This window comes from Cricetulus griseus, chromosome 8 (assembly GCF_003668045.3).
Source record: "Cricetulus griseus strain 17A/GY chromosome 8, alternate assembly CriGri-PICRH-1.0, whole genome shotgun sequence".
In the NCBI taxonomy this organism is placed as follows: domain Eukaryota; kingdom Metazoa; phylum Chordata; class Mammalia; order Rodentia; family Cricetidae; genus Cricetulus; species Cricetulus griseus.
In genome coordinates this window covers 19,319,303-19,390,372 of record NC_048601.1, presented here as the reverse complement: position 1 = coordinate 19,390,372, position 71,070 = coordinate 19,319,303, and the positions used below count along the sequence as shown (strand labels likewise).

At 46.1% G+C, this 71,070-nt stretch overlaps 3 protein-coding genes and 1 long non-coding RNA gene across 4 annotated transcripts in view; 2 read left to right on the top strand and 2 right to left on the bottom strand.

The window, feature by feature from the left end:
- The first annotated feature begins 18,027 nt into the window (after window positions 1-18,027).
- On the top strand, window positions 18,028-25,545 carry Fgf23 (fibroblast growth factor 23). The gene is made up of 3 exons (XM_027428218.2): window positions 18,028-18,238; window positions 23,307-23,410; window positions 25,105-25,545. The coding sequence occupies exons 1-3, from the start codon at window positions 18,028-18,030 to the stop codon at window positions 25,543-25,545; spliced, it is 756 nt and encodes a 251-aa protein (XP_027284019.1).
- A 3,516-nt stretch (window positions 25,546-29,061) lies between these two features.
- On the bottom strand, window positions 29,062-47,286 carry Tigar (TP53 induced glycolysis regulatory phosphatase). Its single transcript, XM_027428348.1, has 6 exons — window positions 47,131-47,286; window positions 40,309-40,346; window positions 35,904-36,025; window positions 34,373-34,450; window positions 32,868-32,978; window positions 29,062-32,337 (listed from the first exon to the last, which is right to left on the bottom strand). Exons 1-6 carry the CDS (start codon window positions 47,160-47,162, stop codon window positions 31,918-31,920), a joined length of 801 nt encoding a protein of 266 aa, XP_027284149.1. The 5' UTR covers window positions 47,163-47,286; the 3' UTR covers window positions 29,062-31,917.
- A 132-nt stretch (window positions 47,287-47,418) lies between these two features.
- On the top strand, window positions 47,419-51,912 carry LOC113836933. The gene is made up of 2 exons (XR_003487456.2): window positions 47,419-47,660; window positions 51,013-51,912. It is a non-coding gene; the product is annotated as an uncharacterized LOC113836933 (long non-coding RNA).
- Window positions 51,913-66,130: 14,218 nt separating this feature from the next.
- The window catches only part of Ccnd2 (cyclin D2), a 27,070-nt gene continuing 22,130 nt past the window's right edge, over window positions 66,131-71,070 (bottom strand). The window contains exon 5 of the mRNA XM_027428349.2: window positions 66,131-71,070. This exon is cut by the window's right edge and continues 246 nt beyond it. The gene's annotated coding sequence lies outside the window, so the exon portion shown is untranslated.

Below are 71,070 nucleotides of genomic sequence, written 5' to 3'. Positions count from 1 at the left end.
GCCACGCACCCCACTGAGTGAAAAGGCAGATGTGTGAGCCCAGGTGTCTTCTAATTAAGTCAAACAAGCCTGTGAACAATATCGTTTTTTTTCTTTATCACAAAGCTTATTTTTTTTTGCTTTTATAAAAATACATTCATAGGCTTGTTCATTATTTAAATTAATAAATAGTTTTAAGATTTTTCTTTGATTTAGAGACAAACACAGAAAAGACAATCGAATCCATATGCACATGAGTTCATTGGGTTCCTGGGAATTTGCAGCAGTGTGAAGGGGTCCTGAGATTGCAGGAACCACTGCTCACTCACATTAATAGTATCCACCCACTGGGCTGAGGGCTACATCCCCAGCAGAGCTGAGGCTTTGAAGGAACTGAGGCTTTGAAGGAGGCATAAATGTCTGATGAGGGTTCTATTAGAAAATTACGGGGGGAACAGGACATGGTGTTGCATGCCTTTAATTCCAGCACTCAAGAGACAGAGGCAGGTAGATCTCTATGAATTTAAGGCCAGCCTGGTCTAAACAGCAAGTTCCAAGCCAGTCCGGGCTACATAATGAGACCCTGTCTCAAATCAAAGAGACCGGGGAATAATTGTGAGTATGGGGTCATCAGAACTGGCCACAGTGTGTAATGGCTTTTCTTTTCCTTTTTTCTTTTCTTTTTCTTTTTCTTTTTTTCTTTTCTTTTCTTTTTTTTTTTTTTTTTTTTTTTTTTTTTAGCTTAACCAAGAAATGAGGTGATTTAGCAAGTTCACACATAAATTTTTGTAGAGTCAGAGCTTAAAATCTGGCCCTCTAGTCCTCATCAATTGAGTCAGGCTTCCAGTACTTTCTACAAAACTGCATGGCTTTCTTGTAAAAGGGCTGAGATAAATTGAGAAATCCTGGGGAAGGTGGAGAAATGCCCAGATGCTCATCGATGCTGGCCAAAGGACAGCTGGGACAATCCTTCCAGAAAGAACTTTGGCAGTATGAATCAGGAGCTTTGAAAAAGCTATGCCCTTTAGCACAGTAATTCCATTTCTAGGAATCTACACAAAGGATGTAGCCATGTGAGGAGAGCCTGTAGAGGAGAATGTCCATCAAACCATTATCTTTAATGATGAAAGACCGGAAACAACCTAGGCATCCAATGACAGGAGCCTAGTTAAACAGTCTCAGGCACAGTTCTGCCTCTTGACTGTGGCTTTCCTTTGAAAGGGGCATGTAGGGAATATTCATTACCAAACATGAGTGTCTTGCCACAAGAATGTATACCTCTGCTAACCAGAACAATGAACAAGATAAACAATAATTGTGACTGAAAACAGTCTACTGGCTTGGTTTGATGATTAGAGTTCACTATGAAGCTGACTGGATTTAAAGTCAATTTGAAGAAGGTGAGGTGAACGTGGGTGGCACCATCTCACGGGTTGGGGGCCCAAATAGAACGGTGGGGGAGAAGAGCTGTGAGAAGAGAGCCCACATTTTCTTCCTCTGCTTCCCCCACCCCCATGATGGGAATTGCTTCACCATGCCTTCCCAAATATGATAGACCAGGTATGGCTGTGTGCTCCTGTAACTCCAGCACTGTGAGAGCAGGCAGGACCTGAGATGGGGGGGGGGTGCAGGATAGACAAGTAGGTCACAGGCCAGCCAGTGTAGCCTCAGGTTCAGGGAGAGACCTGTGGAGGGTGGAGCCGGAGAGATGGCTCAGTGGTTCTGAGCATTTGTAGAGGACCACGGTCCAATTCCCAGCACCCACATGGTGGCTCACAGCCATCCATAATTCCGATTCCAGGGGATCCAATGGCCTCTTCTTCCCTTCTCGAGCACCAGGTGTGCATGTGGTACACAAACATACATGCAGGAAAAACACTCATATGTATAAAATAATAAAATAAAATATGAATATATAAACAATAAGATAGAGAACAATGGAGGGAGGCAGCAAATGTCAACCTCTAGTTTCAAGCCTCACATGTTCATACCATGGGTAGGAGTGCTCACCCATGAGTACATCCACACACACAACCCTAAATACCAATACAGAATGAATGAGGTGACCCTCAATGAAATGGCTCTGGCAGCTTCCCTAGAGTCAAGTGTAAGGACCCTGCCCCTTAGCTTCGAGGCCAGGTCCCATCCCCATCTCACTTGACACTGTCACACAGGAGCCTCAAAAGCTGGGACAATTCTGCAGCCTTCTTCCCAGGTCACTACCTCACAGCTCCTGGATGATCTTTGTGAAAGTGATGTCATTTTATTTTCTAGTCACCATCTCCACAGCCATTTTCCAAGAACAACAGGTAGAAAGATATTCTCTGGGCCTGTTTCCATATTATGTAAAATATGGCTGAAGCATTTTCCTGTTGTTGGTTTTTTATGTCCACCCTGGTCCTGCCACTTCAACCCCAAACAAACACACAGAGACGCTATATTAATTATAAAACTGTTGGCTGATTGCTAGGGCTTCTTACTGGCTAGCTCTGTCTTAATTATTAACCAGTTTCTATTAATCTATGTATTTCCACGTGGTCTTGGCTTACTGGAGAATGCCTGAACCTGTTACTCCTTTGTGGTCTACATGGCGTCCTCTGCCTAGTCCCTCTGCCTACCTTTTCCCAGAATTCTCCTCATCACCTAGCCATGCCTATCTTCCTGTCTCTACTTGCTATTGGCCAAACAGTGTTTTATTCATCAACCAATAAGAGAAACATATATACAGAACACATCCCCCATCATTTTCCTTTTCTTTTTCTTTTTTTTCTTGCCATAGCCTAGACAGACCTTGAACCCAAGGCAGTACTTTTGCCCCCAACCTCTAGATTTCTGCAATTACAGGAATGAGCCACCAGGGTGGGCTTTGAGTTTTCTTAACCAAATGTACAGAAGTGTTTGGTGACAGATGACCTTAAAATATTGGACTTGTAGGGTGAGTCTTTTCCTGTGACTTTAACTTGTGACTAGCATGCCAGGGTACAAACAGAAGCACAAAAAGGATGCTCAAAACAGAGCTGTTGAGTCAGCTCAGCAATTAGGAGCACCCATTGCTCTTGCAGAGGACCCAGGTTCAGTTCCCAATCATTGGCAGCCCCGGGCAGAGGTCACTACCTCAGCAACAAGGAATTAACGGCATCTGGATGAGGAGCAAGTCCACCAGCCTTGAGTATGGCAAGGCGCACTGAGGAGAGCAGTGGACCAAGCTCTTTGGGAAGGAAATTCACGGGGTGGTGCATAAGAGAACATGGTCCTCAAACCTTGGTCCTGGAGAAGAAAGGCCAGCTCTGCACACAATGGAAGGCTGGGCCTTCTGGTTGCTCAGTCACACCCTGCTACAGAGAGTATAAGGCTGAGCAAGGGACCATCCCTGTTTGAGTAGAAGACTAGCAAGCCAAGCTCCTGAAGATGCATCATTACAGGGTCTAAATGGCCATTCTGAATCCCTTGGCTACCACAGTGGGGTCATGAGATGCTCTCACAAAACCTGGACACCTCTGCCAATTCTCACTACCCAGCTGATGTGTGTGTGTGTGTGTGTGTGTGTGTGTGTGTGTGTGTGTGTGTGTGTGGTGTGGTATGTTGGGGGGTGTTAAGGGAAGCTTGCCTTGTTTTAGGGTTCAAATTATATTTGAATGCATTCTTTTCCATGCCAGAAAGTGAACTCAGACTGATGGAGTCTCACCAAACTGCTGTTCCCTGTCTTCGGTCCTGAAGTCATCCTTCTACCCTGTAGAGGAAGTCAAGGAACTTCTCCTTACTTGCTAAATCAGGCGCTCCCTCCAGACACCTTCATTGGGGCCTTAACAATGCAGGAAACTGAAGCATGGTTAGGAAAAAAATCACAGCAGGCCGGATTTTCACGGAGCACTCCAGAAAAAGGTGCCAGAAGATGGGGCTGCTAGAGGTCTTAATTAACCATTTCAACACCCATAGCCACGTGTCCTAGGTTCCATGGTCAGGACCATCACTGACCTAGTTATTGCTATAAAAGACACTGAATACAGAATCAGACAGAGCTAAGCTTGGGTCCTTGCTCAGCACTTGCTGTGTTTGACCTTGGCTCATCTTCTCTCTAAGCACCAGCCGACATCACTATTAGCAAACGTAGGACATGAGGGAGAGAGCTGCTTGCCTCTCTTTCCCTAGCATTTACCCAGCCACAAGTAACCTTATGTCTATAAAATAGCAATGCAACAATCTAACCTCATAATGCTTTTGTAATGTTTTCATAATCTGTTGTTTCAGATGGGGACGGTCTATGGAAATAGTCTTCCATGCAAACAATGTTCGCCAATGGCTGCAGCTTGATTCCCACTTCTTTTTCTTATGCTGAATCCTAGTGATAGTTAAATGCTTTTGTCTAAAACAAAATAGCATAATGTCATGTGACCTCATTGCTACAAAAATATGTGTGTTGAATATGCCTACTTTCCCTCTTTCCAAATATACATACCTGACTGTGTCTAGAATAATGCTCACTGAAAAGTGAATACTTAGAAGTGTTGAGTTGGGGGCTGTTTGTTTACTTGGTTATTTTACCTTTTCTAGTGTGCTGATGAGTATAATTTTCACATAAAAATGTTGTAAGAAGAGAAAGAGACCTCAAAGGCAGTAAGCTGTAATTAGTCTACTTTTGCAGACAATGTGAATTCTTTTTAACCCTCTGCTTTTCTGTATTTTCTAGAGTTATTCATTTTTTGGAAGTCAGTTTAACCATGTTCTCTGGTCTTGCACGGAACACTCTAGAAGCAACCCTCTGTGACACTTTTTCCTGTGTCTGTATTCTACTCCATCGTGACCTTTACCACACATTAATGGAATGATAGAATTGGCTTTTTTGTCTTAACACTTGAGAGCAGATATTGTGTCTGTTTTTTTCTTATTGATAATGTATCATGAAGCAGTTCTACCCAATATTAGATTGATACACGGGCAGAAATTTTCTCACAGATGGAGGGAGGGAGGGTTCCATTAGTCCTCTGCTCTTCCAGAGGACTGGAGTTCAAATCCAGCACCCACATGGTGGCTAACAACCATCTGAAACTCCAGTTCCAAGGGATCCAACACCTTCTTCCAGCTGTTAGGGGCCCTACACACACATGGCGCACTGACATACGTGCTGTTGAAACATCCACGCACATAAAATAAAAGTAAATAAATCTGCTTTTAGCTGATATTGTCTCACTGAACACACTCTAAGCCATACATAGTAATTGACTTCTGTTTTCTAAACTGAATCCTCTAGTTTTACCAAATTTTTCAAGCTGCAAGGTACATAATTAAAGAGGAAAAATTTTAAATCAAAAACCTTTTTGTTGTTATTTATTTTTAGAGACTCTCACAATGTAGACTAGGTTGGGCTCTAACTTACAGAGATTAGCCTGTCTCTGCCTTCCTAGTGCTGGGATTAAAGGCAGGTGCCACCATACCCAGCCAAATGAATTATTAAAAATTTTCATAAAATATATTTTGATCATATTCTTTTCCCTTCCACCAATCAAAATTCCATTCCCTCTTCCTATTATCTGTGTCCTTCACTCCTCCCAAACTCTCCCTCCCCTCCCTGGATTCTCCCTCCCTCCCCTGAAACTCTTCCTCCCCCCTCTCAAACAATGGACCCTTTCTAGTTTCCTAGATTCTACAGGTACTCCAAGCCAAACTACACAATGTAGAGACTCAATACTGAGATCCATATATGCATCTAAATGTGGTATCTATCTTTCTGGAGCTGGGTTGTCTCAGTCAGTATAATGGAGTTTCCAGCTCCATTTACTCAACTGCAAATCTCATGGCTTCATTTGTATTCACAGCTGTATAAAGTGCCACTGGGTATGTACACATTTTCATTAGCCATTCATCAGCTGATGGACACCTAGACTATTTCGATGTCCTAATTATTGGGAATAGAGCAGCTGTGAATATGGGTAGCTATGTGTCTCTGCTGTAGGAATTAGAGTCATTTGGGTATGTGCCCAACAGTGCTAAAGCTGAGTCATAGGATTAAACACAGTCTCACTGCTCCCGGGTGGTATAGAGGCCCTTATTGCCAGAGTTCTGGAGTCCTCTGAGCACACCCCTGTCAAACACACCACTCTTAGACTGGTCTCATTAGAGGCTTCCCCAACTTTTTCGTTAAGTTCCCTGAAGTCAAGTACAGTGTCTTTTTGCCCAATTTGTCCCTGAATTTAATAGTATCTAGAACAGCAGTTCTCAACCTTTTGGTCATGATTCCTTTGGGGGATCTGTCTTAGTTAGGGTTTCTATAGCTGTGACGAGACACCATGACCATGACAACCCTTATAAAGGAAAATAATTGAGGTGGCATCTTACAGTTTCAGAGGTTCAGTCCATTATCGTCATGGCAGGGAGCATGGCGGTGTTCAGGCAGACATGGTGCTGACTACATCTTGACCAGAAGGCAACAGAAAGGACTGTGTCACTGGGCAGCATCTTGAACATAGGAAACCTCAAAGCCCACTCCCACAGTGACACACTTCCTCTAACAAGGCCACACCTACTCCAACAAAGCCACACCTCCTAATAGTGCCACTCCCTGTGAGTTTATGGGAACCAATTACATTCCAACTACCACAGTGTCATATATCAGATATCCTGCATATCAATTACAATTCATAACAGAACAGGAGCAAAACTACAGTTATGAAATTGCAATGAAATAATTTTATGGTTGGGAATCCCCACAACATAAGGAACTGTATTAATGGGTCACAACATTGGGAAAGTTGAGAACCACTGGTCTAGATTATATTAGAAATTCAATATATTTGCATTAGGTAATTAGCTATTCAGTTTCTTTTACACTAAAAGACTTTTGTGGACTGGGGATGGACATAGTATGAATGTGCATACACTTTTCAGAGACAGTTGGATTCGTGATGGCTAGTCTTGTTTGAATAGGGAACCTCGGCTGAAGAATTGTCTCTATCAGATCAGCCTGTGTGTGAGTATGTCTGTCGGGTGTTTTCTTGATTGCTAATTGATTTGGAGGGTTCAGCCCAGTGTGGGAGGCTCCATTCCTAGACAAGTGAACCTGCAGAACATGAGCTGGGGTAAATGCAGCATTCTTTCCATGGTTCCTGTCCCTGCTCCTGCTTAAGTTCCTGCCCTGATTTCCTTCACTGATGAGTCGTGGCCTGGAAGTGTAAGCCAAATACTACCACTTTGCCTTTGGGCGGAGTGGTTTGTCACGCAACAGAAAGCAAACTATAACAGATGGATTTTAGGAATTATAAAGGATGGATTAAAAGAATGGATGTGCTGGATAGGTACCTGAAATGGGTGATAGATATCATATCTTATTTTATAGACACATTGCCTAACCTGAAATGACAAGGAAATTTGCCCTGACCAGTGAGAAGGCAAGTTGAGTTTGAAACCCTCAGAGAGATCAGATATGGAGCCAGAAACCCATTCCACATGATCTCTTAGGCAAAACTGACTTACCCTTCTCCTTCAGGGTTCCACCGCTGTGAAGCACAAAACACTGGAGAATTGGTCACAGCTCATGAGGTCTTGATTCATCCAATAGCTTGTTTTAAGTCCCCATGTTCTCACAAATTAAAAAAAATAACAAAATAAAAGAGTGGGAACATGGCTCTTACACAGAGCTGTTGGGAAGTCAGGTGGCATCAGGTGACTTTGATCTGAACAATATCAAGACATGAAAGGCAGCCACACAGTTGCCATGAAGTTACAGAGTCCGGCTGCACCGTTCAGAAGTGGGGCACAGGCAGTGGAGAAGCCACTCGTTGGCTGAGGGGTGTGGGGAAAGGTGGTTAGGAGGCTGGGTATTGCCATTAGGAGAAATCTCACTTCATGTGCTGAACTGGCTCAGTTTGGAAAGCAGAGGCCTGTGTTTTTTGGGAGAAAGAAGCCATGGCACAGCCAAGGCACACCTCGGTGCTTATTTAAAACAAGGTGATGGGACGAAATGAGGACCCCTGAAATATAAAGTCACCGGCGACAAAGACTAAACTGTCTTCAAGTGTGCAGCTGCTCAGGTTCCAAGAAGTGTCCCACCTGTGCCCCTTCATCTTCATGAACCTGGGAAGAAGCTGGACGGGGGACCCAGATCCTTACTTACCAGTGGGAAATGTCCCCTGAAGCTCATGTGATTGAACGCTTGATCCCCAGGTGATGGCACCCTTTGGAAGAGGCTGTTTAACTTTAGGAGGTTATAAGGAGGAACTTCTGGGGTTGGGGTGGGTGCTGGATACGAGATCTGTATGCTGGAGTCTTGTCCCAGACTCCCTCTACTTCCTGATCCACTCAGATGTGAGCAGACTCCACATGCCACACGCTTGGGCAGCTTCTGCCATGAGGGTCTACATTCCCTGCAACAGTGAGTTGCTTCTCTTGGGTGTTTTACTGTGGCAACAGGAGTTACAGCTAGTCTACTGCAAAACATGAGACAAGTCCACTTGGCCATAGTGCAGCAGAGGCCAACCAGCGCAGCTGGAATGGGAGCCCGGGTTTGTTCATTGGTTTTTCACATTAAATTCAGTGTTCTTTCTTCCATCTTAAACTAAAGGAGAAGAACTCACCCTTTTACTAGGTGGATACTTTTTTTGTTTTTGAAGATTTTTGTCTTTCGTTTTAATTGTGTGTGCATATGTGTGTTTATGCACCTGAGTGCAGCAGAGGGCCAAAAGGAAGTGTTGAATCCCTGGACCAGTTGTGATCAGTCCAAATGTGGATGCTAAGGACCCAAACTCCGTTCCACTTGGAAGAGCAGGTCCCAGTAAGCTGGAACTGAAAGTGAGTTAAGATAACCATTGAGCAGTCATCCATCTCTCCAGCCCTAGTAACTTTGTTTGCCTGGTGCAGGAAGAATTTTATTTCAGACCAAGACTGTCTGACCCCAGAGCCTGCATTCAGCCACAAGGTAGTGCTAACTTTCTGCTCTGCTAAGGACAAATGATCCTTACCAGGGAAGGGACTGTCACAGCACTGAGGGTTCTGGACTTTCCCATGCAATCCAACTCCTTCCAACCACATAGCAGGAGCGTCCTGTCCCCCACCCCCACACCTCACTAGTCCTGACCTCTAGCAGGCTGAAGGGATGCCTGACTCCGGAAGCCCTAACATCCTGCATTCTGCTGAACCCCAAACCCATTCGGCTGCCTGTCCCAGCTGAAACACGGACAGCCTGAGCTGACAGGCTGAGGAGGAATTACCGGCCCCTGGGCTAGAAATAGCCCTCCGAGAAGTGTGCAGCGGCTACGTGTCCACAGGGTGGAGAAGAGGTCCCAGAACCCCAAGATAACATGAGTCCGGATATGGAATGTCCTGAACGTGGGTAGGCTAGCTCAGGTCACTGGTTCCAAAGAGGTGAGTGGGAACCAGGATGTCTGCTCCCCTACGTGGGCTTCGTGACAAGCCCAGGCATCCTGAAGGGGTGGGCTGAGTCCCATGGGTGGCCTCTGTGCACTAATCTGATGAGATAGCTGGTGTGAGCAACACACACACACACACACACACACACACACACACACACACACACACACACACACGCACGCACCGTTCCTCTGTGATCCCAAGCTTCTTTTGCTGCCTCCCTACGCAGTTCCCGGTCTTGGAAGTATGTATGCCTTCCCTAGTTTTGGACAAAGGGAGAGAGGGGGATGGCAGGAGGGGAATACAGCCCGGCAGTGTCCTGGAGGACTGGCCACCCAGGCCTCCAGCTCTGCCCCTTCCTCCACCTGGAAAAGAGGCATCCAAAGTTCAGCCAAAGAGACCTTGTCCTCAGTGCATTGAATCTACCTGCCTCTCGTGTCATTGTCACCTGCCTGCTGCAGAGTGGCCCTGGTGACTTCAGTACATGAATAAACCCTTTCCTCTCCAAGTTGCCTCGGGTCATGGTGTCTATTACAGTAACAGGGAAGTAAGCTAGGAAGTGGATACCACAAACAGATGAATGGGGGCAACAGAGGGACAGGAGACAAGATAAATGCCCAGAGCACTAGAGTGGGCGGAGTCTTGGAAAGGGTTCCATCCATCATCCCCCCTCCCATGCTGACCTATGGGGACACAGATGCAGAGACCACACGTGACCTGCATAGGGCTGCACTACATGTTTAAGGGAAATGAGGCCTAACACCGACATGGAAGCTAACGTGCATGACAGGGTTTGGTGAGTGACTTATTCATATTTTGCTTTACAGGAATGAGAGGTACACAGTGAATATATGCTGTGGTAACTATTAAAAAGAAGATGCAGTTGGGCACTCAGTGGGCTGAGGCAGGAGGATTGTGCATTTAAAGCTAGGCAGAGCTAGACATAGTGAGTTCAAAGCCAGGCTCTTATCAACATAGCAAGACTTTGGGGAAAAGAGGAAGAAAGGAAGAAAATGAGGAGGAGGAGGAGAAATTCATACTGACCTGGAATGACAGCCAAAATACACTTTAGTGTGGTCAAAGCCAAATATAGCGAATACTTAATGTTGGCTTTTAAATGTAAATGGATGAATATATTTATTTATAACACATAATATATGTGATTATACATAGATCTATGTCATTGTCCTCTAGGTCCCCATTTTGCTTTTAATAACATCTTATCTCCAGAAACTATGGAAGAATTTTCACTTTCTATTTCAGAGATTTTTTCATCGATTTGCTCTTTAATAAATCCTGACTGAAAATGGTGTGTTTTTTATTTCCTTTAGATCCCTATAATGGAGAATACATGTTTCTGGATTCAGGAAGCTCTTAGGAAAGTCCCCATGAACACTCCCCAGCCCAGCTCACAGGGTTGTATTGAGGACAAACAGATGATTAATAACTAGACGTCACTAAGAAGCACTGGGAAATGCAAAATGTATTCCACCTGGTGAACTGCAAGCTCCTTGGTGAACCCAGACTGTGTCCTTCATTTGTAGGCTGACTGACACATTAAGAGCGAATCTGCTTGGATAGAAACAAAGACCTATGTCTTAGGTTGGTTTGGTTGGTTAGTGTTTGCGGAATTGGATATGAGACTCCAGTTCTTGCTAGGCATGTGCTGTGCCACCGAGCGGCCCCCTATCCCCAGAAGCATGTATTCACCATCAAGTGACAAGCATTTGTCCAGGATGTCTTAATTGCCCGCCTGCCTGGATTCAGGGACTGTGTGTGCTGATCACTGGAGCCGTGAGATGCCCTGATGCTTATGATGGAAAAAGAACCACAAGGAAGTGACACACAGGGATCTGTCAAGGCCTGCCCTCAGTAGATGCGGCCTTAAGACAGATGTTCAAGAAGAAAATAAGACCGAGAGCCACTGTGGACCACCTCCTTCTTGATTTATTCTGTCTTGATTCTCCCAGCATCTTCCATCACAGCCTATTGGCAGTCAAGCCAATGCTGTCATCTTTTACATTGTTATAAAGTCTTTACATTGAGAAAACATGACCCAATCTGAGAAAAACAAGTTAGAGGTGAAGGGAAGTGAGGACCAAACGAGAGTCCCATCATAGGAGATGTCTTAGTTAGGGATTCTATTGCTATGGAAAAAACAAAAACAAAAACAAAAAACCTATGACTTGGGGATGAAAGAACTGCTTTCCTCTTACACTGCCACATCATGGTCCATCATCAAATGAGGTCGGGACCTGAACTCAAGTAAGGAATCTGGAGGCAGGAACTGAAGCTGAAGCCCTTGGAGAAACTGCCCTGTTCCTCATGAGTTGCTCAGCCTATTTTCTAAACAACACAGGGCCAACTGCCCAGGGGTGGCATTCCCCACCCATTGGCTGGACTCTTCCCCCACCAATCATTATTCAAGAAAATGACTTGCCTGCAAGGCAATCTTATGGAGGCATTTTCTCAGTTGAGGTTCCTCTTCCCAAGTAACTTTTAACGTGTGTCAAGGAAACATCCCACTTACTTTGTTTGTGACTGTGACAATGATTTTTTTGTGTGTGATAGTTTCTGACCTGGCAGGAAAACTGAGATTTCTACATTTAAATATTTTAAATTGTTAGGGTTTGATTTCTTCATAAGATATTTGTAACTTTTCATCATTTGGATTACCTGGGCTCATGTGGAGTCAGTTTGAGTTACACTGTATTAAATTATCATGGCAGTTTAGTTGTGGCTGGCCATTTTCTGCCGTGCTTGTGTTTGTGACAGCTTTGGGGATATTTTCCTTACCATTTTCAGCTGAAATCTGTGTCATTAGAGCTGATGTGGCTAGAATAGCAGGAGTGAAATGTTTGTTTGCTAATTTTTTTAATCTCATTAAAATGTCTTGTGTCAGAGATATAGCTCAGCAGTTAAGAATACTTGATGCTCTTGCAGGACCCAGGTTCAGTTCCCAGCATTGAAATCAGCTCACAACCGCTGGTATCTTGAAATCCAGGGGCTATGACACCCTCTTTTGGCCTGCACAGACACTTGCATACATGAGGTACACATTCATACACCCAAGTACTTACACCACATGTAAAATAAAACAAACCTCTTTTTTCTTCAAGTTTAATGTTAAGAATACTTCAAATAAGCATGGTTGATGAACTCATAGAGAGCCTTATTGTCTCTATCCATACTTGAAGCCTGGATCTGTGGGTATAATGGCAGGGACTGCACCAAAGGCCTCTCTACACAGCTCCCCAGCAAATGCTCCCGAGGTCAGTCCCAGGGCTTCCAGGGCAGGATAGAGACGGGAGCAGCCTTTGTGCAGGAAATCAACGCAAAGAACACAACACTGGGGCTCCTGCTCGTGTCTGGTGTCTGCTTCACTTTGGAGCTCACGCCAGTTCTCAGATTCTCAACTGTGACAGTGCAGTGCCCTCTAGATGCAATAACGCAAAACCAACAAGCCTGAAGGGCTCCCCCGAGGCTCACCCTTTGGAGCCTGAGAGACCACCCTCCAGGCTCTAGGGAAAGGCTGTGTGCCTGCACGCTGACACTCTCCAGTCAGATGCATCTGAGTCTTCAGTTAAGTGAGGCATTCTAGAAGGCAGTGGGACGCGGAACAGGCCTGTAAAGGGAGCCTTGGTTTCTATGTGCTGAATCTGGTGCACGCCAGGGCACGAAGCCCATTTGCTGATAAACACTTGAGTATCAGAATATGAGGGAGCAGAAAGTATGAGTCAGGGGAAGAATACATGATAACAAGAATGGAGATATCATAATAGAGGGAGATATTTTTGGTTTACAGAGAAATCAGGCACTAGGGAAATGTCTGGAGATCTACACAGATGACACCAGCTAACTATCTCAGCAACAGAGAAGAGGCTACCTTAAATGCCCTCCCCTAATAATGAGATTGATGACTGACTTATATGCCATCCTATAGCCTTTATTCAGCAGCTGGTGGAAGAAGAAACAGACACCCACAACTAATCACTGAAATGAACTGGAATCCAGATGCAGAGAAAGACCAGTGAAGAGCACAGAGGTCCAGACCAGGCTGGTGAAACCCATAGAAACAGCTGACCTGAACATCTGGGAACTCTTGCTCCCCAGTCTGATAGCTGGAATACTAGCATGGGACTGATCCAGACCCTAGGAACATGGGTTTCTGTGAGGAAACCTCAGAAATCTATGGGACCTCCTGTAGAAGCCCAGTATTTTTCCCTAGCATGGGTGTGGACTTTGAGAACCCATTCCACATAGAGGGATACTCCCTGAGCCAAGACACACGGGGGTGGGCCTAGGCCCTATCCCAAAGGATACAAAAGACTCTGATGACACCCTATGGAAGGCCTCACCATCCAAGGGGAGCAGAAAAGATATGTGACAGATAAGGTTTTAGTTGGGGAGGGGTATGGGAGGACGGGTGGGAGAAGGGAACTGGGATTGTCATGTAAAACAATCCTGTTTCTAATTCAAATAAAAAAAGTTGGGGAAATATATATATATATATATATATATATATATATAATATTCCAAGTTCTTTTGAATAATTCACAGATAGTGGGTGTCCCCATTCTGACCCCTTCTGGTTCAGCAGGGATAAAATCAAATCAATCCTAGGATGTGTGGGTTTTAAAGTTCTTCTGGGAATTCCACAGGGTCCTCCAGCTGGAAGTGAGTGTATCCAGGGGCTGGAAGTGTTGCCTCCACTCTGTTCCAATGGGCAAAACTTCATCTTCGTTCTTAACATTTCCATGCTGCAAAATGCAAAGAACGATCTGGAGAGCCTTGAGTCTTTCGTTACTCTTGCCAAGTGGGGGAACGGAACATGTCTCCCACACCTTGAGAAACAAGGCTGCTGACCTCTGATCCCAATGCTGGGTGCCCGAAGCCTCTCTTAGAAGGAAAGTCTGTGGACACCACTTCCTCGTAAGACACTTGGACAGATCCAGAGCTCTATTCCCGCCATCTCTCCAGGAACCCAGCCAACAATGGTGGGTGACAGCCTTTCCTGACACTCGTGCGAAGCTTATTCAACTCTCCCCTTCCCTCAAAGCTGGAGGCTGCGTCATTCCTCCCATGGCTTTGCTTTTGTGAAGGCCCTTAGCATTTCTTCCACATCTGGCTAATTTGGCACTCCTCCAGAGCCTGGGGGTGAGCAAAGCATTTCTCCGTGGTATTGGGAACCTTGAGAAATATTTGTTCTGTTATTTATTCCTAAACTCCCTCCTCCTCACCTCTCTTCTCAGAGAAGAGGCTCGGAAGCCATGAAGTGGACCACACGTACTTTCCAGGTCTTTACCATTCTCAACCGGAAGAGGAAACACAGGGGTTACCAAATCAGCAAATGTTTCTTCTGAGAAATTGGCATTTCATTTCTGAAAGCGAGTTATTCTTTCAAGCAGCCAAGGCGTTTATGAACTATTTATTATATCTGTGGCTGCTATTGTTGGGGTTTTCTTTTTGAATTTTTTCTTTATTTTTGATAGTTTGATACATGTATACAATGAGCTTTGGTCATATCTACCCTATCATTCCCCCAAACTCTCCTTATCTCTCTCAACAGGCACCCTCCCAACTTAACATTGTATCTCTTCCCTTGGTGTTGTCCTCATGGATATGGATGCAGGACCAGGACCATTCACTGCAGCATGGGAAACCTACCAGTGACCACATCCTCACAAAAAACAAAACAAACAAGCAAAAAAACCTCCTTCCCCCAGCAACAATTTCCTACCAACAGCTCCTCAGTAAAGGGTGAGGCCTGGAAATCTTCTGTCCCTTCTATGCTGGGGGTTAGGTTGGTTTGACCACAGTTGCTATGAGTTTGTGAGTGCAATAGCTGTGTCTGGTCTAGAACACAGCATTTCACAACACCCACCCCCCATCCTCCAGCTCTTAGTTTTCTCCACCTTCTCTTCTGTGAGTTCCTCTGTGCCTTTGTGGGTGGGTGTAAGTACAGATGTCCAGCTTAGGGCTGAGTGCTCGGCCTCTGTTCTCAGCACTTTGACCAGTTGTGAGCCTCTGTACCGGCTGCTGCCCACTGCAGAGTGACATCTCCCTAACCAACGCTGACAACAGCCCAAGTCTGATAGTGCCAGGAGCTGGAGGCATTTATTAGGTTTTTGAGACAGGATCTCATGTAGCCCAGGCTGCCCTCCAACTTCCTATATAGCTGATAAAGACTCCTGATCCTCCTGTCTCTATTTCCAAAACACCAGGAACACAGGTGTGTGCCACCACTCTCCTTTGTGGTCATTATTCAATAAGACTCAGACATAAACAATTAAATGTCCGGCAACTTCTACCAACCTTAGAATGATAAGAACATATTCCCTAGAGACATACCCTGGGAGAAAGCTTGGTTACTAGGGGAAACGTAATCTCTTTGCTCCCTGTTCTTTCTCATCAAAGGGTAGGTCACAACTCTGGCTCCGATGGGTGGTGGGAGTTTAGGCATCATTCAAAGCCAGAGTCCAGCCTGCGGGCCACTGTTCCTTTTGTTATTGGCTGTCTGTATTTGGGCAAATTACTTAGACCCTTCCCACTGATCTCCTTATGTGTATAAAGTTAAGCACTGTCTCCTTACAGGGTTACTAAATGAGTTAACACAAGTGACAAAGAAACAGGATAAGTGGGCTAGTGGTCTCTCAGTGAGCATTAACATGGCTATGAATCTTCCTGGAGAAGCACCCTGAGGCAATGTCCTAGACCTTGTCCTAGCTCTCCCCGCCATTACTTTGTAAATGTAAATACACATTCCAGCTCTTCATTTCTTCATGTGTAACATTAAAATACTAAAGCTGGGAAGATAGCTCCATTAGCAAAGTGCTTGACACTTAAACATGAGGGCCTGTATTTGATGCTCAGGGCCCACTTACAAGCTTGTACTCTCAGGGCTGGGGGAGGAGAAGCAGGAGGATCCCAGGACCTCGCTGGCCAACCAGCTTAGCCTAATTGTCAAATCCTAGAGACCTTGTCTCAAAAACTCAGATGGACAGTCCCAAGGAAAAACCCTGAGGGTGACTGCTGACCTTTACCTCAGTGCACATAATTACACACACGAACACACACACACACACACACACACACACACACACACACACACACACACACACACGGCAACACACACCCACTTACAATTTTTTAAAGGTCAGCTGTGGTGTACACATCTCTAACCCCAGCAATCAGAAGACAGAATCAGGCAGAGCTCCGTGAATTTGAGGCCAGCCAAGGCTACATAGTGAGACCCTGTCTTGGTAAATAAGGAAATTAATAATAAATACATATTTTAAATACTAACAGCCTGATGTGCCTATCTTACAGAGTTGCAGTTAAGTTCAAAGAACCAACAGATGAGAAAGTTCTCTGTAGACTACACAGTCCTGGACCCAACTGGAGGTGGGACTGGCATCTCCACTCCCCTGAACCAATGCTTTACACATGGCTACCTGTCTTTCCCTGCCTCCTTGGCTGGACTGGTCCCATCTTGCTCTCTCTTACATCAACTGTGACGTGTTGTGGTATACCTACCCATGGTAGGGACTCAATGACCTAGGACACTGAGTGAGCAGCACTCTCCTTGTGGCCATGTCTTTCTGGTGTCTGTGACAGCAGCCTGCCCTCCAATGGCCTGTAGGTGTTAGTTCTAGCCCCCACGAGCACCCTTTCCGCCCCTACATCAGAAGCACCTCCATAGAAGGTATGCCGAAAGCAGTTTCTGCAATGAGGTATCCACTCACACAACAAGGTCCCAGTGTGCAGACACTGGCTGTGGAGATGCCCTGTCCTGCAGCTCCTGGATGCTTCCTGCCCTCTGACCCCTCTGCTCAGCCAGCAGTGTCATTCCAATCCTCCGAATGAGTCTCCTTCCTATTGGCAAAGCCATAATTGCCAGTTTAGCTCCCTGCATCATCCAAATGAGGGAAACTGAGAAGCCAGACCTTGCCATTTTTGCTGACCTCAAGACCTTGTTTTCTTCCTTCTTGTCCTGAAGTCTTTGTAAATGGGAATGAAGGGGTGTTGAGCGCTGGCTCCTACCTAACACACCCTTTCTGAGGTGTGTGTGAGGGTCTCATTTGTCTGACGGTATCACATGTCTCTGAATCAGTCAAGACACCTGCCTAAGGCAGCAGCTAGGAGTAGCTCTGGGTACATACTTGGCAACTGGAGGTAAAAGGCCTGAGCAAACCAAAATGAGTACATTGACAGGAGATGAGCTGCAGAGGAGGCGGGTGACTGACGTGTTGCTATTTTTTTTAAAGACTGTTGGCTGCTTTCACATTTCCTGATGGAAGTGGGACAGGTCAACGGATGACCCACGGTCACAGATAACTTTTGCCCACGCATTATTCACTTTTGGGAGCACTGGCTTGAAATTGAGGGGTGTGTGCGTGCACGCATGTGTGTGCCTGGAACCGACGTGCCTTCCGCAAGCCTAAGAAGTCTGGGCTTCTTCTCCCAATGGATGATTACAACACAGAGGATGTGGCAGCGTTGTTTTTCCTGTTTGATGTCATACCACTACCCTTTAAAAGTCCCAGGGCAAAAAGGAGGGAATCCAGCCCAGGATCCCCACTCCAGTTCTCAGTGTCTTCCTAGGAAGAGAGGAAGGCCAGCAAGGTCCCGGCCTGGCTGGGAGTGTCAGATTTCAAACTGAGCATTAGCCACTCAGAGAGCTGTGCGATGCTGGGGACCTGCCTCAGACTCCTGGTGGGTGTTCTGTGTAGTGCCTGCAGCCTGGGCACTGTTAGAGCCTATCCTGACACCTCCCCACTGCTCGGCTCCAATTGGGGCAGCCTGACCCACCTGTACACAGCTACAGCCAGGAACAGTTATCACCTACAGATCCACAAGGATGGCCGTGTAGATGGCACACCCCATCAGACCATCTACAGTGAGTACTGGCTCCAGGTTGGGAAGAGGGGAAACTCCCTGTTGTTGACCTCTAGGGGGCTGGGGAAGCCTTGGGCTAGATGAGAGAGAGAGAACCTAATTTTCTAACTTGTCTCTCTCTCTCTCTCTCTCTCTCTCTCTCTCTCTCTCTCTCTCTCTCTCTCTCTCTCTCTCTCTGTGTGTGTGTGTGTATGTGTGTGTGTGTGTGTGTGTGTGTGTGTGTGTGTACCTAAGAGGAAGATTTTTTTCCTCCCCCTTAATTGGACTTACAGGTTTTTCTCAACCCGAATAATCACTGCCAAAATCCATTTCCAATAATGAGAGACCGTGTTCTTTTCTTCTGTCCAAGAATTGAAGGGAAAATGGATAGAGAGATGGACTCAAAGAGGAAAATAACCCAGACAGAACTGGGGGAGACAGTGGGAAGAGATCCTGGGATCCCAAGATTTAGAACAGGTGAAATAAGGGGGCTTTTTGCAACTCAAAATTCCTAGTATCCTGGCTGTAAAAATTCTCAAGAGCTGGGCACACACACCCTTAATACAATACAAGGCTAGCCTGGTCTACATAGTAAGCTCCCGGCTAGTCAGGGCGGCATAGTAAGACTCTGTCTCAAAACAAAACCTTCTCAAGAGACACGTGTTAAAGACAGACCACCAAGATGTGTGGTCTTGGCAAGTCTGACTGAATGCATCTACCCATGGGTGCTTCACGGGCTCCTGTATGAGTTGGTGGTTCTCTGAGAAGCTGAAATGCATTTAGTCACCAACACACTGAACTGGGTGTGGACTCCCTGGTGCTGTGAAACACCTGGGATACTCTTAAAGATGGAGTCTATGGAAAATTGGATCTTAAGCCTTAACTGTATATCAATTATATGTATTGAAATGAGAGCTCCTTCCAGCATAAGGGATAGCATATAGAAAATAGAGTGATAAGGAAGATGGGTGTTGGAAAATGAAGCTTCTTATGTAAAAAGTATTCTAAGTAAGACTGGAGAGATGGCTCAGCAGCTAAGAGCACTTGATGCTCTTGCAGGGGACCCAGGTTCAGTCCAGCACCAAGTAGTGACTTACAGCAATCCATAACTCCAGTTCCAGGAGATCCAGTGCCCTCTTCTGACCTCCTATGGCACTACACAAATGTGGTGCACAGACATACATGCAGATGAGACAGCCATACACACGTAATAAGAACCAACCAAAATCTAAAACATTACTGTTAATGTGTATGGAAGATGCAACGGGGCTCAGTGCCAGGTAAAGCACTCAGAGTAGAAATGATTTGCACTTTACTAAAGAACTTTCTATAGCAACTATGATTCCCCTCTTTGTTGTTGTAATAGGTAAACCTGGTTTCCGGATGTAGCCTGGAGGCATGCCTGGCATTCTCTCTGCTATGACCAATAGACCTTAAGCCTAGCTGCCAGATACAGGCACACACAAAGCCAGCAGCTTACACCTGTCCGAGGGCTACACTGGCAGGAGATGTGAGGAAGAAAAAGAATCTCTCTAAATATCAAGCATCCTCCAGAACTCAAGGGGCTAAAATAGGATCCTGGAATTCCCTCTTGGGAGTCAGAGCCTGATAGGGGGAATCTGAAATAAAACTGGGTACATTTCATAGGTCCCCAGCACTGCTTGTATTCTGTGGAACAGGACCTACAAGGTGCCTGACACCATACAGTCCCCTGCCACTGGAAAAGTGACACAGTTCTTCATAGACCTCTTATCTCCCAATGCATTATCAAACTTTTAGGAAACATCATTGTATTCTTCCCCTGGAAGACAGTTGAGACTTTTGCTGCAAGACCACATTGGTTTCAAATGCTGTGTAGTGGATAAGGGTAAACTATTTTCAGTTCAGAGATTGGAAATTTGCTTATAATTACAGAATGCATATAGGATGACCCTAGAATCATAGAATCCCTTTGCTGAAAGGTGGCCTCTCTGCAGAGACCAAGAAGTCAGTCTGAATGGCAGTCCGAATGGTAGCCATTTTCCTGAGGGCTGACAGACATGGGGCTGGAGGATGCCTGGAGCAATAAATGTGACTGAGGAGCCATGAAATGAACTGACCTGACTTTAGTTTTTGTGTGTGATTTTATCTTGTGCAAACTTTGTCTTGGGGAGGGGAAGTGACATTGGACTTGAAATACTACTCAGCTATCATTTGCATTTCCATTAGAACACACTTTATCTTTATCTTGTTCTTATCTGTACCTATTATTAATATAATCTTCCCCCTAATTGATTATATATTTACAGCAGAACTTGGTTTTATTATTATCTCATTTGTTTATTTTATTCCATAAGTATGATGGTCTTATTTGCATGTCTGTCTGTGTACCAAATGTATTCAGTGCCACTGGAAGTCAGGATATCTCATTACATCTTCAAGAAGATAAAGTGAGGCAAAAGTTTCTGTTTTCCCGTTTAAAAGTTTTGCTTTAGTAAGTTCTTGGTTAAGAGCTGAGTGTCCAACTTCTTTTCGGGACATTGGTCTTAATAAAATGGAATGTTCTGCCCAAATGATGCCCAGGCTCCCCTGAACTCAGAAGGCTCTTGGGGTCTCTCCAGGGTTGGTAAGCTTTTTCTAATAGGAGCAAGGCCAGCTCCCCACTCCCCATTGTGCTCACTTTTTGGAAATCGCAGAAAAGAGTTTCTTATTGCCCTTTCTTAATAGCCCATTCTTTTCTTTTGGTGTGTGGGTTAGCATGTACTTGTCCAAGTGAGCCTTCCTGCTGGCTTCTGTTGGTTTCATTCAAAATCCCATTCAGAACTGCTCCCCCTGGTAGCCACTCACTTTCTCTGTGGCGTGTTTTCCTTTAGAACTGGCCCTAGAGTGAGGGCATGTATACTGTGCTCACTGCATGCATTGCCTCCAACCATTAGGCAGGCTGGCAAGGTGTCAGGGTAAGGAAGTGGTCAGCTGTCAGGTCATTTTTGCAACCATTATGGTAACCTTACAAAGCAGGCAAGAACTACTGTGTAGACCGGGGCTGCAGCAACAAAACTCCCACAGCTACAAGGTTCTTAAGGAGCCAAACTAGGACCAGCATCCCCCTTGGGCACAGAACCTCCACGTCCTTGTGGCATTTTTTTCTGTTAGAGGCTACGGCTGCAGACCAGGAAGATGTCACTGACCTGGGTTTGAATTCTGCTTTGTCTCTCTCTCTTTTTTAAAGATTTATTTATCTATTATGATTTATTATGTGTACAGTGTTCTGTCTGCATGTTGCCTGCAGGCCAGAGGAGGGCACTAGATCTCATTACAGATGGTCGTGAGCTACCATGTGGTTTCTGGGAATTGAACTCAGGACCTTTGGAAGAACAACTGAGCCAACCTTCCAGCCCTGCTTTGTCTCTTAAAGATGCTACAATAACCACTAAAGTGATGATGCTGTTTATTTTTTAACAATGTTACAGTTGTTCTGAGAATTTAAAGTATATAGAATGCTTAAGAGAGCACCTACTCAAAAAGAAGGAAGAAGAAAGGAAGAAGGAAGGAAGGAAGGAAAGAAGGATGGAAGGAAGGAAGGAAGGAAAGAAGGAAGGAAGGAAGGAAGGAAGGAGAGAAGGAAAAAAAGAAAAAGGCACACTAAATGTAGTCCTTCGCCTCACCCCCTTGATTGGACCAAAAAGCCCTCAGGACAGAAATTCTGTATTTCTTATGTCTGTCTGAGTTGACATAAAACCAGCTATACATCTGAGACACATAGTCAGACATCATTTTGGAAGAACATGTGTGGTACCACTCCCCACTTGGCAGGTTTCCTGAAAGCTAACCCACAGCCAACTTTGAAACATTTGAAACAAATGGATTTTCTTACTTGGTCCTCTTCTGCTGTCAGCGTGGACCAGACTCTGTAGTTAGGGGATATCTTTTCTTTTGGCTGTGAGCCTAGTCTTTAACGGCTGAGCCATGTCTCTAGCCCAGTTAGGGGATATCTGACCGTTGCCTGCTCCATTCCCTGGAAAGTCTTTGTTCTGAGCCTAATTGGGTAGGGAAGAGGCTTTAGGCTTCAAGTCATGTTCTACAGCACTAGGCACAGACTGTTTTCTGAAGAGGGGTTAGAAGTCTTTTCTGAGCAGCCTCCTTGAGGCCATGAAGTGAAGTTCCTCAGCAGGCAGTTAAAAGTGTCCTCAGAGATCTAAGTGAATGACTTTTAACAGAAAATGTCAAGTCTTGCCGAATCACCATTCGTTTGACAACACAAGATGGTTTAATCTTACCTTTATTACAGAATGCCCGTTTACAGGCGTTGACCATTGTTTAAGGTGAAGACGATACACATACTTCAGGCCTTAGTCAAAGGCAAGTTTTAAGTGAGGCTATGGGAAGTTGTGCAAACTCAGCATCTACAAAGAGCTTCTCCAAGTGAGAAAAGCACAAAGGACTGGGTCTAGGAAGTAAATTCTATTCATCCCCTGGGGTCTATTAAATGTCTGGAAAGGGTGATCTGCTTCTCTGGGAGAGGCTTTAGGCATGCAAACATGGCAGAGCCAGGTGAGGGAACAGCAGGGGCACCGTGCTGAAGAGCCAGCATTTCTGATGAGGGAGGTAAGAAGGTGAAGAGGTGGCTACAACTGACCTTGAAGGGCAAGCAACTTCAACAGGCAGAGACGAGAGGTCAACTCTGAACATACAGGTAGGGACATGTAGTGAGGAAAACCGAGCTCTATATAAGTTGGGTTATTGAATGACATTTTGACACACAGAGTTTAAAGTCATAGAAGCAGCCATCTTAGAAAGACAACCTCTACCCCAAACACTTATAGATACTAGCCAGGAAAAGGGGGAAGTAGCATCCAGATGGAGGGTAATTTGTGTGCTGAACAGATGGTGGGACAATCAAGGTGCCCCATGCATGAAGGAGAATAAAGCAGGAAGAGAGCAACGTGTTGATGCTGGAGTTGGGAGTCTCGGGAAATGAGAGGAACAGTTAGACATGGAGAGTTGTGTGACGCCATCCATGACAGACAGAGAGGCGCCATGGGGGTGTATTGTCAGAAAGTGTTTCAAGGGAAGGGTAGCTGCATATTTTGACCTGGAAGTCTTTCTTGCAGGTGCCCTGATGATTAGATCAGAGGATGCTGGCTTCGTGATCATAACAGGAGCTGTGACTAGAAGGTTCCTTTGTATGGATCTCAGGGGCAACATTTTTGGATCGGTGAGTTTCTTTTTGTGTTGGTCACCACTTTATAATGACTTTATCTCTTTTTCTAAGATGCCATTTTTAAAATCCTGTGTCTGTGTGGGAGCTGAACTCTGGGAAAGCAACAGGTACACACTCTTAACCACTGAGCCATCTCTTCAGCCCTTACTGTATGTCTCCTTGGGGCTTTGATATATCTAACTTTAGAGATCCCATTTAGAGTGTCCTTTGGTCACCCCTTGCTGTCATTTCATTCAGTCTCAGTAGGAAATGCTCAGGTTTACACAGCTGGGGTTTGGAACAAAGCTCTGGGCCTCTAGTCTGTGCTGCCCCTTGGTAGGGATTCTGGTATGGATTCTTGCTTGGAACACAGTGCCTGTTATGTTGTATACCCAAAAACCATGTCAGTTCGTGCTTCTAATGTATACATTAGATATGGCGAACAACCCTGGTGTCTTCACAGTTCTGTTACCAACTGTGGCCTTGGGTGAGTTCTCTCAATACTCCCAGCTTCAGTCTCTTTCCTTAGATGAAGTGAAGTGGACCATTGCAACCTGAAGCTCTCTCTCCTAGTAGTAACCCTCAATTGATTACCTGTGCCCTCAGGCTGATGGCTCATCCTTCAGATTGATTGTAAATCAAGGTATTTCAAAACTAAAGGCTAAAGCATAGTCCCAAAAATTTTGAGGCAGAAATTAAGAACAACCAATCGACTCAGGAATCCCTTATCAATGTCCACTACACAGTTCCTGAAATATAAGTTCTGTGCACGTACCAGCACCTACAATATCATCTGTCCAGAGTAGATAGATATCTATGCAGGAAGCCCTCACCTCTAGAATTCTTTGCGCAGTTTAGAAATATGTAAAGGTCCAGGTAGGCATTCAATAAACTCAGTACAAATGGGAGAATATCTATTACTCATTCCCAGACTATCTGTTAGCAAGTTCATGTCTCTGACCTTCAGTCTACATTATGTCTTGGTGCCATTACCCTCAATTATATGTGAGCCTTCAAAGTCCATCCCAGCTCCAGTCTCTAGGCAAAGAGACAAGCCGCAACCTCCTTCCAGACAGTGGAGCTTTAAAAGGTGTATACAACTCAGGCGCAGTGGCACAAGCCGTCCATCAAAGCTAGTCGGTTGGCTGAGGCAGGAGGGCTGAAACTTCAACATCTCTCTGGAGTACACAGCAGAGACTCAGTGAGACTCTACCTCAAAATGGAAACAACAGAAAAAGGGCTGTGGCTGTAAGTCAGTGGTAAGGCATTTGCCTAGCCTGTATGAAAACTTAGTCAAGCCCCAGGAAAGGGGAGAGATGGGGCCGAGGGAGAGGGTCTGGAGACAATGAATGTTAGCCTAAGTCGTCCGTCGCTCCCTCTCCTACCCGCCGCCCCCACGCCTGCTGCAGACAGTAAAGAGAGACAGACATAAACAGACAGAATGAATACGGATATGAATGAGACTGTGGATGCTCAATTCTCCTCATGGACACTGAACAAGAGGAGTGTCATCCACTCTTTCTGGGTCCTGCTCCAGCAGGCTGGCCTCCAGACCAAGGTCCTCCAGGCAGTGTGCTCCAGGGTCACTCCTCTGAAGCTGGAGCCAAGTTCTGCGCTCTGACATCCTTTCTTAAGAGGGAGGTGAGGGGCTGGGCTAAGCAGTAGCTCCTAACGGAGCTTCACCTCCTCGTGCTCCCCTTCCCTTATAGCATCACTTCAGCCCGGAGAACTGCAGGTTCCGCCAGCGGACTCTGGAGAATGGCTATGACGTCTACCTGTCGCCACAGCATCACTACCTGGTGAGCCTGGGCCGCGCCAAGCGCCCCTTCGAGCCCGGCACCAACCCGCCTCCCTTCTCGCAGTTCCTGGCGCGCAGGAACGAGGTCCCGCTGCTGCGCTTCCATACCGCACGGCCACGGCGCCACACGCGCAGCGCCGAGGACCCTCCCGAGTGGGACCCACTGAACGTGCTCAAGCCGCGGCCCCGTGCCACGCCCGTGCCCGTGTCCTGCTCGCGGGAGCTGCCGAGCGCCGAGGAAGGTGACCTCGCGGCCAGTGACCCACTGGGCGTCCTGCGCAGAGGCCGCGGGGATGCTCGCGGGGGCGCAGGAGGCGTGGACCGGTGCCGTCCCTTTCCCAGATTCGCCTAGGCCACCAGACCCGGCGGCCTCAGCCTCCATCCTCCAATCGGCACAGCCCACGTGCAAGGTGGAAGGCCGGGTGCCTGCTTCTCCCCCTTCCCTTTGGGCCTGAGAGTTACCTGCAAGGCCTCAGCCAGGCACCAACAGTGGGAGGCTGGAGAGATGGCTCAGAGGTATAGAGCCTGTGCTGCTCAGACAGAGGACAGTTCTCAGCACCCACAGCTACCTGTAATCCTAGCTCCAGGGGAATCTGATGCGTCTAGTCTGCCTGGATACCTGCACTCACATGCACATACTCCCCCCTCCCCCAACACACACACACACATACACGTAATTTATAACGTTAATCTGTTTTAAAAGCCCCATCAGGTAAACTAGACACCTGGCTTTTAATTTTTTTAACTAACAGGTAAACTAGACACTTGGCTTTTATTAGCCTGTTTCTTGCCTAGCATTCTCACTGATCAATTAGCATTTAGAAGCAGAGGTTCAGGGTTCACACCTTGAACACAGGGAAGAGGCTGTCTCTATGACATTTAGTTACTGTTCTGGGTTTTTGAGTTTGAGCACCATAATGGCTTTACTGGGCAAGCTGCAAAAAACACTGATTTCTAACCCCCTCCCACCCCATTCTGGAAGAGCTTTCAAAAAAAAGATCGGCAGGAGGCTGACAAGGAGATCCACAGGCATGGTGAACTGAAACGTGTGCCTCAAAGCTCAGCCTTCCTGCAGACTGAAGATCCTTTGCCAGATTCGTAGAATGAGTGCCAACCCTGCTCCGTTCCCAGCTCTCTGAGATAGAGTGGCTTTTTCTGCCGCCCTGGCTTAGGAAAGTCCACCTTGCTAGGGTGTTTTGCAAAATGCAAAATGCACGAACTCTCTGAAGAGAATTTTAGTGGAAGTCGCCACCAGGAGTTGCGATGTACTCTAGGTGGATTGTGAAAACGTGCCAGGAAAGGAAGAGCTCTGGAGCTGTGAGCTGTTCCAGGTGAAGTTTTTCTGTGGACTGAAAAACAAACAAAACATCCCTTTTCCCCCTCCTAAGTGAAAAGGGATCCAAGGTCTAGCTAGCAGGAGAGGTCTCTAGCAGGGGTTAACCCAGAAATGGAGGCTACTCTTAGGAACTCTTGGGGCATTAAATGAAGACACTTTTTAGGTGTCCCAGGAACTCCAGGTTGTCCGGGGGTGACCATAGCCTCACAGTGAACATCCAGAAGGCTTTGAGGTTCTCCTCTCCTCTGAGCCTTAGCTGGTGATAGACCTCAATCAAGGGTGCCCCTTTCTACCTCTCTTTAAATGAGCACCTGAATAGAATCGTGGCAAAGCAGATTCAGTCAACTTCCTGTTTTCCACTGTCTTCATGCACAGACTTAGAAATGAATCCACTCTTTTTGCTGATCAGAGAAACATCAAGCAATGTGAAGGACCAGCTCCCACTCTGAAATACTAAAGCCGTGCAGACAGAGCAGTAGATGCCATGCACCCCAAACCTTTTCCTCACTGGCTTTCATTTCCCATTGGGGGTATCGGCCACTAGAGGCCCTCCCACTGAGACAACTATGTGGAAGAACCCAGAAAGAACTCGAGTAGCAAACTGGTTGTAAACGCACTAGCTCAACACCACCATGGGGCTTTCTTTTTGGCAGAGCCAAGGTAACCTTGTAATTTCTTAGGTCCCTTTGCATGTGGCAATATTTATTTATTTATTTGGAAGATTTTGCCTATCACTCTATATTTATAGTTATTTATAAAATGTAACGCCACTTCTTTTCTTCTGTTTTAAATAAAAATACAATTCCTCTCAGCTTCTGTTTCTTATCCCCTTTGTATGACTGCAAAGAATGTGTTGAGATGTGAGAATCAAAGGTAGGCATTTGGGAAAATCTGGAGAAAACAGAATGGGGAAAGGAAAAAGAATTTCCAGAGTCAAATTTTTTTCCATCTATAAGCACATTCAACAATTTTAATTCACCAAAATGATGAAATTATATCAATATTGGGTTTCTGATTACCTAAGTGATTCCTTGAAAGAATTTTTAATTTGAATAAGACACACTGAAATCTCAGTTAAGCAGATATTAGTTTTCCATCACTATTAACAAATAGGCAACATGATCAGTTTCTGAAGATAAAGGGTTTGCACCACACTTTGGAAGTGCTGGCCCACAACCCCTGCTGTTTCGTGTCTGTGATAGATAAGTCAGCAGATACAGCGGGAGCCTGTGGCAGAGGAAAACCACTTCCTTTCAGGCTGGTAAGGGAAAAGAGGCTGAGGCCGGACTAGTCTGTACATCCCCAATGACTTGAGGTCATCTCATTAAGCCCTGCCCCTTACATGGCGCTACTACCTCCAACTAGCTCAGCCGGCTAGGGACCAGGCCTTCAACACATGGGGGAGGGGCTATGTTTAAGCTATAAACCAAGAGCATGTGTTCTTAACACAGAGTTACTGTCGTGTGAGATGTGAAGCAGGACTACTGGGTGGCACTTTTCCTGGGGAGACATGAGCCAATGTCTCCTCACTCCACTTAAGGGAAAGGGAATTGACAACAAACAGTTCAAAGCACAAATACTATCAAAGTCCAGCTGGGTGAGCCAATGAGTTTATTGGGTTACTTCCAGGAGTAGAAATGACTTAAGACGGCTATGTCACCAAAGCCAGCATGGGGTGAGGACCCATGAAAGCGGGGAACCTGGAGCTCACTGCACAGCCTGCAGGGAGCTGTCAGGTTGGAGAATGAATGTGTAGAGAGACACTGTAGCCCTGCCTCCTAGGAGCATGCTACAGGTGTGCTTGACTACCCGTGAGGGCGTGGTCAGGGGAGGTTCAGGATGACGCCTGGGGAATTCTTAAGGGGGCCACAGACGTGGGAGCGCTGTCTCTGGCCTCCCTAGCCTGTTGCCTCTGGGCACACTCTGGCTTGCGTTTATCTGAATAAAGGTATCTTAACCTCATGGATTACTACTTCATTCTTGCTATGTGAATGCCTCTTCCAGGCAGCTCAGTTGGTCTGTTTTATGAGCCTGGGGACTTAGTTAGAATGACCTGGTGGGAGATCCCTTATGAGGACGAAGGATGTGGCATCTCATGAGCGGTACTTTATCTAAGTGCCATCCTGACACCGATGGGATATTTTTACGCAGCACTTGCTCGAAACAGAAAAGGCTGCTGGAGTCTGCTATGGTTTTCTCGTGTCAGATTACTAAAACTGGGGGAGACCGCACCTAGCAGCAGTGTAAAGGGCACTGAACACCGAGTGTGGGACGGGCGAGTAGCATGGGTTTAGGGTACCATTTGGGTCACACAGGATCCGGAAACACAAGATCCTGCACAGGAATGATGCAGTGAGACTTCCTGGGCGGTGTGGAGGCGCACACCTCTAATTCCAGCGTTGGGGAGGTCGAGACAGAGGCATCATGCGTTTGAGGCCAACCTGACATAAACGGTGAGACTGTCTCACTACCCCCCCTCCCCAAATTCCCTTTGACACTGCGCCTACAGAACACTGGACAGACCTAAACACCCACGAGAAACAAAAGGTGCTTTATTTATTCAATAGAATAGTTGTTACAATTAAATAGATCCATACATTCCCAAATAAATAATGTCCCAAACAATATGGGTAAAATGATGAACAGACAGCCGGTTATTAATGTACATTTGAAAGGTGTCAGAATACTGTAGTTTCGTACACACTGGGAGAAGTGAAAAGAACCAGAGAACTTAATGTGGTGCCCTGTACCTGGGCTGCGCTGTAGAGCTGGCTAAGGGGTCTCTACTCCCTAACACTAGGTTCTTTTTTGTTTTTTAAAGGGCAGGGTCCCCCCTCCCCTTGTTTCTTTTTTTTCCCCCAGTGGTGAGGATGAAACCTAGGGCCCACTGAGTAACATACGACAACTCCAAACCCCTTGGGTTTTTGTAACTTTCCTCTAGGGCGCAATTTCATGCCAAGTCCAACAATGGCAGAAGACGCAGACTGTGTTGAGCACACCCAAGAATGGCATGAACACTGAACTTTATTTGCAACGTAGATATCAAAGGAAATGCTGGCCTCCTGGGAAGGCAGCCTCCACTGGACACTCCACTCCTTTTGTGACATGAGATTCACGAAGTCAAGATAGTCACTCAAAACTGGCATGTAGAACACCTCATTCAGATAGACTTCTTTAAAACCCACTATGGTAATAAACTGGAGGGAAGATGTGTAGGTGAACTTCCTACTTTTTGCCTGATTTTTCCATAACCCTGAAATTGCTAAAAAGAATCTTCTTAGCAAATCTATATAACTGAACATGACCAAGTCTGACTCCAGGCACTGGAGGTGGTTAGGATGCAGTTCAGCAAGTATCAAGATGTGTGCTAATTCATCTCTGGTAGCCTGTGGGGGTGGGCGGGGGTGGGGGGGTGTAAGGAGGATGACCGGCACCCTGTTTTTTGGCTAATACTGAGAAGGCAAAGGTTCTTGGTTTCTTCTCACCTGATTTCAGATCAAGAGAACACCTTGATACTGCTTTGGAGTAGTTTATCCATTATGTATTTTTTTTCTGTCAACCTTTATAATTTTTTTTATTCCTTTTAGCATGTTCAAGATGTAACACATTATCTTCTAGTTTTAGGGATGGGGAAATACAGCCTGGTAAGAGGAGAAATCACTGTTGGGGAAGCATCAGAGACTCGGGTCAGATGCGTGAAACCGCAGATGAACCTAACCCATAACACTTGCTGTCAGAACTGTTCTCTGGACCACACACCTGACACCGGAGGCTTGAGGTCAAAAACAAAACAAACAAACAAGCAAACAAAAAAATAACCCACCTCTCCAGGAGTGGGAATAGAACCAAAACCCACAGCCTTGGGCTTGACTGAAGTCTCTTGTGGCAATTCTTGCCCCAAATGCTAACATGATTTTTGAGCTGAAGTTCTTTGTCACCGATGGGACAACTTTTCTGTGGCCTCCATAATTACTCCTTGAGTTTCTTGGGGCAGGGCCACACTCTGGACTCATGATGTTAGCAATGTTTTTGTTCACGGTACACATGCATTTAGAATCCCAAATAAACCCTTGGTTTTTGGTCACCAGCATCCAAGTGTTGGCATCAGCTCCGCAAAGTGTCCAGACAGGGGCCGGACCCAGTGCTTTAAAACGAGGCTGTGGCCAGCCTTGAGCTGTGCACTCCTTTGCAGGTGAACTTTGTTTCCCTGGGCGGCTTACATTTCAATAAGCTCTCAAATCCACTAGCTGCTTCCAGCACTGGACAGCCAGGTCCAGGGTTACAATTAGATTTCCCTCACCCAATTCCTCTCTCCAATACTGGGTCTTGAGCCTCGAATTTTCAGCAGTTAATCATTTTCTCAGATAAGAAGTCCTGGGGGGGGGGGAGAGAGAACAATCAAAATCCCTTTCCTACAGCGCCATCTGGGGGAAAGGAGGCCAGTTCATCTGTTCCTTCTGGACACCATTTTCAGCATCTTTTCTGGATGCCAGTCTGAGTTTACTTTCTTTAGATCATTCCTCAACTGGAAAGTCTGCATATGCAGCGTGGATTCGAAGCAAGGGATAATTTTTTTTTTTTTTTTTCCTGGTTTGCCTGGAAAGCTGCTTTTGCCTTCTGCCCTGGGGCTTCCTTATGTGTGTGTGCCAGTGCCCACAGAGGCCAGAAGGGGGCGTTGGCTCCCTGGTGCTGGAGTTATAGGCAGTTGTGAGCTGCCCAAGAAGAGATCTGAACTGGGGTCCTCTGGGAGAACAGGAGGTACTTACTCTTAACCACTGAGCCACCCCTCCAGGCCTTCACCTGTATTTTGAGGCCCTTAGAATTAAAAAACAAAACAAAACAAAAACAAAAAAACCCAAGAGCTGAATTCTATGAAAGATGTTTTAGTGTTTTGCCATTTTACGTTACACACATTGATGACAGTAAGAAGTGCCAGTTGTTTAAAGGACTTTGGACTCTGACATAACCATTGCAAATACGCAGTGAGTTATACAAAGCATTCTTTCTTGCGAGCACTTGATAATAAACTAGTGAAAAAGCACACAATTATCTTCAACAGCCAATACCATTATCTAGACATCAAAAAGGTCAATGAAATGAAGACTGTGGAAGGCGGCTACTAATCCCCTAATGTGCAATGCTGGATGTCCTCACACATTATTAAAAAACATAAATGGTACAGAGTGGCAACATTTCTGTAGAAAATGGCGGGTGTACTGGGAAAAACCAGGTTGATTTGGGGTGGATTTCTACTGTCATCTGATACAGCCAGGACCCCAGTGGGGCTCTATCACATAAATTCTTAACTGCTTCTAAAATGGCAGGAGCAGAGGACACAACAGGCCAAGGCACTCCCTTCAGAGGTTGCAAAATGTGAGGGCTTTAAACTTAGTTCTTTTCGCTCATTCCATTTAGATGTTCCTGGAAGTTCATACAAATACACTGAAGTGCTGGTTCGCGTCCTTCCTCACAGTCTACGATAAAGACACTAATCCCAGTATTGGGAGTGACTGACGAGAGTTCTAATTTGCCTAGTGTTGCTGGCAATGAGCATTTGAGGTCACTCAGAAGGTAACCAAAGAGGCTTCTCATGTAAGCTCCATGGCTCACAACTAAGATGCTGGCTGCTAAACCAGGGGTGCCACCATCAGGATGCAACTGCAAACGGTTTCCTACAGGGAATACCTCCGCCAAACAGCTCTCCAGACAGCTGCCTGGAGCCCCGGGGAAGACGATTTCTCTCTGGCCTGTCTCATCCACGATTAGTTGACAAATACAATCAAAGAAATCCTTTGCACGTACTTTCACCTATAAGAAGTAAAAGAGGAAATAAGTTAATGGTGTCCTTAAAATATAAGCCTGAAACAAAACGGATCACTAAAACCCTAAGTTTCTATGGGACCTCAAAAAAACATCACTAGTTGCTGAAGACATTTTGGGGAAGAGGGGAGCTGGAGAAATGCCTCAGTGAAATGCCAAAGCACTTGCCTCACAGCAAGGAGACCAGAACTCTGGGGGGTCCAGAGGCAGAGCTTGATTCAGCGGCTGCCCACACTGCCTGTGCCAACACTGCCTATACCATCAGCTCATGGTTTTCTTACATCATCTAAAAGAGTGCTCCTATCACCAGTGATGGCTGCTGGCCCACAGCGGCTGAGACAGACAGGGTAACTCTAAAGGGGGGGAGGGGGGGAAGCAGCTGTCTGCAAAGCTTGCAAACCGCTTGGCTGTCAGTCACAAATAGCTAGGGTACAAAATCAGTTAGGATTCAGTGACTAGGTCACTGACAAGTCCACCGATGTGCCAGCAATGTGGCAACCTGGATGCAGGCTACATACCTGCTCTAGTGTCTCTCCTCCCGGTGGAGTGAACAGGGGACACTCTTCCCCAGCGGCTCTGGCCATGGCCCGCATCTCGCTTAGCGGCTTGCCTTCTACAACTCCATACTTCTGCAATAGTCCAGTCAGATAAAGGTGCTGCTTAGATACAATGGTAAAAACCCGTGGAAATCTGAAACTGTCCAGGAAGGAGCTCAGCTCCCTATACTAATTCATTACCCCATCTCCTCTTAACTGCTAGTGGGGATGCATTCAGCAGAGGCCCATGGCCTAGAACACACTAGAATGCTCAAGTTAGGTGGTCTGTCCAAGCTGTGGGGAGGAACTTCCTGAGGAGGGGCTTTGCCAGACAAACAAGGGATGTGCCCGGTTCTGAGGATGGAGAGAAACGCGTTGCAGGGCAACGTGAGGGCCTGCCTACCCAGCAGTATCACGTCTGACTCTATGTGCCGGTTCTCAGGCACGAGAGGGAACTGCCTTCTGCCAGAACTTGGGATGTGTATTGAACCACACGAGCCGAGACAGGTTTGTCTTTTAGAACGCCCTCATCATTCTGTTCCGTTTCCAGCCAGGATCAGAAGGAACCAGAGCTGTTGTTATTGAGTTTGGTGACCGTATTGTAGGGCATTTAAAAAAAAAAAAAAAAAAATGTCAACGCTCCATGAGACCTAGGTTTGGATCTGGATCTCTGAGTGGAGATTTCCATGTGCTTTGCCCTAAATTATTTAAAGCTCAGCTTTAAGAAGACTCACTTCTGGTATACAAACAGGGTGAAAGAAAACCCACACACTCACAGTGAGGGTAGGAGAGGGAGGGAGAACGCTTTGCCCTTTCTTTAAGTTTCCCCACAGTATACAAGTTTTTACCAGTGTGACCTGCTATCATTCAAGACGCTTATCTCACAGAGTTAAATAAGGTGCTCTATGTATTGTACAGCAGGACTGACACAGTTCAGTCCACTCCCCCTCCCCACCCCATCACCCTCTCCTCGATCCTACCCCTCAAACATTCTAGCCAAGTACTCTACCACTGAGCTATTAGCTACTATCTAGATTTTTTTTTTTTTTTTTTTTGAAATAGGGTCTGTGTAGCTCAGGCTGGTCTCAAGTTAATAATCCTCCTGCCTCTACTTTCTAAGTATTGGGATTACAGATATGTGTCACCATGCCTAGTTACACAGATCCTTAAATATACATTAGTTGATTCTAAATTCCCAAGAAAGAGCTAGAGATTGCTCAGTGGTAAAGAGCACTGGCTGCTCTTGCAGAGGATCCAGGTTCAATTCCTGGCACCCACATGGCAGCTCACAATAGGTCTGTAATTCCAGTCACGGGAGATCCAACATCCTTTCATGGCCTCCTTGAAAACCAGGCATGCCTGTGGTATACATACATACATACATACATACGTACAATAATTAAAAATAAGTTCCTGAGAGGACCACCTCTGTGTTTTAGCTAAGGGATGGCTCAGTGAACTTTGTGGTAGAAGGTCAAACAAGTTACCCTTTCTCGCAGTCTGGGGTCATACTTCACCATCATGTCTTTGCAAAATTTGCTTTTCTCCAAAATGCCAGATATGGTCTGAAATGCAAAAGACAAATGATTGTTTCTTTCTCTCCTTTTTTTTTATTAAGAATGGGTCATCACCATGGAGTTTCAAAAGCATGTCATTTTTAGTTTTTTTTATAAATTACTATAGTTTTCTTGTGCAAAAATTGTTTCTCTGGTTGGGGTTGCAGCTCAATAGCCAAGCACCTGCCCAGTTCATATGACACCTGGGGTTTGTGGCTTCTCTTCATGCCCAACTCTGGTATTTACTGTTATGTACATCTAGTCCACAGGGCCAATCCAGACTATCACCTGCTTTAATAAAGATTTACTAGAGCCCAGCCACGTGGCCACTTACTGATATACTCTGTGCAAAACTACATTCAAACCATATCAGTATGAACAGAAATAAACAGCTGTCCCAGACACTGCAGAGACTATCAAACGTGGAGTACTTATTATCAGGCTCCTAACAGAAAAGAATGCTAGCCTTCATTATGGCTGCGCGTGTGTGGTGTGGTGTGGTGTGGTGTGGTGTGGTGTGGTGTGGTGTGTGTGTGTGTGTGTGTGTGTGTGTGTGTGTGTGTGTTAGGCATGCAGGTTTGCACATATGTGCTGTGTGCTCTTGTAGGACCTGAGATGCTCTTGGATCATTCTTCACTTTACTTATTGAGGCAGGTCTCTTGCTAACCCCGGATGGAGCTCACCGGTTCTGATTGATCCAGTTAGCCAGCTTGTTCTGGGGATTTCTCTATCGCCCAGTTGCTGGGATTGCTAGTGGCTGCTGCATAGACCCATCTTTTATCTGGCAAGCACTTTATTCACAGAACCGTCTTCTCACTCCCTATTCCGGTTCCAGCTCTCCATGAAGCTGTCTCTAAGTGGCTATTGATTCCTTTAAGCCTCAGTTTCAATCCACTGTCAGTTTTCCAGTTTGCACAAGATTTCTGTTTACTTGTTTCCGGTTCTCTGTTGAGTCTCTCGGTTCATCTTTCATCAAGGTGTAAGGGAGCATCTGAAGCTCTGTCTGGTGATGGATGTGGTGACCAGGCTTGACACCTGATCACTTGGGAGGCTGTGGCAGGGGAATGGCAAGTTCAAGGTGAGGCTGACTGTGCTGTGTTATTTTGCTCGTTTTTGTTCACTTTCTTCTTTATGTCTGTTTTTGATGGACACAAGACACCAGAAATCATTTAAGACCTTTCCTCTCCCCTCCATATGCCTTGTGTTTTTGGTTTCAGTATTTCATCCGCTTTGTGTGAATGTGTGTGAGCATTGTGGCATGCATGTGGAGGTCAGAGACAACCTGAAAGAGTCCATTGTTCCTTCCATCATGTGGGTCCCAGGGACGGAACTTGAGTCATCAGGCTTGGCCGAAGGCACCTTTACCCACTGAGCTATTTCACTAGGCTTTGGAAGCAGGATTTTCAAACTCACTGTTGTTAAGCTTCTGACCTATCAGCCTAGACGCTTAGCCTGAACTCACCTGCTTAGTCCTCGTGAGATCACTGGAGAAAGCGTGCGTAAACTTCACGTTGTTCAGAAAGCGGCCAGCAGCAGCTGCTTGCTGAAACCCAGTCTCGGAAAGGGGCTCATCTACTCCTTGCCCTGTGGTGGGACAGAACCATTCAAAGGTGTATCTAGGTGAAGTCACAGGAGAGGGACAGGATCTACAGTGGTTACCGTGATGTTTCATCATTTTCTTGGGTACCAGACCACCTGGCTTCTTAGAGAGCTGATTCTACACATATGACATAGAGCCATAACTCGACGAAGACTCAGCCTACTCAGATGTAGATGAGACCAAGGCTGCTGGCCTCATGGGAATTCCATCGCTCTGAGCCATCTGGCTCGTCCCTCTTTTATGTCTGTCCATTTCTCCACACTTAGTGTACTGTACCCACAGGCTATGCTCCTGCAGGCTGCGTCAGGTGGCCATGTCATCACTCTCTACTGTCTAAAGGGTCAGCACAGATATTACTTCTCTTCCTCACCTCCTTTCCTTTCTATTTCATGGGGGGGGGGGGTGGAAGGGAGGGAGGTATAAAACCAGACACGATGCCTCACACCTACAACCTCAGCACTTGTGAGGCTGAGGCAGGAGGATTGCAATGAGTAAGAGGCCTTCCTGGCCTACAGTAAGCTGCAGTCTGGACTACAGAGTAGCACTATCTCAAAAAAAAAAAGAAAAGTCAAAATGAATTAAAGTACTATGAAGCCAGGGGACAAGCCAAGCGTACGGTGAAGGAGCACCCTACAAGGAAGAAACTAAACTGCATGTGTTGTTCATTGCTGGCCTCCAGAATGTGAAGCAAGCCTGGAAGCCTCTGAGCTAAACCTCTGAGAAGAAGACAGAGTCATCGCGTTATCAGCACTCGCTGGCGGGCGGCGGGGAGTGGGCTGCCACGTAGAACAGAGGGCTGGAAAACCAAACAGACCCTGGGAGGAGAGGCCAATGGAGTCTCAGATCAGGAGAAAAATCAAACACAAATCCCCTTCCAAGAAAACCACTCTCAATATGGGGTAATAAGTTCTCGTTTATTTACAACAAACAAAAGATTCAACATGCACACACGCTCGTGTACACACACCTCATGAATGAAAGCCAGGAGGAACAACAACCAAGGGATTTAGAGCCACTAAGACTTTAGATATTAAATCAGCAGTAGAGACTAGAAATAAGGTAGATTCAGAATAATAGATGAACAAAACCACGCAAAAATAATGTGGTAGTCTCTTAAAGAATTTTTTTTTTTTTTTTTTTAAACCAAGGAACTGATAAGGAAAATCCCTCCCTGGGCAGCAATCTGGCAGGAGTGGGTGTGAGGACATCAAACACAGAGCTGAAGACTTAATTCAAAGGGCAGCACAGGCACTGGGAGGAGCTGGACCATTTCACAGATGTGTTGTATATAAAGGAAAAAGAATTCCCAAATGTGCAGCTCCTGGCTTAAGCTACTGCAACAAAGGGAAAAGGCGGCTTATCAGCTGAAGATACCGATCTCTCACTGCTCTGGAGGCCAAAGTTGTGTGTCAAGATGCCAGCATGCTAGGTTCTTTCTGGCGAGGTCCTCTGCCAGCGTACACAGTGGGTGAAGAGGGGTGACGAGGATGCCCCTAGTGACCTAATCACCTCCCAAAGACACTGGGGGTCAGAATTTCAACACAGGGATTTGGAAGGACACAAGCTTTAGTCTACAACATGTACCTAACTGGAATTCCAGAGGATGATTAGAAAAAGTGGAGGAGGGGAGAGAATGAAGAAACAGTGACAGATTGCTTCCTGAAACGGAGGGGAGGCGCAAATCTAGAGATAAGGAAAACACAATGTAGGATAAATGAAAAAAGGGAAACTCCCTGGCTGGAGAGATTACTTGGCAGTTAGGAGCACTGGCTGGTGACCAAGAGCTGCCTGCTTTACAGGCCGACTCCTTCTGGCCTTCTGGGGCACTGAATGTGGTACACATTCATACATGCGGGCAGATCACATACGTATACATATAATTAAAAACAAATCTTTGAAAATGAGGGACATTAGACTCAATGTGAAGATTTAAAGAGCAGCTGTAGGGACGGCTTGCCTAGTGACATGTGATCTGTTGGCCACTCACCTCAATGCTCTGATGAAATACCTGACCAAAGCAACTTACGGAAGAGAGGGTAGGGGCTGGAGAGATGGCTAAGCAGTTAAGAGCACCTGTCACTCTTCCAGGCAACCATTTGTAACTGCAGTTCTGGAGAAACCAATGCCCTGTCTTCCGGTCTCCAGGGCACTGCACACATGGTTCACAGACTTGTATGCAGGCAAGCCACTCACACACATAAAATAAAACAGTAAAAGAGGTTATCTGGGCTCGAAGTTCAAGAGGACAGTCCATAACGGTAGGGGAGCCAAGCGGAAGGACTGAGGAAGCTCAGAGACGACTGCTCCCCTCACAGGGAATGGAGCTGCCCACTTTCGGGATGGGTCTTCCCGACCAGATAACCCCTTCCAGGCAACCATGGCTTCCCTGATGGCCAGTTCCACAAATCCAGATCCTGCCAAGATGATAATTCATGATAACATTCACAACTGATGGAAAACCTCCTTTACCAACTACGCTGTTGCTCCAGTACTGGGAATGAGATCAGGGTTGCAGCCACCAGCCTAAGAGCCTTATCCTGAGCTCCAAGCTCAGCTCAACAAGACAAAGCAGAAAGGGAGTAATTATCTTGTGGGAAATGTCAGTCCCCAAGTGTGCACTGACAGAGACCATCTTTCCATGGGCCAACTCCACACACTACAGGGTCTCCCAGAGAACGTGTCTCACCGTAAAGGGCTGACATGCAAAAGGATCGAGCACCAAAGAAACTAAACACACATGTAACTGGAAACAAACAAATACAATAATGTAAAATTACAAAACAAAACAAAACAAAACAAAAAACTTAAGGAGGACTAAGTTACCAGTTCACCCTAAATAGAATGTATTTTTCCAAGATGGGGATGTTTATACAATTCTTCACTAGATGTTGCTAGAATGGATGGATGTTTTTGTCCTTCCACAGGTGGTCTGTTAAAACCCTAACTCCCAAAGTGATGGTGGCAGGATGCTAGGGTGGCCCCATGATATGGTCCCAGTGACTTTGTGAGGAGAGACAAGTTTCAACTCTCTCTGCACTGGACGACACCCCCCAGAGAACCACAGGCTGCCAAGTGGGAGGTGGCTGCTCCAGACAAGACTGAGGCACTGTCTTAGGTTTCTATTGCTGTGATAAACCCATTCACCAAAGCAACTTGGGGAGGGAAGGGATAATTTCATCTTCTAGCCCCAGGTTACAGTCCATCATCAAGGAAAGCCAGGGCAGGTACTCAAAGCAGAAACCGAGAGGCAGGAACTGAAGCAGAGGCCAAAAAAGAATGTGGCTTCCTTGTGTGCTCAGCTGCTTTCTTATACAATTCAGATCCCCCTGCCCCGTGGTGGCTCCACCCATAGTGGCCTGGCCTTTGACAAGCAGAGCAATCGAGCATCCAGGGTGGCAAGGGTCAGGTTGGTGAGGGACCCGGGCCTATGGATAACTCAGGTGGGCACACACTGCATTTAGAAGCAAAGGCCTGTTTAGGCACACAACTAGTTTGTCCCCAGAAAGGGAGCCAGACACACTAAGAAGGAAAACCAACTTCTGCACAGCCCAGAAGTTCCTACCCCAAAACTAAAACTAAAAAGATTTTAGAATCAACTGCAGCAGCCTCTGCCTAGTTCTCCAAGATGTTCCTAAATAGGCCAGACTCTGCAGATCTTAGCACACACAGAATACAAGCGGCCAGCACGCAACAAGAGGACAAGGACTGCCCCAGAATATAGTGAACTTTCACTGTTAGTACAGAAATCAGTTAACTGCTTAGAAAGGTGTTAATATCAATCTGTAAATGTCATGCTTCCTAATATGAAATCGTTTTTTATAGCCTAAGCCAGTCATGAACTCCTTATGTAGTCCAGATACTGGCCTCAAACTCACAGAGGTCCTCCTGATTCAGGCACCTACCTGCTGGGATTACTGGCATATGTCACCTGGTTTTAAGCATATTAAATCTCAACTGTGGTATTTCAAGACCATAAGAACCCAACATGACTTTTCAATCAGTGGCTGGGTCCCTTTGAGGGCCTGCAGAGACTAGTGGAGAACCCCCTGCATACCATATCCACTTCAGAGACTTTCGTTCCTCCTGGTGACCTACTGTTTTGGTCCAAGTCTGTGGTTACCATGGTACCCTCCATCCCCTAATCGCACTCCAATTTAACCCTGCTGCAGTGCCTCCCGCCCGGCCCTCCCCTACCAAGTCTGATTAGCCCACACATCCCATCAACACTGAGATGGCACTATATGGGCAACAATCTGGTGACACTAACCTTGAATGATTTTCTCCTTATTAAATCTTGTTTCGCCACTAAAATAAAAAGAAAATACCATTACCAACTTATTTTTGAAAAGAGGAAAAAATAACAAATTTTATAATGACATTCATAATGAAATCTTAAACTTGCAAATTGAAATATTTTCTTTGCAACCATCTATCTCAACTCATGAATCCCAAGCCAAGACATTCCTTAAAGCAAATGTATATGGATCAGGAAAACAATGTTTAATCAACTGCTGGGGGAAAGCACTAGTTAAAAGGCAGGTGTGTGTACACATTAGTTTGTTTTTGTTTTGTTTTGTTTTGCTTTTTCGAGACAGGGTTTCTCTGTGGCTTTGGAGGCTGTCCTGGAACTAGCTCTTGTAGACCAGGCTGGTCTCAAACTCACAGAGATCCAACTATCTCTGCCTCCCCAGTGCTGGGATTAAAGGCGTGCGCCACCAACGCCCGGCGTACACATTAGTTTTAAGAGGTATCCTTATTAAATTTAAGTATATTGACTGATCAAGACTAGAAAAGACAGCAGGACTGCCACCAGGGTGTCAGGCTGTGGGTCGCTGCCCTGAAGGAGTACATGATTGGGTGTGACAATGGGAAGAGAAAGAAATTCCAGGACCGTTGGCACCCACCCAGAACTGACCCAGGTTCTAGAGCTGAGGCAGTCACGCCATGAGACAGCTACAGGCACCTTGTCTACAGACAGTGCACCCGACTGAGGTGTGGCAACACAACTAGGAATTAAGAAATCAAAACAATCCCAATCTGGAAGCAACCAGAAAACCAACGGGGACTGGTAAACTAGGCTGGTAGAGAGAGGTGAGAGGGACCCACAAGGGCGGGCCTAGATGGCGAGAAAGACTTACAATAAAAGTCACCAAGTGAGGCTGGTAAAGAGATTACCACACAAGCATAAGGACTGAGCTGGGATCCTTGCACTATGGAAAACGTTGGACATGGTGCACACTGGTGAGGTGGAGACAGGAATCCGTGAGGCCACGGTCAGTAAGAGACCCCGCCTCAAAAATGAAGGTGGAAAATGACAGTGGAAGACACCCTGGCCTCCACATCATGCACTGACCTTGAACAAAGTTTATTCTTTAAAAACAAACACAGGCCGGGCGTTGGTGGCGCACGCCTTTAATCCCAGCACTCGGGAGGCAGAGGCAGGTGGATCTCTGTGAGTTCAAGGCCAGCCTGGTCTACAGAGCGAGTGCCAGGATAGGCTCCAAAGCCACAGAGAAACCCTGTCTCAAAAACAAAACAAAACAAAAACAAACAAACAAAAAAACACAGAATATAGATTCTGTCTAAAAGACTTCAAGAGGGGACTAGAGAGATGGCACAGTGGATAAAAGGAGTCGATGCTCTTGTAGAGGAACAGGGTCCCCATTCCCAGCACCCACCTGGTGGCTCTCAACACAGGCCCAGAGGATACAATACCCGCTCTTCTGGCTTCAACACGTATCAGGCACTCATGTGATACATACATATACGCAGGCAAAGCACTCATACACATAAAAAAAAAACCTCCACAAAACTTGTGTGGAAAGAGAACAACCTCCACAATAAAGGACTAAGGGCAAGGCTGAAATAAGGTACCAACACTCAGAAATGGAAAATACCCGGATTCACATAAAGAAACATTGAAAGGATACATTTAAAAAAGCAATACGTCCAGGCATGGTGGCCCATGCCTTTAATCCCAGCACTTGGGAGGAAGAGGCAAGTGCAACTTTGAGTTCAAGGCCAGCCTGGACTATATAGTGAGTTCCAGACAGGGCTACACAGTGAGTAGCCCTGTCTCAAAAATAAAATAAGGTTTTGTTTTGCTTTGCTTTTTAAGGAAAAAGCAAGTGTAAAGGCTGTAGCTCAGTGGTAGAACACTTGCAAGGCCTCGGGTTCAATACTCAGAACAGCAAAACTAACTAAGTAACTAAAATATAAATAAGAATCAGTGTGGTCTCATACGGGCAGAGGAATAAGAAGAACCATTTTGGTTCTTAAACACGTAGATACAAAAAAATGCATGATTACCTAAATGAAATTACTGTGTGCAGAACTATTTTGGTCTTGGTTTTGCCACCATTGATGGACTACTATTAATAATGGACATTAACCTCTGACATGTCAGCAGCACAAAGGCAGGCTGGGCACGCTGTTGTTCCTAATCAAGTAATAGGAACCGTGGCCTGGGTTCAATTTCTCTCTGACTAATAATCCTCCTGAGATCAAGAAAAACTGCCTCCTAGCGATTCCTGCCTTTAATCTCAGCATTTAGGAGGACATGAAAGAAGGCTGCTTGAGTTCAAGGCCAGCCTGGGCTACATATTGAGCTGCAGGCTATCTCAGGCTACAAAGCAAGACTCGCAAAGAACCAAAAGCTGGGTTTGGTGACACAAGCCTGTAATGGGAGGGTCAGGAGTTCGAGGCCAGCCTGGGCTATAGAAACAAGAAAAAAAAAACAGAACTGCTGTTAAATAGAACTGTCATCCTCCCAATTACTCCCAGCAAGAACCAAAGACACACCCTCACTGTGTACATTTAAAAACAAGGATTTGGGGGGGGGGGTGTGGCTCAGATGATAAGTAACCTGCTCCCATACAAACATGAGCACCTGAGCTTCATACTTGAGGTAAAAACTGAGTGGGCCCATGATTCCAGCCCTGGAGAGCTGGAGACAGGAGGATCCCTAGGGCTCCCTGGGCAGCCAGTCTAGCACAATCAGAAAGCTCCAGGATTAACGAAAAACCCTGTCTCTAAAAATTAGGTGGAGGGGCTACAGCAGTGGCTTGGTGGTTAAAAGTACTGGCTGCTTTTCCAGAGGACCCACAGTGGCTCATAATCATATGTAACTCCAGTTCTAGGGGATCCCCTGCTCTCTTCTGACCTCTGTGGGGATGACATGCACATGATGCACAGACAGGCAAGACACCCATACTCATAAAATAAAAATAAGTAAATCTTTGTTCTCTTTTTAAAGGTGGAGATTAATACACACCAAAAGTCTGAGATCTTTCTACAGTCAGTGGCCATTCTTTTGAACACTCACTGAAAAGAATTCCAGTGACTCGATGGTTTTGCAAAACCACAGCCTCTCATCTAGTGATTTTTTTTTTCCAGTAAAAGGAAAAAAAAAAAATAGATCTGATATAGTGAACCACTTCCTTTAGCTGGGAGTTGACCAAGATCTCTGCTGGGGCTGAAGAGAGATGCTCGGTGGGTAAGAGTGCTTGCTTTGAGTAAGCAGAAAGAAGTGAGTTTAGACCTTGGCACTCACATAAATGGCATGGTTTGTGCCTGTAACCCAAGTGCTGGAGGTTGGGGCTTGCTGGCCGCCAACTGAGCTCCAGGTTCAGTTACTGAAGTTGCTTCTAGTATCCCCCACCTCCAAGTGTGCATATGCCCCGGCACACACACAAAAATAGCTGGTCCCTTTTAGCTTCTAGCGGGCAGTTTTGCACTCAAGCCACTTTATAAATATTCAAAGACCAGGTATCCCAAAATAGAACTGTTTCCCCAAAACCTGTGTAAATATTTAGGATATAGCTTTTAACAGCATGAAAGAGTTTCTATAAATCCTCGAGGCAGGTGTTTAAAGTTAGTTTAGAGGGTGGCCAAGGCTAAGCAAGCCCTTTGCTAGGGAATCCACTTCCCTGAGCCAGACTTTGGCTTGTGACAGAGAGAGAAGGCAGAGACTTCGGAAAGGTCAGAGAGATGTATTTGGAAGGAGTCAAGGATACAGCACTCATTTTCAAATCCTGAAGGGTGATCCATTTCCAGAACAGAACACCCGGCCCCACAGGAGTCTAGACACTTATGCCAAGAACTGTAGTCTCATGACTAGCCATTTATAGGCTCTGTGGGCAGAAGGGGAGGGGGTGTTGCACGGGACATGATGGGGGACACAAAAGACATGGGGCAAGCCCCACTCAGGCTGCATCACTTGCTCTTGTTTCAAAGCGAGTTCCTTAGCCCAGGTTTGCACTTAATCCCTTATAAGATCCTTATAGAGGATTCAAAGTCAACAGACAGCTACCAGCTGGCCACAACAGAGAAGCCAACCATTATGGGAAACCAGCACACTTTGGGGTTTTCACGACATTTTTTCCCGAGTGTATGAAAAGGTAAATTACAGCCTCGACGGATATCACCTGATGCTCAGTCATGAATGGATCCTAACTCCCTTTCAACAATTCATTTGCAGATACAGAGTTCAAAGGCTATCGTGAGAGGAAAAAGACAATACAAGAAGTAAATTAAATTTAGTTAAAAAAAACAACAAAAAAAACGATGTAAGAGCTGGCTAAAAATGGTTTTGCACGTGACACAATACAGAATAGAACCCAGGAAGGCTTCTGTGGCTTTGTGTAGGAACACTGACACCAGCCTCCTTGACCAAAGAGAGATTTGAAGTTTGTAACCCAGGGTGTTCTAATCCAAAAACAACACACCTCCGTGTCAAAATATGAAGAGATTAGAAGCTGGAGAGATGAGTCATGGCCTAAGAGCAATGATTGCTCTCCCAGAGGACCCAGGTTCAATTTTCAGCATCCTCGTGGCAGATTAACAACTATCCATAATTCTAACTCCGGAGGATCTGACACCATTTTTCTGGCCTCTGTGGGCACCAGGTGTACACATGCTACACAGACATGACACTAAGACAAAACACCTATACACATAAAAAATTTTAAAACATAATGAATTAAAATAAACACATAAGACTTCATGAAGATTTGGTTTGACACAAGGAAATTGCTTTACATTTCTCTTTCATTATAATACGGTTCAATATAGTTAGGCAACTCTTCCATGCGTCACTATATTTTAGGTATGGGGACTACCAGTCAAATTTGAAAGCATGTCTGTTCTTGAACCTCGAGGCTTCTAGGGTGTCTCAAATACACCAGAAAGAGGACAACTGGGATGGCCATGACAGGAAAGCAGCTAATCATCATCCTGTCTTTATTTCAACACATCCATTTTTTTTTTTTTTGGACACAGGATCTCACTGTGTACCACTGGCTGGTCTGGCACTGCTATGAAGATCAGGCTGGCCTTGAACTCCTCTGCCTCCTGACTCCTGGGATTACAGCACACACACCACCATGACTGTCAAATAAAACTACTCTTACAACCCCTTAAAAGTATATCAGGAGGATAAAGGGTAGTTCAAAGCTGTTGATATTCAAATGCTGGCCAAACACTATGCTTTAAAGTAACTGAGAGGCAGAGAGCAGTGGGTTAATTTGTTCTGGTTCAAATCTTGCCTAGCCAACTTGCCGAGTGACTCTAATCAAATTACTTGGAGTCGACTCCCCTTACTCACCAGTGAATCAGATTTACAAAATAAGAAACTCCCTATTCACACGGATACTTCCCAGTAGAGTCTAATAGGGGTTGTTTCTCCAGCCCACCAAGGGGCTCTCAAACTGGGTCCGAATTCTTCTCGGTTTGAAAAGAGGGTAATGCGGACTGAAGTTCCTCCAGGGCTCCCAACAAAGCTGTTTTACCTTAAGGAGGTTAAGAACCCTCCCCAGAACATTCTAGAACACATAGAGGATGAAGCAGAAGAGATGGGGAAGCAGTTTTCTAATGTGGTCATTAAAATCCCTGAATCCAGCCGGCCGTTGGTGGCTCACGCCTTTAATCCCAGCACTCGGGAGGCAGAGGCTAGGTGGATCTCTGTGAGTTCGAGACCAGCCTGGTCTACAAGAGTTAGCTCCAGGACAGCCTCCAAAACCACAGAGAAACCCTGTCTCGAAAAACAAAAAAAAATCCCTGAATCCTAAAGACCCAGATCCCATGATGCCGGAGGATATTTTCCTATAAAGGAGGAACTGGACAGAGAAGGCACTATTGAAGAAGAGGAAGGCATTTGACAAGGTTCAAATGCTGTCTGCACTCCTATGAGCCCTATGAGGACAAAAGGGAATCCCAGTCCCTTGACAAATTCAGAGCTCGCCCAGAAGGCAGTTCTGATAAACTGGCCTACACAGGTGAGAACCAACTGCCTTTTAGCTGAGCTTTGCTTATAGAAGAACAAATTATTAATTCTCAGGTATATTTCTTTCTCTCTGCTGCCAGGCGCTCCATCTTCTCCAATTAATCTCCCGGTCCCCAGCGAGATTAGAAAGACTGCAGCCACCAATCTGTTTATCCCGACACAGGTCAGAAAGATTAAATCTGTCCTCAGATGCCTAGGCTTTTTGAGGCTGCTCCTAGCTAGAGCCCCAATCCCAACCAACATCTCTTCGCCTTGAAAACCCCCTCCGGTTATCCACCCCGAATGCGCATCCCATCTTCACGCGGCAAACACGTGCTGAGGAGGAAAACAATAGGTGATCCAAAGTCAGATTCTGCTCCATGTAATCTGTAGAAAAAAGGGCTGGGGCCCTGTCTTCTTTCTCAGAACTGTAACCTTTGAAGGGAAGCAAATTTCAAAAGTATCCCCGCAGCGAAGAGAAACGGGTGGGGTGAGGGGAGAAGGCAACCAGCGTCGGAAAGATGAGGCGTGGCCCGTCAATTCTGCAAACTCTGGGATCTGCTAGGAGGAGAAAGGTCACGCTGAGAAGTCGGTAGACAGGGTCGAGCCTGCACTCAGTGTCCGGGAACCTTGATCACGTGCTTCTCCACACTAGCTTCCTGGGGGAAACGCAGGGCTGCAGACATTTAAGTCCTGCCTTCCTCCCCCAGGGAGGTGCGGATAAAAGGAAGGGAAGTAGACCCGAGAGGGCGCAAAGCAAAGTACATGGGAAGCCCACCCTCCAGAGGAGACCCAGGCCAGGAAGCTCCCGGAGATTGCGATACTCACTGGCGGATAACGGTCAGGGCAAAGCGCGGCATCTCGACTGCAGCCCCAAGGCGCAAGAGCCACGGCCCGGCTCCGCTGCACCGCTCTGCGCCCGCACTGCGGAGCCACCTTGCCTGCACTACTTCCGCCTGCCCTGCGGACCGGCTCCGTAGCCATTGGTCGAAGTGGCCGCTAATGTCATCACAAAGCTACCAATAGGAGCGGAGATTGAGACCCGAAGTGACCCCGCCCAGGCCACCGGGCGCTTGCGCCCCTGCGCGCCGGCTGGTGATTGGCGCCTGGCAGGTGTGCGGGGCCCCGCCCTAGGATAACGCCCTGCGAGTCCTGCCAGCTCTAGACCGCCGCCTGCGCCAGGGACAGATAAGGACCGCTTTGATTTTTTTTTTTCTACCACTGATTTGAGGAAGGCGTGTAAGGTGTATAGGGTTTATAGAGTGCCAAGGCGATGACTCTCTCACAGTGTAGAGCCAGGGGTTGCATCCTGTGAAGTTTAGCTGTTATCCTCTACCTGGCAAGGAAGGTCAAGCAAGGTATGTACATCTAGACCAACCCAGCATTTTGCACTCAACTTCTTAACCAAAAATTCTAGTGAGGTCCCTTTCTTGCCTTCTGCTTTGTTGAGTCTGATCTTACCAAGACAGTCAATCTGCTAACGCTGCTACCATTCATAATTAAGTCACTCTTACATCTTGCCCTTCAGAAGTCTCTTCTGATACCTGTTGAAATAAGAGTTGAATTCAACCACTGCTACCATAGTCTCTATTGTAATAAATGTGGTCTCTATCGCAATGGCCTAGAATAAAGTCCTTTCCTTACAAACAAACGCAGCTACATAGGTTCTGTGTAAAAGCCTTCAAGAGTGGCTGGAGACATGACTCAGTGGGTTAGGAGCACTGATTGCTTGGCTAGAGGATTCTGGTTCGATTCTCAGTACCCACATGGAGGCTAAGCAAGCACTGCAATTCCAGTTCTAGGGGATCTGGCGCCCTCTTCTGCCCCCCTTATGTTATGCCCAGACATACATGCAGGCAAAACACCTATAAACATTAAAAAAAAAAAAAAAAAAAAAAAAAAAAAAAGCTGCAAAACCTTGAGCCTGAGACTATAGCGATAGGAAAATAGGGATAAAGATGCAACCAGAATTGAGGGTTACCATATGTGTCCTAAAAAGCCAGATTTGGCCACCTATCCTCTATAAGCCAAATGAAAGAGCCAAATAAATAGCAAAAGGCAGAAAAAGGAGATATTCAGTGCAGTCACCCCTCCCAGTCCATCTGTGGGATCCTAAAATTTCCTTGTAAATGAAAGTTAAGATAGGTACAACCAAGCCATCCAGCCAAGACCAGTTGCTCCCAGAGAATTGTCTCAGCTCCAGCTCTGCCTCTCTGACTGTAATTTTCCTCCCAGAGAAAGGTCCTCTGACTGCCTGCAAGACTTTCTCCTCCTCCAGCAGGAGATTCCTGGGGAGAATCTAATTTCTTGGGATCTATCCTTTCAACCATCTCATAGCCAAAGAGAAGGGCACAGAGTCTCTTTAGAATATATTCATTCTTGCCAAGTGTGGTGGCACACACCCTTAACCCCAGCACTCGGGGCAGAGGCAGGACACAGGGGCTACATAGTTAGCCCCTGCTTCAAAGTAATAATAATATATAATAACAATAATGAATAACTGGGCTAGCGAGATGGCTCAGCGGTTAAGAGCACTGACTGTTCTTCCAGAGGTCCTTAGTTCAATTCCCAGCAACCACATGGTGGCTCACAACCACCTTGAATGAGATCAGGTGCCCTCTGCTGGCATGCAGGCAGAAGACTGTATACATAATAAATGAATAAAATTTTAAAAAAATAATGAGTAACAATAACATAATGGCTAGTTTATACCACCTTGACACAAGCCATTGTTATCTGAAAGGAGGGGACATCAATTGAGAAAATGCCTCCATAAGATCCAGCCTATGGCATTTTCTTAATTAGTGGTGAATGGGGGAGGGCCCAGCCTATTATAGGAGTGGTGCTATCCTAGGGCTGAGCAAGCCATCGTGAACAAGCCAATAAGCAGCCCTCCTACATGGCCTCTGCATCAGGTCCTGCCTTCAGATCCTACCCTGCTCGAGTTCCTGTCCTGACTTCCTTCAACGATGCACTAAGATGTGGAAGTGTAAGCCAAATATACCCTTTCCTCCCCAACTTGCTTTTGTTGGTCATGATGTGTCATCACAGCAATAGAAACCCTAACTGAGACAAATAATAAGTAAATGACAGTAATAACGATCTTCTTATTCTTGCCAGGCAGACTGTTTAACTATACGCCCAAGCATGTCACAGGTCAATGCTAATGCTGGAGTGTGCTGTCTTCTTGCATTCCTAGCTAAAATCCTTGCATTTAACAGCCCATGTGTTGTGGTGATTCCCCACTTATATTTTAGATACTGATTCAAAAACCTCACCCCATGTATCATTGCTTTCAACTTTGTAGCAGTTGGGAGGAAGACAGGACAGTTAGGCTTCCTATAGAGATGAGAAATATGGCCTCACAAGGAGCTAAGGCAATTTGTCTTGCTCAGAAAGTTAGTAAGCATTGGACTAATTCAGACCCTCAAACTTCATTCCCAGTGGATCACCTAGAGACCTTTTAAATGCCAGGCTGAGCTCCAGAAAAACTAAATCCGGCTGAACTAGTGCTCCACACACTAGTATATTTGTAATGTCTCCCCATTTGGGTCCCGAGAGCTAGCTGTTTGAACCCCTTCTTTTTTCTTTTTTTTTTTTTTTGTTTTTGTTTTTTTTTTGTTTTTTGAGACAGGGTTTCTCTGTGGCTTTGGAGGCTGTCCTGGAACTCGCTCTGTAGACCAGGCTGGTCTCGAACTCACAAGAGATCCACCTGCCTCTGCCTCCTGAGTGCTGGGATTAAAGGCATGCGCCACCACCGCCCGGCGAACCCCTTCTTTTTCCCAACAAGTTGTCCTCTTACTTTCTGCCCCTCCACTTATTTATTTCCTTATTTTTAGGTTTGTTTGTTTTGAAACAGGGTTTTTATGTGAAATTGTCCTGGCTGTCTTAGAACTTGCTCTGTAGACCAAGCTGGCCTTGAACTTACTGAGATCCACCAGTACTCAGGCTCCAGAGTACTGGAATAAAGCACACACCACCACTCCTGTCCCTCCACTTTATTTCTTGAAATAGGGTTTCTCAGTGAAACTTAAAGCTCCCTGATTCATCTAGACAGGGTTGCTAACAAGTCCCAGGATCCTCCTGTCTCCACTCCTAGCCCACCCCCAGCACTAGGATTTGCACCCCTACAGTTGGCTTTTTACACATGTGCTATGGACCATATTCAAGTACTCATGTTTGTGTGGTAAGCACTTCCCAGCTTTTGAATTAAGTCATTTATGAATCTAAACTAAAACTTATTAAAGATTCACTGGAATATGTAGACTCTAAAGTAATTGATGCATAGAAATACAAATTTCAGGCTAATTATCATGGTCTGTCATTACACAGTGAACGAATGGAGACAGCACTCACTATTACCCCATAAATTGTGCAGGTTTGTTTTTGTTGGTTTTTTTGGAGGGGTTTGTTTTTGGTTTTAGATATAGGGTTTCTCTGTGTAACAGTCCCTGGCTACCCTGGAACTCATTGTGTAGACCAGGCTGGCCTCAAACTTACAGAGATCTGCCTGCCTCTGCCTCCTGAGTGCTGGGATTAAAGGCGTGTACCACAACACCTGGCATTATGCGCAGTTGTCATATACCAATTATAAAACAATCTGTTAAATTAAAGGACTCATCAGAATATAAACAGGACTGTAAGTCTAAGACTAAATAAAAAAGACAAAGCTGGGCACGGTGACACACACCTATAACTCTGTTGTTCCAGAGTCTGAGGCAGGGGGATCTCAAGTTGGAGACCAATGTGAGCCACGTGAGTGAGTTCAGAGGAAGACACTCTCCAAAACGAACAGCAAAAAGGATGGACAATTGGCATTCAAGTACAGAGTGGGGTTTTCAGGAGCCAGAGCGCTGCGGTTCTGTGACAGAGCAAGCATTTTTGACAAGCACCTTTGCACTGCTAGATCTTTTCAGGGTTTTGAAGTTGGAGGTGGCGGTGGTTTATCCCAGCATAAAAAAATAGGTGCACTTGGCTTTACTGGCAGGAACCTTCTTGCACCATCACTGTCAAAACTGATCACATGCCGGACCCTGAGGGAAGAGTAGGACCCTGAAACCAACAAAATCAGGATGACACGGTAAACCATCTGTTTTATCCAGCCATTAAGAAATAATAATGCGACCAATGATCCAAGCAAGAGGGGCTGCCAGGCCCACTGTGCCCAGCTCTCCATCAGTTCGGTATCTGGGGGGTGAAGGAAGATTGGTTTTGGCAGCCTGTCTGCCAACACCTGACATCTGTTACCAGGAGCCCCCAAATGCTGCTCATAGCGGCCAGCCTTTTCACCGACGGACATCCAAAGGACGCCTTCTCAGCCTGGCGTGCTTCTGGGGACCTCACCATTATTTGAAGACATGCAACCACTAATCCTTTTTCATGCCTTGCCGTTTAGCCTGTCACTTCATAGAGGGAAAGAACTCTTTCTGAGGCCAAGTTCACTGCTGTTTGGGAGAATGGCAAAGGCATGAAGGGATCTTAGGAAAGTCACAGTGCTGAGTGGAATGGCTAACATCAGTTGTTTCTGCCAACGGGCCTCAGAAACCTCTTCTTCACTCCTCACCTGGCCTCTCCTTTGGGGCAAATAACATTTGTGTTTATGACACTGTCGAGGAAAAGTAAGCCTGTGCTTCCTGAGTTTGTGTATGTTCAAGGTTAGCTGTCTCCCCCCACCCCACCCCCAGACATGGTTTCTCTGTGTAGCCCTGGCTGTCCTGGAACTCTTCTGTAGACCAGGCTGACCTTGAACTCACAGAGATCTGCCTACCTCTGCCTACCAAGTACTGGGATTAAATGCCTGTGGTAGCATATCTGGCTACCCCTTTTAATCCCCCCAATAGTTCAGCAAGCTCTCCTACCTTAAAAGGCACAAGAAGAGACTCCAAGGTCAAACAATGTATGTTGGCCATGGGGGTCAACCCGGCTCTTACAGCTTAAGCATAGCCCTGGTCCCCGTACAACACCCCAATTCTCCATCTCAGTACACACCAGTAATCCCAGCACTTGGGAGGCAGGGGCAGGAGGATCAGAAATTCAAGGTCATCCATGGCTACAATGTGAATTGGAAGATGACCTGAGCTGCTTGAGGTCCTGTCTTAAAGTAAAATCAATAAAAGCTTTAGTTCCTAAACCCCTGGTCTGCTAGCACCAATACCTAGAAAGACTTAGGGGAAAGAATCGAGTAAGGCCGTAGGTAGTAGCATAGCAAAAGAGATTCTCATGGCTCCTTTACTTGAAATTTACAGTGACCTGGAAGGTAGGAGTGTGTGGGGTTTTAGATGTCTGATGGGTTGAGATGTTCTGAAATGGTTACCTCCAATTTAGGGGTTCGGGTGAAGGACTTGAAAATTAACAAAGAAATAAAATAAGGAGACTTAGAAAAAAACCTCCCACACTAAAAACAGGGCGACCTGACTTAGAAATCTAACCAAGGTCACAATGACCCGAGTCCCTGGAATTTCCTAGCTGGCAGCGATAACTCCCTTACAAGGCCACAAGACAACCTAACTAAATACCAAGAATTCCCAGAGGGCCACCCTGCCCTGGGGTCATGAAGATAAGAACAGACTATCCCACTGAGTCAGGAGACCACCCCAAAGATAAGAGACCTCCAAAGAACCTGTGACTCTGGTCAGGTACCCTAACCCCTAAAAGCCTATGGTTTTCTCCTATAAAAGAAGCCTGCTTTTGAGGAACAGGGCTTCCTTTGTCTGTCGGACTGGGAGGCCCATTTGTGCAAATGTCCCACAATAAACTTACCTCTTGTTTTTACATCAGCTGGACTGGACATTGAGTTTTGGGGGGGGGGGCCGTCCGACTTGTGGAGACTCCTCAATCCGAGGGTCTTTCAAGGGTGTTTTTAATTTTAGAGAGTTTTCTGGATTAGGGTTATTTGTATAGAACTTATTTAGAGCTTCGGGTCCTCAAAATTGATATTCTGAGATCTGAACAAGTCAGCCTAGGGTGTGGCTCTGTGCCTCCTGGAGTGCCCTCTACCTTGCTTGAGCCTTGCATCACAAAAAATAAAAACCTAGAGATAGGTATTGGGATTCAAGCTGATGGTCAGATAAGCAAAGCAGCCACCACCAGTGCTCACCTCTACTTCAGACTGAAAGTAGAGGTGAGATTGGCTACGCAAATCCTCCAAGTGCAATGCTGTCTCTCCAGGAATCCTCAGAGACAATAGCTCTCCATTTCTGGAAACTAATCTACACAAGAGACCCATTGCTTCTTCCCTTTATACCTCCCTAGTGCTGGGATTAAGGTATGTGATCCCAAATGCTGAGATCAAAGGTGTGAGCTCTGTTACTCTTCACTCTTGTGAAGGCCAGGGTGGCCTTGAACTCGGAGAAATCCATCTGCCTGTCTGCCTGTCTCCTGAATCCTAGGATTAAAGGTGTGTGACACCGCCGCCTGGTTCTGTGGTTTGCTAGTATGGCTTCTCTATGGCTTGTGTCGAGCAAGCAAATCTGGGAAATTTTGATGCTCGGATCATGTGGCTGACCATGTGCAGAAGTCTGTGTTGGCCTGGCGAGGAAGGGAAATGCTCAGCCCCAGAGTTCACTTCTTTTATTCCCACCCACATTGCTGGGTGGCTGTAACACACGCGCCATCACCAGCCCTCAGGCCGTTGTATCTGTGAGGTAATGTGATGTTCTGAATGATTGGCCTGTGTTTTTCCTCCACTAGATTCCCCTACATCTGGGGGACTTTCATCTCTGTTTTCTTTGCAGGCAGGGGAGGAAGCACCAAAGGTCTAAGAAAAGAATGTGTTTTCCTGCTGCCTATTGGAGATAAGAAGGATCCTAGCTAGGCAGTGTTTGTTGGTGGTGCACGCCTTTAACCCCAGCATTCAGGAGGCAGAGGCAGGTGGATCTTTGAGTTTGAGGAGAGCCAGGTGTACACAGAAATCCTGTCTCAAAAAAAAAAAAAAAATAGGGATGTAAGACCCTCAGAAAGCTGAGGCTTCCAGAATCTTAGTCCAGGACGGCAGCCACCCCAAACACAGAATGGAGGCAAAAGCTTGATGCAAACTGCACGAGGCTTTATTGTAATTTAACGAGCTAACCCTATGTTAGCTCGGGTCTTTCACCCACCCGCCATGGCGGACGGCTAGAAAAGACGGCTCCTAGCGTCTCCCAAAAGATCTTATAGGGCAGCGTAAGGGGAGTGTCTAGGGGTACGCACAGGCTTACGCACAGGCTCACAATTGGTGTGCTTCCAGGCTTGGAGGGCTTGCCCTGTGTTGATTGGTCAACTGGTTGCTATGGCTCATAGGCCCTCCCAGGGTGGTTGCTATGCTCTCTATGTCATTGCTGTGCGCTTGTCTGTAAAGCACACCCAGGGTCGTAAAGCATAGCGCCACCAGTTAACTTCCGATTGGCTCCTTGTCACGAGACAGGCATCTGACCTCTACGTGACCAAGGCAGGTTTATGGCAAGCACGTGTTCAGCTGTTATGGCTGTCAAAAGGAAAGCCAGTTCCTTCAGGGATCTTGACTGAATCCATGTCTAGAAACTCAGTGAGGAGTTCCCGAGTCTGCAGAGAGTACTGGGCTAAGTGAGGGAGGAAGAGAATGTTGGTGGAAAGTTGAGAAAAGCATGTACATTGGTGGCTCCATAAGGAACAGGGACAAAGTGGGGAGTGTGGCTTGCTGTGCATGGGCAGGTGTGTGTGCGTGCGCGTGCGTGTGTGTGTGTGTGTGTGCGCGTGTGCGTGAGTGTGTGTGTGCGTGTGCTTGTGAGTGTGCGTGTGCTTGTGTGTATGTGCTTGTGTGTATGTGTGAGTGTGTGTGTGTGCTTGTGTGTGTGTGTGTGCTTGTGTGCTTGTGTGTGTGTGTGCTTGTGAGTGTGTGTGTGTGCGCGCGTGTGTGAGCGCGTGTGTGTGTGTGTGTGTGCGCGCGCGTGTTTGTGTGTGTGCGTGCTCGTGTGTGCGTGCATGCGTGCGTGCGTGTGTGCGTGTGCGTGCGCACATGTGTGTGTGTATGTGTGTGTGTGCGTGCGCGTGCGTGCGCGTGTGCGTGCGCGCATGTGTGTGTGTGTATGTGTGTGTGTGCGCGTGTGTGTGTGTGTGTGTGTGTGTGTGTGTGTGTGTGTGCGTGCGTGTGGAGGCCAGGTCAACCCTGAGTGTCATTCCTCAGGAGCCTTCTGCCTTAAAAAAAAATCATTATTTTATTTTATGTATATGGATATCTGCCTGTATGTATGTCTGTGCACCATGTTTGGACCTGGTACCCAAGGAGGACGGAAGAGAATGTCAGACCCCCCCTGGAGCTGGAGTTACAGATGGTTTCGAGCTGTCATATGTGTGCTGGGAATTAAACCCAGCTCTTCCAGAAGAGCAGCCGGTGCTTTTATGCTCTTAACCACCGAGCTGTCTCTCCAGTCTTTTGTATGTTTTTGAGATAGGCTTTGTCTCTGGCCTGGAACTCACCAGCTCGGCTGGCTGGCCAGTGAGCTCTACAGGCTCAACTGCCTCTCCCTCCTCCGCATGTGGGTTACAAGTGTGTACCACCATGCCCAACTTTTTTTTTTAACGTGGGATCCAGGGGTCAAACACAGGCCCTTATGTTTGGGTGGCAAACTCTTTACTAACTGAGGCAGCTCATCTCTCCAGCTCAGAGATGTGAGGGGTTTTTTTTTATTTATTTTTTTGATTGATTGATTGATTTTCTTTTTTGAGGCAGAATCTCACCATGTAGCCCCCCGGCTGGCAGGAAACTCACAGAGATCTACCTGCCTTTGTCTCTGAGTGTTAAGATTAAAGGTATTTGCTCCCATGCTTCTTTTCCAGGTATTTACATAAGTATAGGCTACAATAGGATACACGTGTGTGGTTGCCAGCAGAAGCCAGAAGAGGTCATCGGATCCCCTGGATCCGATAACTTCTGCTGGAGTTAGGAGTATTTGAGAGCTGTCAGATGGGATATGGGTGCTGGGAACTGAACTCGGGTCCTCTGAAAGAGCAGAACCACTGGCCTATCTCTCGAACTCCAAGATGTGGCATTTTAAAGGCAGCAAAAATGGGTGTTTTGGAGTAAAGCCTTTTCCAAGGCAGAGGCCTAGGAGTCAGCAAGATTCTAGAGATGTGTGATGGTACCAGCTTGGGGCTTGGGGCAGCAGCTCCATCTCAAGCCCCTCAGTAATGTTGGGGGTGGTAGAATGTTTCTTTTGCATTCAAGGGCAACAAAGTCATGGAGAAAGCCATAGTCCTAAGGCCTGCAATTTTCTTCAAGGTATTTTTACATAATCAGCATCGGTGTGTGTATAATATGGACAAATTAGCACGCAGGTTCTACGAGCAGTGAGTTTTGATCAGCTCTAGTCTTGGTAACAACCTACTCTCAGCTGCATGGGTAGCTCCCACAACCCATATTTCTCTCAGTTCAGGAGGGTGCATGACTGAGATAAAGGAGTCAGCACTGGTGGGATTCTAGGCAGGGCAGCTTCTGCCTGTATTCTCACATGAATGGAAAGGGGCAGGAAGTATGTAGTAGTACTTTCTCTTGGCCCTGCCAGTCCCCAAATAATGACACAGAGACTTATTATGAATTATAAAAGCTTAACCTTAGCTTAGCTTGTCTCTAACTAGTTCTTTTTTTAAAAAAGATTTTATTTATTTATTATATATACAACATTCTGCTTCCATGTATATCTGCACACCAGAAGAGGGCACCAGATCTCATAACGGATGGTTGTGAGCTACCATGTGGTTGCTGGGAATTGAACTCAGGACCTCTGGAAGAGCAGCCAGTGCTCTTAACCTCTGAGCCATTTCTCCAGCCCCTCTAACTAGTTCTTATAACTTAAGTTAACCCATATTTTTTAATCTACATTCCTCCTGGAGACTCATTAGGTCATCTCAGTACTGCCCATCTTCCTCCTCGTCTGCCTGGTGACTCTTCTTCCCAGAATCCTCTCTGTCCGGAAGTCCCACCTACGCTTTCCTGCCTAGCTATTGGCCATTCAGCTTTTTATTACACCAATCACAACAATACATCTTCACATAGTGTACAAATATCCCAAGACAGAAGGACTCTCTGGGGCCGGCCCCCCTGATGAGGGCCCTGATCACATTCATCATGATGCTACCCTCTTGACCCAACTACCATCTGAAGGCCTCAAATTGAATGCAAGGATCTCAACATAAGAATTTCGGAAGGGGAATACAATATATTCCAACCAAGAGTGCACAGTCTGGAAATCCAGGCATGGTTGTAATGCGTGCCTGTAATCCCATTTGAGAGGCTGAGGCAGGACAATCATGAACTCAAGGTTAGCCTGGGCTACATAGTTCCAGGTTAGCCTGGGCTGCACAGCAGTAGCCTTTTTCAGAGCAAAACAACAAAGGAAACAACAAAAAGATGCACTGTCTCCAATAGTCAACTGATTCTCAACTGGAGGCTACAGTCCATACAGATGAAGTCAACTAGATCTTGATTGGGAATTAGTGCTTTATTAACTGGTATCTTTGTTTTCTTTTGTTTTATTTGTTTTTTTGAGACAGTTTTTCTGTGACTGGGGACCAGGCTGGCCTTGAACTCAGGTCTGCCTGCCTTTGCTTCCCGAGTGCTGGTACACCACTATGCCCCGATTATTAACTTGTATTTTAAATATCAGAAAATCGGGCTTTTATTGAGGATAGTGACTTGTCTCATTGAAAGACGGGTAGGTTGTCTTACTGGGCAGCTTTGGGCCAGTTCTCACTTTTGAGTAACCAGAAGGAAGAAAGTAAGCAGACTGTGGCCTGTGTCGCTTGGGCTGGGTCTGCAGGCTGCGCTTTAGTCCTGCTGTTTTCTGTCCCAGTACACCGCCCTGGGACCAGCTTCTGGATGGTCATTGCTTACTGTGACAGGAAGACAGTCTTACCTTGGGAACATCTGTCTCAAAGAGGGGAACTTTTTTGCAAGGTGGTATTGGACAGAGATTCTGCAATGTCCAGGCTTCCAGACAGAACATACAGAGTGTGTGGGCTCTGCTGTGTCTCCATAGGTATGCCACAGCTTTAGTCTAAGGCTTGCCATGTGAGTAGATGCCAAAGTTGGAAGAGAGTGGCCAAATCCATACTTGTTAACATCTCTTATATTTTTGGTTGTGAGCCTGGCCTTTAACAGCTGAGCCATCTCTCCAGCCCAGGTGGTAACATCTCTAGTGGCTACAATTATCAGCCAAAAGAATTAAAGAGTTTTCTTATGCCAATAAGGTATGTAGATATCTTTGATCCCATAGGGATTCTGTAGGTACCAAGTGGGAGCCTAAGGCTCCCATTCTTTCCCACCCAGATCACCAGAGCAGAGCAAGAGTGAACTAGCAGAGGAGGATGGAACTGAATGACCAGAGAAGCAGCTTCCCCAGGGCAAAGGGTATTGCATATCTAACCCAAGTTCATGAATTTGGGAGCATGGCTATAGTTTTTAATTTTTTACTCTTTGGGGGGTGGCCACTACCCAACTCCCAAATAAATCACGCACTGAGGCTTATTCTTACCTATGAGTGCCCAGCCTTAGCTTGGCTGGTTTCTTTTTTTTTAATTATTTATTTTATTTTGTGTTTTGCCTTCATGAATGTCTTTATGAGGGTATTGGATCCCCTGAAACAAAAGTTACAGACAGTTGTGAGCTCCCATGTGGGTACTGGGAATTGAACCCAGGTCCTCTGAAAGAGCAGTCTTAACCACTGAGCCATCTCACCAGCCCGCTTGGCTGGTTTCTTGCCAGTTTTTTTCTTAAATTTTCTGACTACCTTTTGCCTCTGGGCTTTCTCTTTTTCTTACTTTTGTATGTCTTACTTTCACTCTTACTCTGTGGCTGGCTGGTGGCTGGACCCTGATGTCCTCCTCTCCTTGTTCTAGATTTCATTCTTCTCTTACCAGACTTCTCTATCCTCTCTGCCTGCCAGCCCTGCCTACCCTTTCTCCTGCCTGCCTTGATATAGATCGTTCCACTCTTTATTAGACCATCAGGTGTTTTAGACAGGCAAAGAATCACAGCTTCAGAGAGTTAAACAAATGCAGCATAAACAAAAGCAACGCATCATTACGTCATTAAACAAATATTCCAGAGCATAAACAAGTGTAACACACCTTAAAATAATATTCTACAAAAACACATGGTGGTCACACATTTGTAAACAATATATCCTGGGAGAAACCTAAGCAGAGTCTCTGTGCCCATTAACTAGGGCACAAGGCACACATATAGGGAAGGCTACTGCTTCTTAAGGATCTGCTATGAAGGTGCTTTCAACTGGAAGGTTCTTTCTTTGCTCTTAGGCTTCGTCTTCATTAAAGGTGATGTTCTATCTACTGATGACTTGAGCTGGGGATACTAGCCTATCCACTCCACTGTACTAAAATTCTCATTCTGCTCAATTCTCAGGCAGAAATTAAATCAAGTAGCCTGTGGGGTGCAACGCTTGTGATATTTTAAGTTGGCCACATCTTGCCGACTTAACTTCTTGCCTGGGTTTAACTCCTTTCTCCAAGCAGAGACTGTTATAATTAAATTTAAAATGTCACCCACAGGTTCGTGTGTCTGAAGACTGGGTCCCCAACTGGTGACGCTGCTTTGGGAGGTTATGGAACCTTTGGGAAATGTGCCCTAGCAAGCAGAAGGAGGCTGTCGGGGATGGAGTTCCCTGATTCACTAAGCTATATGTAAACGACCCGCACTCCGAAGGCTCTTCCTGGCCCTGATAAATCCCTCCTCCACGCTCTGGCAGATATTTTGTTGCCGTGACAAGGGCAGTAACTAATAGAGACTCACTCCTAGGCGAGTGAGCAGTATGACTCTTAGTTTGCTTAGCTCCAAAATGAAGCCACATTCACCAGAGGAGTGTGAGGACTGTGAACAGGGTAACTCCTCCTTCTTTGCTTCAGAGGCAGAGTTTCTCTGTGTAGCCCAGGCTGGCCTGGACCTCACTATGTAGACCAGGATGGCCTTGAATTCACAAGAATTCCTCCTGCCTCTGACTTCCAAGTCCTGGGATTAAAGGCACCACCATGCCCAACCTTCACCATTAAGTGGTGGGGATGGAACCCAGAGCCCTGTGTACATCAGGCACATACATGTTCTGTCACTGAGCTACACCTTCTGCTTGTGAAAGTTCCTTTGAGTCGTCAAGAGACTCTGCTGGTGATTATCTCAAAGTCCATTGTCTCTGTGTCTGTGCTGGAAGCATAAGAACTGTCTGTAATGTGATCTGTTTTTCTATTTATTTAAGTTCAGTCTGTAGTTTCCCTTCCATCCTTTCCTCCCAGTCCCTCCCCAGCCCCCTATCCCACTCCTCCTCCATTGCTGTTCAGGAAAGGGCAGGTCTTCCACGGATATCCACAAAACAAGGCTGAGCACACACGCCCATGTATTAAGGCTGGGCAAGGTGACGCAATATGAGAAGTAGGGTTCCAAAAACCAATAAAAGAGTTGGAGACAGCCCCTGTTCCCACTGTTGGGAGCCCCCCAAGAGGATCAAGCTACACACCTGTAACATATAAGCAGAGTGTCTAGGTTAGTCCCAAAGTGGTCTTTTCTAAAAAAGGCTGAAGTTTACATGTTGCTTTAGCCTGGGGTAATAGCAAACATTGATCAAATACTGGCTGAGCCAGGCTCTAAGCTTTACAACGAATCAACTCCATTCTGACAACAGCACTCTTTGAGGAAGGTACCAGTATCATCGGGCTTGGTTCCACAGGTAAAGAAAGTGATCTGAGTTTACTGTGAGTGAGCACACAACTGTACCTTTGGTTTCCTGGCTAGTGGAGGACTGGCGGAGATTCCAGAGCAGGCAATATACTGGGGCTTATGTGTTCTCTACCAACACAGTTGGGCTGTGACTTTCTGTCTGGCTTTGCCACTGGCCACAAAGATCAAAGTATACAGGGACCTGGTCACTGGCAAAGTAGTCACCGATCATGCATTTGTTGAAGGAGGGGTTCCCTGCCAATCCCTTGCTATAACCCACTTTCATCTGTGCAGTGGACCAGCAATGCTCGGAAACACCTCTGGGAAAGGGCTCAGAGAGTCGTGGTTTTGATACTGAGCCATCTCAAAGGCCAAACAGTATTTACTTAGTTACTTATTTATAGTCAGGATTTCACTATTCAGCCCTGGCTGGCCTGGAGCTCCCTTTGGAGACCAGGTTGGGCTCCAGCTCACAGGAATCTGCCTGCGTCTGCCTCTATAAACCACCATACCTGCCGGGCGTTGGTGGCGCACGCCTTTAATCCCAGCACTCGGGAGGCAGAGGCAGGTGGATCTCTGAGTTCGAGGCCAGCCTGGTCTACAAGAGCTAGTTCCAGGACAGCCTCCAAAGCCACAGAGAAACCCTGTCTAGAAAAAGCCACCATACCCAGCAGATTTACAATTAAAAACAAAACATACAAAAAACTAAAAGTCTTATACATAAAAGAAAAATGACCGGCAAGGCGCTGGGGAGTTGGCTCAGAGGTTAAGTTATTTATTGCTCTTGCCGAGGACCTGAGTTAAATTCCCAGGACCAACTTGGTGGCTCACAACCATCTGTAACTCCAGTCCCAGGGGATCTGTTGGCCTCTACTTACCTCTTTGGCCACCAGGCACACATGTGGTGCATAAACATACACGTAGACAGAACACTCACACAGGTAAAATTAAAATGACCCTCCCCCCACCAAATAAAAATGGGCAAAGCTCATGCTCAGTGTGCATTGGTTTGGCTCGGCCTAGTCACGTCATCAGGTCTGCAAAGAACTTCAAAAACCGCTGTCCCTGCCCCTGGGTTGTCTGAGGATTAGAATCCAAGGGCAGAAAGGAGATGACAAAAGCCTTATCCAGGGACCTCTTGTCTTCTGGGGAGGAGAGTTCTTGAAACGGGGAGGTGCTAGAAGCGTGTTCTGAGAAGATTTCAGATTCCTTCATTAGACCTTGTAGCTATGCTACTGCACAGCCACGGGCGAGGACAGAGACTAGGCTACAGAGAAATTGTAAGTAGGTAAGACCTTGGCTTTCGTGTGAGAGATCTTTCATCTTATTTAGTGACTGCGGGAGTCATTTTCACTATGTGTGTGCAGGCTCGATTCGGTCTACCAGGTTGCCACCTCTAGGCTAGGCCCTGAAGAACCTGGCAAATCTGGGTCCCAGCTGATCCAAAGAGAGTGACTATGGCCTGTGAGGGGTCCGTGCATGGGACAAGCCTGATCTGACCTTGGTCTCTGCAGGCTTTTCTCCCCTAGATCAGGTGCCAAAAGCCTGGTCTCTAGAAAGACCCATCCTAGCGGCTTTGTAAATTGGTTCTATCTGTGGCACCAGCACCCCCTTGTGGACAACTTAAACTTAAACTCATACTTAAACACAAGTTGACGCCTACAAATCTAAGGAGTGACAGCTCAGAGTCTCAGGAGCTACCGTAAGGTGTCACTCCTAGTGAAACAGAAGCAATGTCTTCAGTAAGCAAAGCCTTGGAGGGTTAATGAGAAAACGATGAGGTAGAGGGAGGGGCAAGGAAGGTGAGTTGGGCTTTGTCATAACTCTTCTCTGGCAGTCAATTCTGGTTGCTGAAGCCTATGGACAGACCCGGAGGCATCCGGCCTGTTACCACCTCCAGAAAGGCTCTCAAAGCCTGGAGTGCATGAGTCATTTATCTCGGAACTTCCAGCCCTGTGCCTTCAGGTCTCCTGAGAAATCAGGTAGGTGGTTGTTCAGTCAGTGTTTGTGTTTGTGACCGAGTTTAATCCCACTTTCCAGGGCCATGCTCATTTATGGGGTTAAAGTCCATTGTGCCCTGTACTCTGGAAGCCGCCTGTTTGAGTATCTCCTCCTTAGCTTAAAAAAAAAAAAACAAAAATCACTTCCCATCCCTTTTGACCTTTTGGAAAAAGTCAAGGTTCACTTCTACTGTTTCCGAAGTGTTCACGAACATTCTAACAAGTGTTTTCTTCACTTCACACGCTTTGAGAAAACCCCTCTGGTCTCAGCATGAGCCCTGCTCTTTGATCAACACCAGTTCTTGCTGCATTCCTTCCCAGTTGCTGGCTCACCTCCTTGCAGTTGTGTGCAAGTCTGTGTGCTTTGTCTCCAAAGTGAACTTCATAAGTTATACCGTCTGTTTTCATGGTGCTTCCTGAAGGCCAGACGTCTGCCCAGCATGTGTGCTGGCGATGGATACTCAACTCACATGTATGCCTTGAGTTCTCATGTCCACTGCTAATGTATTTTTTTCTGTTTTTTTTGTTTGTTTGTTTATTTTGTTTTTGACGGGGTTTGTGCAGCCCTGGCTGTCCTGGAAACTCGCCCTAAAGACCAGGATGGCCTCAAACTCAGAGATTCATTTCCCAAGTGCTGGGATTACAGGCGTGTACCACCACAGCTTGGCTTATTCTTTTTTTTTTTTTTTAACTTTATTTATGTGCATGTATGTATGAGCACCATGTGTGCAGTACCTGTAGAGGCCAGAGGAGGCAGAAGAGGGCACTGGATCTCCAGAAACAGTTGTGAGCCACCTGATTTGGGTGAGAGTGGTTGAACCTGGTCCTTCCTAAGAGCAGCAAGCGCTCTTAACTGCTGAGCCGTCCATCTTTGCAGCCCTCTCAGCAGCACCCATGCCATTGTCCATCCCACAGCCCCAGAGTGAAAACGACACGGCCTCCTATGAAGTGGTGAGATGCTTGCTTCATGAAAAGATGTTAGGAACTCCGCTGCTAAGCTAACTGCAGTTCTTATTTTGTTGCTACCCCTGTGCACTCACGGATGTTTTGGGTGTCTAAAAAGTATCTTGAAATACAAAAGCAAGCCTTGTGTAGTAGCGCACGCCTTTAACCACCTCACTGGAGGGGCAGAGGCAGGCAAAGCTCCATGAGTTTGAAGCCAGCTTGGTCTACACTGTGAGTTCCAGGACAGTCAGGGCTAAATAATAAAATCCCTGACTCAAAACAAACAAACAAAAACAAAAAAGAAATACAAAGGGCCGAAGAGATGGCTCAGGTGTTCTCTTCTGGAGGACCTAGGTTAAGTTCTCAGCTCACACATGGTGGCTCACAACCATCTGCAACTCCAGTTCCAGGGGACCACAGCCCTCTTCTGGCCTCTGTAGGCACCACATGTATATGGTGCAGGCAAAACCCCATATACATTTTTTTTTATAAAGAAAGAATACAAGAGCACTCGTTAGTAAGATTGGAAGATTCTAGTCTTCACCTTGGTCAGAAGTCTGAGGTTTTCCAGGTGTTAAGCTGATAAGAGCTTGTCCGGGGCAGTGGGAGGCTTCCCCAGCAGCTCTGTAGACTGTTCATGGCAGTGGGTGATTTCCCAAGAGCTATGGAGAACGTTGCACTTGCTTTATTGGTTTTGTCTTTCTCTAAACACCTATTGCTCTGAAAGAAAGCCAACGATGCTACCAAATGGCCCATGAACTACAGCCACTGGCAGACACAACACCAGTACTTCTGAGCGGCAGATGGGTGGAGAGAGGGAACTCACCTCACAATGGGTCCCGTAGAAGTGAACTCCAAGAATGGTTATGAATGCTCACACAAGACTGTAGAGACTCCCAGATGTCAACGGACTTAAGAAAACCAGTACCCCTGCTATCTCTAGAAAGAGTAGATGTCAAGGGAAATGGGGCAGAAGAGAACTTGTAGCATCCTTGCAGCCATCACACTGCTGGGAGTTCAGTATAAAATTCCACGGGTTAGAAACTTAATTCTCAAATTGATACATTCATGCTATTTGGACATGTGACCCATGGGAAAATTTTAGGATCTAATTAAATCCTGCAGCTCCATCAAGTGTATTTGTTGATGGCTTCTTAAAGCTGGAGCCAATCATGGGTCTGATGGCCCAGCCAAGTTTCAAAGCAGAATGGCACAGTGTAGGGCTCTTCAGGAGGCCCAAACTGGAGTGTTTGCTGTCTTACCATGTGGTACCCTACACTGAAGAGACAGCAAAGGCAGCCCTCACCCATTGGTGAGCACATACATACTCACAGATGTCCCAGTTTTCTCTTCCTCAAAACCCAGATTCAAGTCTTTTGTTACAGCAGTAGTAAATGTAAGTTCTAGACATCGGTAAGAGCATCTTACCCGGGACTTGTCTGATGACCAGTTTTAATCTTACTGTTTACAATTTAGGTCAGAAAGAAACTGGGAAATCATCTTCCTTTGAAAGAGCAGGCAATGACAGGGAAAATGAATTTCTATGGTAATATCAAAACAGTCGTTAGGCTTCGTGCTCTACATGCCCATCCTTCCTAGGACACCATTCTCCTAACTGGCTTGTCCAAGACTGGTGAGGACCAGGACCTGACAATCGTCCATGTTAAGGTGATAACTGGCTATCCCATCTGCCAGGCTTTACCTCACCAGCCTTCACCAAGGCATTTGAGGACTAGGATTCAAATGATAGACTCAGAGAGGGCCAGACATTGTATGGGAACTTCTAGGAACATGAGACAGAAGCCACATGGCTGAGGCTGGGCATCCCTGGAGACACCCCAGAATCTAGAGATGGCACTGGGTTTCTGGCACCCATACCACGAGGCACTCACTCACAGGCAAGAGAGTGAGTATTTGACCAAAGTGAGGGGCTGTCATGGAAGGCCTGTCATACCATGATTACCTCAGCCACCTCATGAAGAGACTGGGCTGTTTCTACTTGTATCTGGCTATATTTAAGGTTCAGAGGAGAGCAGGGGGAGTCAACAATTCCCTGAATTGTGAAGACATAGATGTGATTTCTCTTCTGGCTTATGATTTGTATTTTATATGGTTACCAACTGTTGCCAACAGAGTTCTGTCTCAGGACAGGTGTATTCCAGTCTGAGGATCACCAGTCTAGAAATAAGTCAACAATGGCCAGACATTTTAGGTCAAAGTGAGTTTATTGTCCAAATAGCATAACCTAATTGCATTCAAAACCACTTACAACTCCATCCTCAAATCCGACTTCAAACTAGTCAGAACACGTTATTCTTTTAAGATCACATCAAAACTTAACAGCTGACTATGTGACATCGTCATCATGGTCAATACAATGTGTCCCCCCACCCCACCCCGGATTTCCTAAAGACCTTTTTTTTTTGTTTTTATTTTTGTTCATACTGATCATGCTACTTTAGCATTTTCTAGTATCCCAACCATAAAAACCACCCACACCTGTTATAGAGTACACTGTGAGAGAATAACATTGATTTCATATGGTATCACACTCTTAAAGCAAATTAAAAAAGAAAAAAAAGAAAGAAAGAAAATAATCCAAGACAAGAGATCGAAACTGATAGATCTGAGGTACATGGCAGAAGGATAATAATGGAGACAATTCAATGGCCTGGTGACTTGCTGGGGACACACAAGATGATCAGCCTAAGAATGACAGCCAATGAAACTTAAGAGAACTTTTTAATGTGTGTGTGTGTGTGTGTGTGTTTTTGTTTGTTTGTTTTGTTTTGTTTTTTGTCAAAGATAGGCACCTGTTGAAATGGAGTGGCTACTGTAATGGCTACGGTCAGTAAGGCACTTCTCCCCCACAAGTGGGCTGCAGGCAAAGTCTGCAGCTCCATCAAGTGTATTTGTTGATGGCTTCTTAAAGCTGGAGCCAATCATGGGTCTGATGGCCCAGGCAAGTTTCAAAGCAGAATGGCACAGGTTCTGGCTCAAGCGCCTCTTCTGTTTAGACTCTAGAATCATCAAAGGCCACATGTGGTAAGGAAGTCCCAACACCTCCTGGATCTTCCTACCTGATTTTGTACAAATGGATGTGTGAGCTGCAGTTGTTCACAACCACCCAGAGTCTGCACCGATAAAAGCTTGTGTGCAATGTGAACCTATGGCGGGCCTTGTTGACTTACGGGGACTTCACTGACTTGGTATTCATTTCCCTTTTAAAGCTATTCCCAAGGTTTGACTGTCTAAGATAAGCAAAGAGGAACCCTTTGGGCTTAGAAGTCAGCTGCTTACTTAAGACTTCTTATTGCTACCTCCAGTTTCCGCACCACCGGTATACCCTCTTGAACTAGAAAATCAGGATTTACAGGACATAAGGTACAAGTGTGATCCTCCCAGTCCTGTCCCCACAGCCCACCCACGTAGAGAAAGCTCATCTGCTCTCTTTGTGAAAGCCATCCAATCTTAGTCTGTTGGTCCTACAGCTCTCAAGGCACAGAATGGTAGGTCCCCCAAAGAGCTAGACTATAAGAAAACTATTAAGCTCCCTCTGAGTGGTCACTTATCCTGCTAGCAACAGAAGGGGATCCAGGACAGCTACATATACTCCCAGCCTGTCTAGCTGCTAGGGGAGTCTATCTTGGTAGGCACACAACTTGCCCTAGCCGCCTCCAAGATGTGCCCTGCTCTTCTGTGGCATCCTGGGGACAGTTCAAACCAAAGCAACTTCTAAACGCTATCCCTTCTAGAAGGAGCTAGCTACTCAGCACAGGTGGATGGTCAGCCTTTGTCCTCTCACAGGCTGTCTGGTAATTAAGGGACTGTTAGGAATCTCCTAATGCTTAGCATGTTATTTTTTGGCATACTAGGGTTTTCTCCCCCTTAGGATTTGGTCAAAACAGGGAAGGACCAAAATTTGGCAGGCTTGGGGAACAACTTAGCCCCCACAGATGGAGAAAGAACAAACAACAATGATGACAAAAGAAAAACAAGACAAAATGAAAAACAAAACAAAACAAAAAACCACCAAGAGCTCATTAACAAAGGCAGAAAAAGACCAGAGTCTGCAATCCCTTTTGTAGGATGTGAAGGGGGAGCAAGCTGAAATCCCCAGGGTTATTTATACCCTCTGGGACAAAAATACTACCAAGGAGATCCAAATCTAAGCAGAGGGTATCGGCCACCAAAGAATCCAGGCTCCCTTCCCTTGCATAAGCAAAGAGGAGGCAGAACAGCCACACTGCACACCTCAACACACAAGCTAGGAGGATGGCAGAAAGTGTCTCCGCCATCCATCCCAGGTAAGAGGACTGGAGGGGCAGACAGCAGCCTGCTTCTTCCCTGCTGTCAGCTTCCTTCATTCTGTGTTCCTGTTAGCCTCCAAGGTTGCTCGTGCCTTGTGTAACTCACCAGGCACCCCAGTTACCCAAGAACTAAAGAGACCATGTGTGCCAGGTTCTTAAAGACCAGGGGAGTGGGCTGTGCAATGTGGATCAACACTGGATCAACGCTGGCTAGCTGCAGGCCTCTCTCCTTTCCCCCTACCCTACTTCCCGATTCATCACCCATGGTTCCACCACAAACTCCCTAGAATTTTAGGGTCATGCTAACTTTTACACCGAGTCCTGATCCTTTCTAAATACACTCGAGACCAGAGGAACGGCCTCTCGCTCCCTTTCAACATGCATCCCAAACTCATTCAACCTGCGCTTTCTATCTGGCCCACTCAATGGGATTCAAAACCTGAAGCCGTTCAACGCCACCCACAGACGCCGTGTCCCTTTCTCAGCACCTGCCTGCCACGGTGGAGGAGTGAGAAATGTGTGCTGCAGACTCAGTCCTAGGAAGACTGTCCTAAGTTGGGGTGTCCTAAGTGTCAAGAAGTAAACTGGTCAACTTCCATGGTGAAGGGGCACTATAAAGAAGAAAGTCCTGTTTCTGATGGGTGTGTGTGTGTGTGTGTGTGTGTGTGTGTGTGTGTGTGTGTGTGTCTCCTAACAGTCTGCCCGAATTCTTGATTGCTGATTCCGGTGACTGCATGCAAATCAGGCTTAGCTAGTTCACTGTGTTTGCTGAGCATCTGCCTTGTACGGAGGAGCCCTTCCTTCAGCGTGCTCTTTTACCATGAGCAGGGAGCCTGAGTCAAAGGGGGAGCCTGGTGACCTTCGAGACAGGAAAGATCCCTTCTACCTTCTACCTAGGAGGGTGCCCAGCTTCTGCCTGCCCTCGCTCTGTGCCTCCTGGTAGCGGCCTTCCAAACAGAAACTGTGTAGCTATGAGGTATCATGAAAACAAAAATGTACATTGTTATCATTATTGATTTTGTCCAGTAAACCTGAGGTAAATAATACTCTCTTTGAAGGATGTGATCAGAGGAGGGGAAAAAGAGCCATGAAAGGAAAGGAACAAAACAAGATGAAATATAACTCATCAATATTGCTACCAGAAGAAAACGAACCAAGGAAAAGCTTTTCCAGTACAAAGAACTCATCTCAACCGTCTACTTCCGGGACTTGAAATTTAAGCAGTAAAATAATATATTATAACAATGTTTCTAAAATAGCAGCACACCGTGAAACATTACAGCTAGGTACTGTTAATGTGAATAGGGATGAATGATCTCAGCTTAGCAGCGAAAAATAATAATAAAAAACAGAACAAAAGGAGACAAAAGATAAGAGACCCTAGATGTTTCTGTCTTCAACCCTCACACAATGACACAAGGCAGAACCTGTGTGTAAAATTAATTCTTCAAACCACCCCTGTTCAGATCTTTTCTCTTAAAAAAAAAAAGGCAAATATTTTAACAAATAGCTTCATTATCTGTCAATTAACAGCTGTGGCTCCAACTTCTGTTTACTGACTGCCTCAAAGAAGTGGGAGAAGAAAAATTCAAGTACAATGAATACAACTTTGCAGTAAAATTAACAAACAAACAAACGGGGGGGAAAAAAAAAACGGAAAAGGGAGCAAAATGCCGCACTCTGATGTTTCTTTCCATGTCCAAAGGAGAAAAATACAGATGGAATTCAATCCTTCTATGCCATCAGAATGGTTTAGGACCTTTGTTTTTAGGCTGGGATGGGAATGTCAGTGGATGGATCTCTTAGTCCTGGTAGGGACACCAGAGCTAGGTACCAGAACATCGGACTCCGGAAATGAACTCCGGAAATAACGGGAAGGGGACAGGAAGGGGAGGGGCAAAGCAGGAAGGAGTATTCAACATGATTGCATAAACCATCCCATCTACATCCCCACCCCCTCATACTGGAACAATTTTTCAAAGTGCTTTTCTAATGGAATGGTTTATAGCAATGTTAAACTGTGGACCAGAAATGCCAATCAGCACCAAAAATTAAGTTGTTATTTCCTAATAAGGGATTAAAGATCACCTCCCCCTCTTCTGTTACATAAGAAAAGCTTTGTTTCGGATTCTGCTTGTGGTCTCCATCTGCCCCCATTCAGATGAGTTTGGTCAGGGCTCATAGCCAATTCCCTCCATTAGATAACAGTAGGGTACGCCTACAATGAACCAGGTTTGGAGGAAGAAGCACAAACTCACCAAATATGAGACTTAGAAGCCAATCACCTGTGTCCAACTGGCAAGAGACATATACATCCCTTAGATAGCAGCTACTGTAGACAGCAAGAGTATGCAACGTAGAAACCCCATGCTAGGTCTGGGTAACACGTGGTGTGGCATCAAGGCGCTTCTTACATCCAAAATGGTTCAGTCACGTGGACAGGTGGTTCTGTGCAACCGCCCCAGCCTGTCCCTTCTTGCTTCTGATTCCTTCTTGGGTTCACCGCTTTGCAACCTAATCATGCCTTCCTGGCATCCATGGCTCCTTGCAATTCTACTAAAAGGGGCATATGGACTAGTTCACAAGCACAAAAGACAGTGTCCTCTAATTTGTTCCCATATTGCAGGTACACATAATCTCGAGCTAGTCTGAGAGTTCTCCCGTATCTCACCATGACTTTTGCATCGTCAAACAACTGTTCTCACAAACAAGGGGTCCCCTCATGCTGTACTTTGAACAGGTACCACATGGGTCTCAACGATAGGGCCTTTTTCCTCTCACTTCTAAAAGATCTTTAAATACGATCTAGGTGGGGGCAGATTTTTTTTTTTTAAGT

What these genes read in the sequence shown, in the direction of transcription:
- Fgf23 (XM_027428218.2), top strand. Translation starts at nt 18,028, where the DNA reads ATGCTGGGGACCTGCCTCAGACTCCTGGTGGGTGTTCTGTGTAGTGCC. An exon ending in ACCCCATCAGACCATCTACA is followed by an intron (nt 18,239 to 23,306) that starts GTGAGTACTGGC and finishes TCTTTCTTGCAG; the next exon opens with GTGCCCTGATGATTAGATCA. An exon ending in GGGGCAACATTTTTGGATCG is followed by an intron (nt 23,411 to 25,104) that starts GTGAGTTTCTTT and finishes CTTCCCTTATAG; the next exon opens with CATCACTTCAGCCCGGAGAA.
- Tigar (XM_027428348.1), bottom strand. Translation starts at nt 47,162, where the DNA reads ATGCCGCGCTTTGCCCTGACCGTTATCCGCCA. An exon ending in ACCCCAGACTGCGAGAAAGG is followed by an intron (nt 32,979 to 34,372) that starts GTAACTTGTTTG and finishes GGACTATTGCAG; the next exon opens with AAGTATGGAGTTGTAGAAGG. An exon ending in GAGGAGAGACACTAGAGCAG is followed by an intron (nt 32,338 to 32,867) that starts GTATGTAGCCTG and finishes TACTTCTTATAG; the next exon opens with GTGAAAGTACGTGCAAAGGA.